Source organism: Barbus barbus (genome assembly GCF_936440315.1).
Source record: "Barbus barbus genome assembly, chromosome: 21".
Taxonomy (NCBI): Eukaryota; Metazoa; Chordata; class Actinopteri; order Cypriniformes; family Cyprinidae; genus Barbus; species Barbus barbus.
Window position 1 is genome coordinate 19,573,384 of NC_136749.1, and position 60,948 is coordinate 19,634,331.

The window sequence follows — 60,948 nt, forward strand, 5'->3', positions numbered from 1 at the left end:
AATATTTAGCAGAACACTGACAAACACTAAACATGTTTCGTACTTTTGCATGGGGCTGAGCTCCACTCGCACGATGAGTTCCGTTTTTGAGGGCATGTGTTTGAAGACATCAGCTTTGAGTCTTCTGAGCATGTGTGGACCCAGCATGTCGTGCAGTTTCTTAATTTGGTCCTCCTTAGCTATGTCAGCAAATTCTTCCAGGAAACCTTCTAGATTACTGAAACACACACACATTTGGTACTGAACAACAGCAAAAAAAACTGAGGGAACACAAACATCCTCCTCACACTCACTTATCAAGTACACACACACATACTTGAATCTCTCAGGCGTGAGGAAGTTGAGCAGATGGAAGAGCTCCTCCAGGTTGTTCTGTAAAGGTGTGCCTGTCAACAGCAGCTTATGCTGAAGAGGGTAGTTATTCAACACACGAAAGAACTGAAAGAGATAAAACGAGAGTGAGATTTACATCAAATACTAGTTTAATCATAATATTAAAGGAATAGATAGCTCAGGAATCAAACTTCTGAAATCGGACCACTGAGTGAGTGAGCTGAACTAAAGGACCAAATTAGTCAGATTTGTGAATGAATCATTCAACCTGGTTTTTTAAACCAAATTGTAAATCAAACTGGTTCACAGAAAAAAAAAAAAAAAACATGATCAGTCAGAATTAATGAACGAATCAATTAGACAACATTTAAAATGAAACAATAGCAATTTCATATTTATCAAAATTTAGGACAAAACAAACAAAGTCATACGGGTTTGGAAAAACAGGAGGGTGATGACAATTTTGATTTTTGAATGAACAAATCCTTTAATTAGTAGATATTTTGGTGTGTCACACATCTGACACATGGAGCTTACCTTTGACTGGTTATTTTTCAGTCTGTGGGCTTCGTCTACTACAAGACAAGCCCAGTCGATGGAGCCCAGGATGGCTTGATCGATTGTGATAAGCTCATAGGAGGTCAACAGCACATGAAACTTCACAGAAGCCTCTTTCTACACAGATAAAGAGAGATTCAGGGACCACACAATGTAAACATAAATCATCAAACCACAAAGCAGATGTGGCACTAATTTACATAAATTTACCTACGTTTATGCTATGGTTACTACTGTATCAACTGTTCCCCTCCAAACCTCTTTTCCTCTGGGTTTCATACCTTCATTTTGGAGGCCTTCTTTCCACCACGGATGGCGTTGTCCTCAAAGGAGAATTCATTCTCTCGTATGACCGCTCTGCTGTCTTTATCACCCACATAAGTAACCACATACATGTCTGGGGCCCACATCTCAAATTCCCTCTCCCAGTTAATGATGGTGGATAGAGGGGCACTGACCAGGAACGGCCCCTTTGAATGACCCTGAGAGAGACCATTACCAAATGTACTGTATTATAAACTTCAATGCCACATTATAAACAATAGCTTTTATGATAAACGTGTCTTCATAGAGACCATTTATTCCTCTAAAATCAATTAATCAAACTAAAATAATTTTTTTGTTTTAAAAGAATATAATACTTTGATCAAAATGTATGGGGAAGTCGTGGCCTATTGGTTAGAGAGTCGGACTCGTAATCCAAAGGTGGGGGGGGGGGTGAATGTGCAGCGCTCCGGGTGTGTGTTCACTTCAAAATATTGATCCAAAGTCACAGTAAACTGATCAAAAACCACAGACTTTAAAATGATTACAAAAGATTTCTACTGTAACTAAATGCTGTACTTTTGAACTTTTTATTCATCTTGGAAACAAATGTATCAGAGCTTCCCTAAATTAAGCAACAACTATTTTAACACTGATAATAATTAAAAAAAAGGATTCTTTAGCACAAAATCACCATATCAGAATGATTTCTGAATGATCATGAGATGGTGAAGAATTCATTAATGGCTGCTGAACATTCAGATCTGCCATCACAGGAATAAATTACATTTTTAAATAAAAAGAAAAGAACAGTTATTTTAACTTGTAATAATAATAATAATAGGTAATAATAATAATACATAGTAAATAATAATACAGTTTATGTTTTATTTTTGATGAAATAAATGCAGCTTTGGTGAGTACAAAAGACTTTTTTCCAAAAACGTTTTTTAAAAATTCTACCGACCCAAACTTTTGAGCGGTAGTGCACTTAAAAAAATTTTTTTTAGAAACACACCTCTTTGTAGAGTGAGTAGAGGAAGACACCAGTCTGAACCGTCTTTCCAAGACCCATCTCATCAGCCAGGATGGTGTCTGTGCCCTGAGCCCAAGAAAAACGCAACCAGTTCAGTCCCTCAAGCTGGTACGGGTGAAGCGTGCCACCAGTAGAGTCCAGATAATCCGGCTGCCTATCAAACTTTATAGTGGGCTGAAAGTAAGAGACAGGAGGAACATTAGATCATTGTCAGTCAAAAACCTATGAAAAAAAATGTTTCCAAACTATCTAAATATGTAATTGTGGCCTTGCTTATAATTGTATTAATGGGTACACTTGAAAGAACAGGGAATTATGGGAAAAAGTGCAAAATATGACAGAGTGAATGCACTGAATAAACCATGGCTCCAACCTAAAAGTATTCAGTTTTAAAATTCTATCCTAGTCAATAAAGTAGACAAAAGTTGAACCAAGCTGTTCTAAGGTTCCTTACATCCACCACAGGATTAGCAGGAGGTCTCTCTGTCTTCCTCACTTTCACCTTCTTCATCTTTTTACCTGGTCTGCCCTCCTCTCCGAGCATCAGCTCCCTGACAAACAGAAAAAAGAAGGTATGCAGGTTAATTTATAACTGCAGTCAATATTGTTTCACACTAGTGTGCATGTGTGTAAAGTGCTGTAGAGGCCTGTGTGCATGTACCTGTGGTTCCAGTAATGTTGTTTAAAGGTCTCATAGTCTGGAATGTCCATGTCTTCAGACTCCCAGGTTGACTGATCATACGCCAAATCTCTCCATTTGATCAGATAGTGAACATTATTCTTCTTATCCACACTACCAGAGAGAATGAGAGAAATGACTACCCAAATAGTTTAGCATATGTCATTCTTCAACAGGCTTCGGCATAATAATGTTCTCACCTGTGGTTTAAGATGCGGTGGATGAAGAGCCACTCTAACTTTACTCCAAAGCGCCCATACTGATCCTCTATACGGGCATAGAAGGGATCTTTATTCTTTCTCTTGCAGCTCTTATCCTCATCTCCCTCCGCACCCATCTCGAGATTGGGGGGCTCCTCCATATCTGTCTTCCGCTGGTAGTTACGGAACATTACCTGACAGTTCAGCTCCAACTGTGGTAAGAAAGAAAAAGACATAAATTATTAAATGATTTTACTAATAAACACACCCACAGAAACAAAAATGCATGAATTATTGTGCATATATTATGCTTCAGTATATGAATGTGTAACTACTTTTATGTCCTTGCATTAAAAGAAGGAATGCACAATATAATGGAACCCCATCTGCTATTAGAGGTTTTTTTAAATAACTAGTGTAAGTCAATATTGGAAATTAAACTGCATACTCATTTTCTTCTATATTTACATTTCAATTACCATTGACAGCATGTAATGTTCACTTAAACTTGATATGCAAAAACACTAATAATTTTAATGTAATCTTTAGCAAGTTTCAAAATAAATATAAATTTTTCACACTTTTTAGCATTTAAAACCACTGATTTATTATTTAAGAACATTTATTATTTATAAATTTTATCACTTATTTATACAAAAATTGAAATAGAACTTCAATGTTGGTGCATTCCTACTTACAAGAAAAGTGTGTGCTTTTATTTGTGTGTCACCTGTAGTTCCTGGACCCATGAACAGTGCCAATAAGACATGTTGCTCCACTTCACAAAAAACTCTCTCTCCTTCCGACCAATCATAGGAGGAGGATCCGGAGCATCGGCTGGAAGGTCTGCAGGACGTGGCACGGGCATAGGGGGAGGGGCTTCACCCCAGCGCCAGGCCAGGACTTTCTGGACTTTGCCCTTCATTGGAAGACTCTGCAAAAACAAAGACATTATATTCCATGTTTTTCCAAATTAAACCATAATATTCAACTAATTTAAATAATGGGATTAATCAATTAATCTTACATATTTCAACACTGGCATCTCTGAAAAGAAAACCTCAAGAAAACCAAAGGATAGATTAGGACTATCACACTATATTATTCCTCTCTCACCAGGCAGCGTGGGCAGATCCACTCTCCGTTGGGGATGTCTGGCAGAGGAGGGTTGAGACAGTGTAAGTGATAGGATGAGGGGCAAGTGTCACAGCACAGCAGCTCTCCTCCATCCTTACACACCCGACAAAACTCCATATGATGATCGTCCTCCTCTTCTACCTCTCCATCATCTCTCCTTCCATCATCATTCTCCTCTTCACCCTCAGAACTCTCCTCACGAGCCTCCCATTGAATTCCCTCCTTCTCCTGAGAGAGAGAGACATAAATAATGCATAATCAACAGAAACTTCAGTCATTAAATATCAATGGTAGAGAAACAGTGCACATACACACACACACAGAATGTAGATTTTACTCGATAAACCCACAGCAGCTCAAGGAAAGGCCAGACATTTATTCTGAACATGTTTATATGTACGTACGCAGTGGGGGCAGCTCCATGTGCCCTCTGGGGCTCTCTCCATGTCAGGATCTAGACACACCATGTGATAGGCTCTCGGACAGGTGTCACACAGAATGATCTCACCACCCTGCTGACACACCTCACAGTAGTCCTGATGATCAGTCTCATAGCCATCAGCATCCTCGTCCACTACGAAAGAGAAGGAGGGTTTATAAAAAATGTAAATGGCTGGAAAATGGCCAAAAAGTAGTATAGTGTGTTCATTACAGTGTGTGTGTGTTCAGTAGACCGAACAGAATAATCTGAGTTGTGCTGTTTTTGACTCACTCTTCTTTTTCTTGGAGCTCTTGGATTTTTTACTCTTGGAGCGGCTGCTCCGACTGTTGGACCCATCACTTATGGAGAAGCTGTCAAAATCGCTCTCACCATCATCATCCTCACCGCTCTGAGAGAAGGAACCATGGGTGAAGGGGTGCAAAACAAGTTGGTGATGTTAGCCATAAAAATAAGGAATAATTTTAAATATATATTCACTACTGTTAAACTGGTACATTTTTTGAAAGAATTCTCTTAATGCTTACCAAAGCAATTATTTATGCATTGATTTGATCAAATATAGTAAAACATAATATCAAATAAATGTTTTCTATTTTAATAGGTTTTAAAATGTAATTTATTCCTGAGATGACAAAGCTGAATTTTCAGCAGCCATTACTCCAGTCTTCAAAGTTTCACCATCCTTTATGGATCGTTCTAATATGCTGATTTGCTGCTCAAGTATCATTTCTTGTTGTTATTAAACACTGAAAACTGCTTAACATTTCTCTGGTAACAGTGAATGTTAACCCTAACATTTTTTCAGGATTCTTTGATGAATAGAAACTTTAAAAGAAGATTTATTTAAAATATTTTGTAACATTATAAATTAACTATCCTTTTAACTGTGAATTCACAGTCAATTTAATGCATGAATGCTGAATAAAAACATTAATTTAATTTAAAAAAAAACAACAACAAACTTTCTCATCCCAAACTGTTGAACAGTAGTATATATATCTTATATATTATATATTTAATATAATAGTAATATATTAAATAATAATGTATAATTTATCTCATTTAGATTATGTTGCAGAAATATATGCAAGCAGAATAGATACATACAGATGAACGTTTTCTCTTGAAATTGCCCAGTTTAATCTTGAGTGGAGCCACTTTCTTCGCTTTAGACTTTTTGTCCTGGGGCTTTGGAGTGGACTTGGTCTTTCTACGTGCATTTGGGCCTAGATAAGATATATACACATGACACAAAAATGTTTTAGTACATTAACAAAACACACATAATTAACTCACATTTGGGCCTCCTGAAATTCCTTATTTTTTCTGTTAATTATTTTTGATCCTGACATTTTAATTTTCAATCAAATATCATATATTTCATCCATATTCCTCTCTCTCTCCCTCTCCACTCTGACCTTTGCCCTCTTTGGTCTTGGCTTTTCGCAGGGGGACCGCTGGGGGCTGCTGGGGTGGGGGTGGTGCAGCAGGAGCTGCTGTTAATGTGGGTGTGGCCATGGGTGCAGCCCCTCCTCCATCCACCCTGGTCACCATACTCTCCACTGCAGCAGCTACATTGGCAGCTGCCAGGGCTGCGTTGGCACTCGCTGAGCCTCGCATGGGATTATTAGTGCTGAACTCTCGCCATTTAGCCCCCAAAACCATCATCATCTTTGACACAGCAATCTTAGGGTTCTTAGCAGATATTAAAGGTCTAAACAGGAAGAGAGAGAGAAAAATATTTTAGATGAGTCAACAGAGTAAAATAACCATAGGCTATTATAAAGATGTTTACATAGGGAGATAAGAGAAATGGGACAAAAACAGATCGCTGTTCTACCTGACAAACTGACTGAAAGCTTTGTAATTGGTGAGAGAGTTGTAGTCCTCCTGGGTAAAGGTGTAGTCGATGTCTTTCATTCCCCAGTCTGCTAATAGCTGAGAGGAAGATTTGGGCTCCTGTGAAAGAAGAACAGAGGATGACAGGTGAATAACACTAGAGAGAATGCAATGCCTTAGGCTGGCCACAATAAAAGTTTTAACACACAGCACAGTGCCACAGATGTTGCGTGTACTGTGTATATTTATTATGAATATATAAATACACACACACATACAGTATATATTTTGAAAATATTTACATGTATTTGCATGGATATATTTATATAATTTATAATATATATAAAAATACTTAATGTACAAATAAAACATTTTTCTTAAATATATAGATGCATGTGTGTGTATTTATATATACATAAATAATATACACAGTACACACACATATATTATGTAAATAAAAACTTTTATTTTGGATGCAATTAATCGCTTGACAGCACTAATATATATGTATATGTGTATATATATATATATATATATATATATATATATATATGTATATATATATATATATATATATATATGTATATATATATATATATATATATATATATATATATATATGTATATATATATATATATATATATATATATATATATATATATATATATATATACACATATACATATATACACACATACATATCATGTGACTTGAACCTTTATCCAAAAACATACACTACTGTTCAAAAGACTGGGGGCAGTAATAAAAAAAAATAAAAAAACATTTACATATTTAAATACACATTTATAATTAAAATTACAATATTACAAAACATTTCTATTTCAAATAAATCCTGTTCTTTTTTGAACCTGAAAAAAAATGCATCACATTTCCACAAAAATAAGACTTCTTTAAAAAATCTTACCAACCCCAAACTTTTGAATGGTAGTATCCCAACAGAAGGAAAATGAAAAATATAAGAAGCACTGATAAAAACTGATACAAATAAAACTGAAAATCTATATTTGTTGTGGCAACAACATTGACAGTGAAGGCATAGACAAGGCTTAATATCGGTATCAGACTTTTCCAGGAACATGTACTTTGTACAAGTAACACTGAATAAGTCACAAAAAAAATCTAAATAATTATATAATAATAACAATATATCTTGTGCACAAATACCTTTCAGGCATGACAAATTGTATTTTGAATCCTGTGCAATTGTTTTTTGTTTTTTTTTCTTGTAAATGAAGTGTTTTCATTTATGTATTTGCAGTTATCAAATCACCCTCATGTCACATTGATTTTTTAGTTGTCCCAAGGTTTTAATATCAAACCTGGGATTAACAATGACCACCCATTAGCTAACCCTTACCTGACTGTCATCATCATCATCGTCATCATCTTCCTCCACAGGCTCTGGGTCTTTACGTTTGCTTTTTCCTCCAGATGAGCCACCAGCCTTTTCTCCCACTGAACCTCCCTTCTTTCTCTCCTTGGAGGAGCTGGATCTCTTTTTCTTCTTCTTGCTTGGGGCATAGTCACTCCCTTCACTCTCAGATCGCATCACTCTGTCCCCCTCGTCTTCCTCACCTTCTACCATTCGGATTGCTTCCATGACTTCAGGAGAGCTGACAGGAACATCCTAGACCACAATAACCACCCAAGGAGAGATGATAAACTCAGGGAAGAACCTTTCAGTTCAATGCTTGTTTATGTAAACATGTTTCACAGTGACGGTAATGGCAAATGATGATTGATGTGACACTGCAGCATAGAAATCAGACATACAAGGTTTTTGAAAGAAGTTCTTATGCTCACTAAGGCTGCATTTATTTAATAAAAATGTAAGTAAAAACAGTAATAGGCTATTGTAAAAATTATTTACATTCAAAATAACTGTATTCATTTTTTTAAAATCTCATTTGTTCCTGTGATTTTCAGCAGCCATTACTTCAGTCTTTAGTGTCACATGATTATTGAGAATCATTTTTATATGCTGATTTGGTGCTCAAGAATCATTTCCTATTATAATCAATGTTGAAAACAATTGTGGCGCTTAATGTTTTTGTGAAACCCATGATACTTTTTTAAAATTCTTTGATTAATAAGTTAAAAATTGCACCATTTATTGCACCAACAGAAATGAATTGTGAATTTTGGTCAATTTAATTCATCATTACTGAATAATGGTATTTATTTCATTTATATCAAAAAAAAAAATTATTAAATCTGACTGACCTCAAACTTTGAACGGAAGTATCTAGCTATATATCTATATACAGCATAATTCAGGCCCTAAAGGTGCTCCACTAACCTCTCTGAGGAGTTTCTGTCGCTTACTGCTCCTGCTTTCACGACATTTCTTTGCTTTCTTCTTCTTTTTGGATTTGGGAGTTTCTGCCTCTGATATAAGTTCATCGGCATCATCTGTCCAAAACACAGACACACAGCATGCATCAAACATGAACAATTAAAACTGAACAATCCCAATTTTGATTTTCTGTCATTCCTATACTTCCTGAACTGATACAATACTTTTAATTCAACTTTATGACCCATATGTCTTGAATACAATGACTAGAAGGTAACATAGCACATCAATTTAGATTTTTTTTTTTCAGAGCTTAAAGTCTTCAGAATACATTATTTGTGTGCATTCCTGCCTCAAGATGTGAGTCTACTGTCCAAATATGTCAGCAGCAGTGAAACTAAGGCATAAGGCTCTTGCTTTTGAAATCATTCATTTATTGCAAGCTCTCTGCTGATAGGCTGCGTTAGCAACACCATTACCGAGGGCGGCCAGAAGAGAAAAGCAAAACAAATGGGTTTGACACACAATGCAAACGATATTTCGCACGGTAGGATCGCTGAGGTAGAAAAACAAGCATTTATTTCGCTCTTAAGACACTAATGAGTCAGTAACAAATAGATGTATCTTTCATTTTAACATCTGCTGCTGACCAAGTGATACAGGAAGTGATTTGACTTTTGTATACAGCTTGCCGCTACTGCATCATAAACTAAAGATTGGGCTTTATATAGGCGTATGATGCAGTAACACGTGGCTCACCAGCTCGAGCAGAATATATAAACATTAAATCTAGCAGCGTTCTCTTTACAGAAATGACTATTTGTTTAGAAGAACTCTTGACATGTCAGCAGTTAATTTGCTTGTTTAGGCTCATTTGGGGAGGTTATATAACATGATGTGGTTAATGAGGGTCCTGACAGGACAGTTAAACCTTACCATCTCTCATGGGTCCAAAATGGTCCCTGTCGTCTTCACTCCCCGACATATTCCCGTCTGGACGCTTGATAAAATAGAAACAACAATATTTTGGTTTGGTTTTTAGCAACACCCCATGCTGACAGAAAGAGATAAACAAGTAACAGGGGAGGCTAACTGTGTTGAATTGAATTAAAATCAATTAACGCTTGTGGCATTTCATAACTACAACATCGTACAGCGTGTAGTGTTAAAAAGGGTTAGACGTAATCGTGTCATTTCGGCTTTTTTCGTAAACTTTCTCGCTCGGGCCGAGCGAAAGACGCCTCAACTTAGCTGTCAATCAAGTTAGCAAAGCTAGCAAACATAGTCAAGTGATCCGGCTGCAGGGAAAATGGCAGCCGGCTGGATGAGTTGAGTTAAAGCGCTTATCTGCCTTCGTTTCTGGTTGGATTCGTGTCTTTAAAACTTTCCTCCATGAAAAAAAATAACACGCGGAGGTCGCGAAGCCCCCGAAAAACACCAAACGGCGCTTTATAACGCGGTGTCTCACAGTTGTAAGTTACCAGTCATTTTAGATATTTTTGTTTATTTTCTGGTTCATGCTTTTAAAAACTCGCCGAGAAACGCATATTTATTTGCACGTACATATTATTTTTATTTTTTTAACGCAGGCGGTTGGAAGTGGGTGGGAGGAATTGACTTACAGGTCAGTCCAAGGTGTAGATACTCGGCGGTATGATCAGCTTTAGTCTGACGCGAAAGCAGCAGGTTACTACCTATCACTGAAAAACAAAAAGAAGCTCCGAAAAGGTGTAAATCTTTGGGAGACGTCGTCCACTCTTCTCCCCTTTCACCAGCGTCAGTGACCAGAAGCGAACATCCTCATACACACAAAGAAATCAGAGGGGGGGTGGGGGGGGTAGAGACATCCCATAATAATCCTAGGCACGCTCCCCCCTCCCTACAACACTCACTCGCTCAACTCTGCATAGTTACCTCGCAACCTACAGACCATAATAGTCATCTCCCCCTCGCACACAGTACCAGCAAGTACACACTGCCTTCCCCTTTCTTAGTCCCTGCCCCCTTAGCAACCACGTTGCTATGGAGACACTGCCCCCTCCCGCCCTCTCCGACATCCCATAATAGTCATAAGCAGGCCGCTCTGACATCCCATAATAAACACAACTCCTAAAAGAGAGGGAAGAAAAAAAACAACACCAGTCACATGGTCTCCAGGGAAACCCCAGGCCGCTGGCGACAGACCATAATAATCTGAGGCTGTCTGCCCACCTGGTTGGGTTTTAGGTGCACGAGTGACAAAAAACGCATATGAGCACCTGGTTGGAAGTCGACTAACAAGTAGTGCTCTTCAGGGATCTGTCAAATGACCCGCATCTACAAAAGTGACACTTCACAGTTTCAGAGGTGATGAAATGTCAAGGTGCAACAGTTCTTCTTTTTAATCCCGTATCAGACCGAAGTCTGAAAACTGACTTCTGTAATAAGTCTGTGAGCAGCGGTGTAACAAAAACACTAACTCTTATGAATCAGATCAGCCTTGTCAATCCCGAAATAGACTCTCTGAACTCCAGTGACTTTACAACAGGTCAATGCCACTTCACATAGGACTGAATGAAATGCAGGAGTCATGTTTATGTGATCCATTCAAGTGTCACGTGTTTAGTTTTGGGCGAGTAGGTCTATTTAAAGCAACAATAAAAAAATCAGGATATATATATATATATATATATATATATATATATATATATATATATATATATATATATATATATATTTTTAGCAGTCAATTCTGTTTATATTTATACTGTACACTGTTTCTCATGAGAGGAACTTGCCAGTCACGTAGACAAATGCAATGCGTGTAGGATTTTATTGCATCTCCTGCTTTTGCCCAAATGTAACAGAACTGAGTATAATCCCAGTATTTGAGTAAAAGTAATTAGTTACTGTGCTTAAGTAACTTTTTTCGCAACTTTGTACTTGGACTGAGTATCGAAGGTATTAGCAGCTTTTACTCTCTACTGACTACATTTTTGAACAAGTATATGTACTCTTTACTCCACTGCATTAGCATTGCATCAGACTTTTTCTGCAGCGGTTTATTTCTGCTACAAAAGAAACAATATTACCGTGCAGGGTGTTGACAGTAGATCTTGTGAGTTTTGTCATTATGCAACTCGTACTTTACATGAATGTGAATGCATTGGCAGTTTCTGAATCGCAGGTGTTTCATATGAGATGAGGACATGGTTGCAGCCAGTGATAAGGGCCAAAACCAGCACGCCCAGTGCAAGCAGGTTTTGACTGTTTCATTTTCCTTAATATTATTTGATTTTTCCGTTATACTGAAGAGACCATATTTACTTATACCGTTTTTTATTATTTGATCTTAACTGAGACTTGTTTGCAAACGTTTACGTTTGTAGATGTTTAAGAGGCTGTTGTGTCAACCTTGATTTATTGCAAAATTGAGACAGGAATTGATTTCTATTTTAGAAAATAAATGTCAGCTGTTTTTCACAGTTATGTGTCTTAGGTGTTGATGAGGTCTACAGCATCTTTTATCCTTCATCCTGAAACACATGAGTCTGATATTGACAACAACAATCAGGCATGTCTTCCTGGTAGAACTTATGAACTGTGAAGTTTCAGGAAAGAAGAAACCGTGCATGTTGTCCAGATAAGCCTAAGAGTTATTTTGCAAAAACAGATAACTCCATTTTTAGAAATGTTCAAAAATCATGTGTTTTTATCCTGCATTCCAAATAATATCAATCAAACTGCAGTTGGGTTGTTTTGATTAAATAATAATAATTACATAAATACATCTAACTAACACAATAAAACACAATAAAGAATGATTTATAAAGATGAATAAAAACTGAGTTATCTGTTTTTGCAAATAAACGCTTCATATATGTGTGTGTGTGTGTGTGTGTGTGTAGTAACTGATCACATGTAATCTAGATTACGTAATCAGATTCCAAAAATGATGTAATTAGAGTTTAAAATGCTCATAATGAGATTACAGTTACTTTTTTATGGATTACATGATTACATATTATTTACACAATGGCAGTAAATTATTCATAATTTATTGATTCTCCCTAATACTTAAAATGTATCGTTAAAATTTTTCCTCTGTAAAAATCCTACAATGTCAAACCATTTAGCTTGGACTATATTCATAAATGTTGTGTGCATATATTTACAAACCTTGTAGAGCCCTGCGCGGGCCTCAAATTTAGGTTCTTGCCTGGCCCTGGCCAAAGACGCTCAGGCCCTAACCCGGCCCATGTCCGACAGCTTGTCAGAATTTCCGACCCGAGCCCGTCTTTTTTTTTTTTTTTTTTCTTCTCCCAAAACGGCTCATGTTTCAGCTATTAAAATAGTTCAGTTTTGTATGTAATGGCAAAGTGATTATATTTTGTTTAGTTTTTTATTAAGTTAATTTAGAAAAACGTTTTTTTGTTCGTTAATGGGCCTAAGTTTTTTTTCTTTCTTAAAGTAATGACCAAGTGACCAGCGGCAGACTGGCGGGCTGATCATAGCGTATGTTTGATCAATTTAGCCTTCTCAAATCATCACAACTTGCCTAAAATAAAATCTATAGATATACTAAAACAGTTCAAGCATATATCAATAAGCCCTTTCACACATAAAAACTTTTACGGAAAATTACCGGTAAATTGCCGTAAAGAGATCATGTGTGAACAGGACATTTTCAAAAATACCAGTAAATTTGTTCCGGCAATTTACCGGTATGAGAAGTTGTAACATTACCAGTAAATTGCCGGAATTCTGCTGTGTGTGAACGCAGAAGGAAAATGACCGGTATGTACGAGTTCAGAACGCGCTGACGTAAGACTCTACTCCCGGCCAATCATAACCTTCTGACACAGATGGGCCCGGGCCGAAATGCAGGGCTCTAAAACCTTGCTTCTGAATTTAAGGAGGAAAAAGCATCTCTCAAGCTATTAGACCATATATGAAACAAATAATTGTGCAAGTTACTGGTGTTGTATAACTGTGAAACACTATGTCTTCATATCCAGTGACCTTTTGGAAGCCTGGACAAAAATATTTAAAACCTTCAGACTTTGCTTTGTTTAATGGTAGGTTTCAAACAAGTTTGATAAAAAAAAAGTAATCTAAAAAGTAGTCGGACTGCATTACAAAAAAATAGTAATCTAGATTATGTTACTAACTGTTTTCATCATGTAATCTGTAATCAGTAATTCACTACAATTTGTAAGAAATCTACACAGCTCTTTGTGTATAATTACATGTACAGTTATCATATACATATAATTACTGTATGTAATTAATTACAAGAATCAGACCTTATGGCCTGGCTAATGAAGGGCTTCTTTAAAGAACCCTAAAGGTTAAGCAGAAGGTCACTGTATTCACTGGACAGTTTGTTGATTCAGATCTTATATCTGAGAAACTGCGGTCTAATGAATGCTACAAATGAGTCTTCCTTTGTCTTTGATAAGAGGCAGAGGAGAGATACAGTGGTGTGAAAAAGTGTTGGCCCCCTTCCTGATTTTTTTTTTTTTTGCATGTTTGTCACACTTTAATGTCTCAGATCATCAAACAAATTTAAATATTGATCAAAGATAACACAAGTAAACACAACATGCAGTTTTTAAATGAAGGGGTTTTTTAATGAAGGGAAAACAAAATCCAAACCCACATGGCCCTGTGTGAAAAAGTGTTTGTCCCCCGCCCCCCTGTTAAAACATAACTGTGGTTTATCACACCTGAGTTCAGTTTCTCTAGCCACACCCAGGCCTGATTACTGCCACACCTGTTCGCAATCAAGAAATCACTTAAATAGGACCTGCCTGACAAAGTGAAGTAGACCAAAAGATCCTCAAAAGCTACACATCATGTTGAGATCCAAAGAAATTCATGAACAAATGAGAAAGAAAGTAATTCAGATCTATCAGTCTGGAAACGGTTATAAAGCCATTTCTAAAGCTTTGGGACTCCAGCGAACCACAGTGAGAGCCATTATCCACAAATGGCGAAAACATGGAACCGTGGTGAACCTTCCCAGGAGTGGCCGGCCGACCAAAATTACCCCAAGAGCGCAGCGATGACTCATCCAAGAGGTCACAAAAGACCCCACAACAACATCTAAAGAACTGCAGGCCTCACTTGCCTCAGTTAAGGTCAGTGTTCATGACACCACCATAAGAAAGAGACTGGGCAAAAATGGCCTGCATGGCAGAGTTCCAAGATGAAAACCGCTGCTGAGCAAAAAGAACATAAAGGCTCGTCTCAGATTTGCCAGAAAACATCTTGATGATCCCCGAGACTTGGGAAAATACTCTGTGGACTGACGAGACAAAAGTTGAACTTTTTGGAAGGTGTGTGTCCCATTACATCTGGCGTAAAAGTAACACAGCATTTCAGAAAAAGAACATCATACCAACAGTAAAATATGGTGGTGGTAGTGTGATGGTCTGGGGCTGTTTTGCTGCTTCAGGACCTGGAAGACTTGCTGTGATAAATGGAACCATGAATTCAGCTGTCTACCAAAAAATCCTGAAGGACAATGTCTGGCCATCTGTTCGTGACGTCAAGCTGAAGCAAACTTGGTTTCTGCAGCAGGACAATGATCCAAAACACACCAGCAAATCCACCTCTGAATGGCTGAAGAAAAACAAAATGAAGACTTTGGAGTGGCCTAGTCAAAGTCCTGACCTGAATCCTATTGAGATGCTGTGGCATGACCTTAAAAAGGCGGTTCATGCTCGAAAACCCTCCAATGTGGCTGAATTACAACAATTCTGCCAAGATCAGTGGGCCAAAATTCCTCCACAGCGCTGTAACAGACTCATTGCAAGTTATCGCAAACGCTTGATTGCAGTTGTTGCTGCTAAGGGTGACCCAACCAGTTATTAGGTTTAGGGGGCAAGCACTTTTTTACACAGGGCCATGTGGGTTTGGATTTAGTTTTCCCTTCATAATAAAAAACTTCATTCAAAAACTGCATGTTGTGTTTACTTGTGTTATCTTTGATTAATCTTTAAATTTGTTTGATGATCTGAGACATTAAAGTGTGACAAACATGCAAAAAAAAAAAAAAAAAAAATCAGGAAGAGGGCCAACACTTTTTCACACCACTGTATATCTCTAGGCTTTTTTTTTATTGTACTGACCTTTGAATACTATTTCCTATCCACCTTTGACAAAAGTCTCTGTTTTTCACATTACGTTGCATCTCTCCTGTACAGCAGCAGAACTGCATCAGTGCTTGAGGTGCATGTCCCCCCAACACACACACACACACACACACACACACACATGCTTATGCACACCCTTCTGCTTAAAGTAGATCAGTCACCATGGTGATTGGGGGGGTCGGGGGGTGGGGGGCTTAGGTGTAGCTCACAGTCACCAATCATGGCAGACTGTTAAGGGAGGTGGTGGTGGTGTGTGTGTGTGTGTGTGTGTGTGGGGTGTGGGGGTGGGGGGGGGGGGGGGGGGGGTTCACCCTGCAGCCCCCATCACCACACTCTCTTCCATCCCATAATATTCTCCTGAAGATCAGAGGAATGTTGACACTGCGGACGCAGTTAAAACGAAGCGTCCATCTGCCTGTGCTACTATAAATGCTTGTTCCAGGTGATAACCAATATCAATCCCGCAACAAGCACAAATATTTGAGTATCACCTTCCTCTTATTAAAGGAGCAGGGAGGACATCCAGTGGTGAGATGGATGGATGAGACGGTGAATTGCATCACTCGCAAACAAAGAACATGAACATTTCACTTTAGGTCCTACAGATGAGTTACTGCCATTTTGATTTAAAATCAACAAGACTCAGCAATGCTGTACAGAAAGTCATTCTGGCATTTATTCAGTTCTTACAGAACACTGACTAAATGTGTGTAGTTTATGGAATATTGGGTGGGATGGGAGGGATTGCCAGATTAGAGGGCTGTCATTTCTATCCCATAATATTATCTGCAGTAACCCAGTGCAAGCGTTCCAGAATGAGGTCAACAAGCCATCCAATAATAATCACTGTGTGCTGTCATGTTGTGTTCTGATGCATGTTATAACAGCACACACACAGACATATAAATGAATTTAGCATTTATTTTAGCAGATGCTTTTATCCAATGACTTACAAATGAGGACAATAGAAGCAATCAAAACCAACAAAAGAGTGTTATGACCAGTCTCAGTTAGTACATACATACAAACATACATATATACATATATATAATAAAATATATAGAATTTGTGCATATATATATGTATATATGCAAATTATTTACAAATGATATGTTTAATTTTATTTCAAAATTAATATACAAATAAATAATATTAATAATAAGAATAATATACTAATACATAATATGATATAATGAATTATATGATTATAATTATATTTACTGACGAAAAATAATTCATTATTAAAATGGTTTATTACATAATTATTTATATGACATTATTATTTAATTAATTATATATACAGATTAATTCATAAACATACAAATATGTAGTTTAATTCAACTATTAATTTTTTTAAAATGTATAGAATATTTGTGTGTATATAATACAAATATTAATTTGTAATATATACACACATATACAGTATATGTACATTTTTTATTTATATGCACACACACATGCACACAGAGCTTATATATGCAAATTAATTGTATAAGCATTAAAATATATAAATCATTTTTGAATATTTTTGAATAATTTAAAAATACACACACACACACACACACACACACGGGTCTCTATATATTTATAATAATATATTTATAATAAAATTTAATATTCTCAAATAATGTAATTGAGGGTCCAGCGCAGGTGTTCACCTGAACCCATGTTAAATAACACAAAATAGCCACTGTGACATCTCAAATGAGAGTGTAAAACAGATGGGACACTTGATTTAAAAAGAAGAGATTTTATTTATGAGACAAATGACATGGGGGTGCAGGTCGCCATGGCGTTGCTGGGGGAGATGGTCCAAGACGTAACTGCGAGGGACAGCAGAACACAAAGAAAGAATACGACAAGAAGAGGGGTGAAACAGTGCAAGGGAGGGGAGAGATAGGGGGCACTGCTCAAATGGAGAGAAAGGCATTGAATCTGTAAGGGGGCACAGTTATTTATTTGCTTGCTGAGGTGCAGGAGAGTTCAGCAGTAAAACAGACCTAGAGGTGTATTTAAGTAAATAAATGGTTCTGTAACATTTTCACAAGATCTACAACTATAGCGATATATCTAAGAAATTATATGTGTAGTTTATGTTAGGTCTGAAAATTCTGAATATTTAGGACAAAAATAAAAATGGATTATTGCAGATAAAACAGCAGTTTAATTGTATAATTAAGTCTGAAATGTCTGAATGTTTAGCATAAACGTATTCAACAATTTTATACACATATTAAACATTTTAAAACAACATAATCCTAGATTTTATAAATAAAAGAGTAAATGCTTATAAGAAAAAGAAAATGTTTCGTTATATTGAGCCACAAATGCTAAATGCATTTAAAAAGGTATTCATATTTTACATTTTATAACATACATTCCATAAAAATATTTGTAAAAAATGCAAAATGGCATTTGTTTTAAAGAAATGTATAAATTATGTTTGTAAGGTTTAAAATAATTGAGAGAGAGAGACATTTACACTTTCTGTTTACTGAGGTCAAATGTTAGTGAAAATGTCCATAGTTATCTGTGTAAAATTGCTCAGAATTTTTCTGCTTGTTTTTAGATGCCACCTCATTTAATAATTTGTTTTTAAACTGTGGCTTAAAGTCATAGTTCACCCATAAATAAAAATTCTGTTATCATTTACTCACCCTCAAGTTAAAATCCTGTATGAGTTTCCTTCTTCTGTACAAAAGAAGACATTTTGAAGAATGTTGGTAATTAAACAGTTGATGGTAGCCATTGACTTCCATAGTATGGACAAAACTACCGTCAACTGTTTGATTACCAACATTCTTCAAAATATTTTCTTTTGTGTCCAACAGAAGAAAGAAACTCATACAGGTTTGGAACAAATGGAAGATGAATAAATGATGGCAGAATTTTCATTTTTGGGTGAACTTTCCCTTTAAGTGTCGAAGTACTTTTCGAAGGCCACAGTAGATCCACGAAATCCAAGATCTTGTCCTAATGCTCTCTCTCTCTCTCTCTCTCTCTCTCTCTCTCTCGCGATCTCGCTCTCTCTTTCTGGTGATTTATTTGCCTCAGTTCTAATATTTGTCAGCACTGTGTTTTCTCCTCCTTGTCTAAATGTCATCCCTTCTTCGAAGACAATATGGAGGGAGAGAAAAAGAGGGAGCAGGGCAGAGAGAGGAAAGAAAAGGGGGAGGGGGACACTCGTAAAAAGAGCAACAAAAGTTTGGGAAAATTAAACATTAAGTAAGACACGTTCACACAGGCCCGTTTCAGGACAGGTCTGCGCACCCTTCCCCTGCTGTTCTATCTATTAGGTTATTTATTGTTACGGCACATATTTCTCCGTCAATTTCCGCTGGCTTTCAAGCGCAACTCTTTTGTGAGAGTCTCAGGATTTAAGGGCAACATATTCTGATGCAGCCTTCACTGATACTAGGTAACAGATGCTCAAGTCACATGCACTGACAAAAGGAATTCCCTCCCTCTCTCTCTCTCTCTCTCTCTCTCTCTCTCTCTCTCTTTCACTTACTCACAGATGTATGCATTTAGACAGCGATTTGGCACTCGACTTTTGGTCACTTGCCCTCTTTTTGACGCACAACACAAATACAAACACACAGTCGAGCATGTTAGCATTTGTATAATCCCACGAGTCGAAGGCACCATCCTGCGGGACTCATTAAGCAGAGGTCACGTATTACGTCCTGAGTAAACTGAACAATGAGTGCAAGCTCATCCCTCAATGTTAATGTACTATGTCCGAAACCTTCACCCCACCCCTCCCTGCAGTCTCCAACCCTCCCACCCTTTATCCATCCTTCCTTTATAACCCCGCAACCATCACTTCATCCACACTTAAGTTTTTTTTACCTTTGAATTTGCTAATTTTGGCGGACAAATTGGATTACTGGCAACTTTGTCCTCACATACTGATGCAGATCGGAAGGGAATGGAAGTGCTTTCTTAGGATAAGAATAATATATTTTTAGTTAGCTGGGACAAGGAATAACTTTGTTAGAGAATCTAAGAAAATGGGATATCATAAACGGGTTCTGATCATTTATCTATATAATTAATACATTTGTTTTCCTTGTCCTGATTATTTTATTTAGCCAACAAGATATTGAGAGAGAGATTTTTTTCTTTTTGTTAGAGATGACAATGTCTTAAGATGAATATCTCTCTGCGTGACAATAAGGTTACAACTTAGAGGCATTTTATCTTCAAAACATAAGTGGAATTAATGGAAATTGTTAGAATAGATCAAGCTGATGATATATTGGGCTAATTAGCAGATTTGAAACGTAATTTCAGCAGTTCGTCAACAGGAATATTTTGGATCCTTTTGGACCTCAAAGTGGTAAAAACGTATTTTTTTTGCCTTTTGTAGTGATTGACAGGTTTATTTATTAGATCATATTTATTATAGGCCTATTAGAAATATCACATTTAAAACCACTCTTTAATCTTTACATTGTAAAGGCTGTGAAACTGTTTGGTTTGAATTTCTTGCATTGCCCTTGTTTAGATTGTGTTTTGCTCATTTAAACAACAAAAATATAATATAATGTGTAAAAATGTAATTGCTATTATACCGTCATGCATATGCATAAGTAGAGATTAAGTATGAGCAGTTCAAGCAATTGCCAATTAATTTTATATCATAATAGAAAATATCACACAATAATGTAAAATTTAATTTCACGTCTATTGATTTTGACAGATATGAGGGGAACAACCCCAACGTAACAGGCACAGCTGTAAGACTGAAAGAAACAAGAGTTGATCACTAATTCAGAGACAGACAGGTAGTCAGACAGACAGGCAATCTGATGCCAACGGTGTCCTCCGTGACTCTCACGGGACGACTCCTCCTGCTGTTGCTATGGGCACCCCACCTCACCATGGCAAGCAACTGGCTGTAAGTTGGCTTATGTGAAAGCATCTGTTTGTTATGCCTTAACTTGTAAAAAATGGTGGCATTCTCTCTCACACAATTTAATCTAACTCTATTTGTTGCCTCTTCCTGCTGTTTTCAATTTCTCTACAAAATGTTGTCCTTTTATTTATGTGTATGTATTGATGTATTCTCCATGTTCTTTACTGTGCTGTATTGTCTCTGTAGTTCTCTGGCACGTCTACCACGCTCGCGTCCTGTGTCTGGTGCAGAACTATGTGGGCGTCTGAGGGGGTTGACACCAGGCCAAGTCGGGGTGTGCCGGGCACGGGGGGAGGTCATGGAGTCTGTGCGAAAGGCTGCAGAGATGGTCATTGAGGAGGTGAGAGAGGCTGAAACACAATGACAATTTTTGTAAACATACAGTACTGACATTCATTTATTCAAAGACATGATGGTAAAGAATCATGTCAAAAATGTTTATACAGAAAGCTCCTGTCAGCAAGATGAATTTCTTGTGTATATAAACACACTTGGCAATAAAGCTCTTTCTGGATCTGATTGTGGCTACAAACAAAGTACTGTACATTTCTATTGTTATTGTCCCAATAAAAAAAATATAGTTCATTGAACAACACACCACTTTTGTTCTCTCTATTGCTTGTGACAACTAGCCCCGGTCACATTTTAGCCCACAAATACTTTTAGGCTGGAAATGAGTTTAAACAGTTGCATATCTACATATATATAAACTCTGACTTACAGCTATTTGTTTGGTTTTAACTACTGCAGTGTCAACATCAGTTTCGAAACCGGCGCTGGAACTGTTCCACCACCCCTCGCGGGATCAATATTTTTGGACGAGTCATGAACCAAGGTTACAACGAAATGCTTTCACAACATACAGTATCAGAATATATTGGATTATGTCATTATTTTACACTACAATTTTGAATATAACCTTACTTTCATGGCTCAAGTATGGGCTGTAATGAAATAAAAGTATTTCATTTCAAGCTTTTTTTATTAAATACTAAAAAATATAGGCCTATATATGAAGAACATCAAATATTGTGTTGGACAGTTTAAGTCATAAAGCTTGAGAACCACAGTTCCAGAGTACTGATTATTAATAACAGACCACTTTCCAACATTCTTCAACCTTACATTAACCTCACAAAACACAATCAATATTGTCAACACTAAAAGACAACTTAGTTTAGTCCAGTTCCATTTGTGTGCTGTCTTCAGGCACCCGTGAGGCGGCTTTTGTCCATGCTCTTTCATCAGTAGCAGTTGCTGTGGCTGTGACTCGGGGCTGTAGCAGGGGAGAACTGGAGAGGTGCGGCTGTGACCGAAAGGTCAGGGGGGTCAGTCCCGAAGGTGCGAAGTGAGACACATCAATAACCAATCATTCACACTGATTAAAAAACAAAACAAAAAAACTTACGCCAAACATATGACTCTCAATCACCTTTAGGTTTCCAGTGGTCAGGTTGCTCTGATAATCTGTCCTATGGCGTTGCATTCTCTCAGACCTTTGTGGATGAGCCAGAGAGAGCCAAAGGCATGTCATCAGGGCGGCCACTAATGAACATTCACAATAATGAGGCAGGACGGAAGGCAAGTGTGATGTTTCACTTATTGATATTAAAACTCATCGTCAACTGCATATTGTTTTCATGGTTTTCTCTATCTTTGTTCAGGCGATTCTCCATAACATGCAGGTTGAGTGTAAGTGTCATGGTGTTTCGGGGTCCTGTGAGCTCAGAACTTGCTGGAAGGTCATGCCTCCGTTCCGCCAGGTCGGTGCTGTGCTGAAAGAACGTTTTGATGGGGCCACAGAGGTACGTTACTATGGCTCTGTTCCAAAAACTACTGAGCTGCCTAGCTGACGACTGCCTACATCTAAGGCAGAACTCTAACAGAGATGGACCCTCATAAGTAACTGATTTGGAACCAAGTGTGTCACAGACGATAAGTGAAGCCAGAACGTATCGTACGCCCCCTGGTGGCTAGCTGCAAATTAGGTCATAAACCCACCCTCTCCATGTAAATGAATGGGGTTATTTGGTGCTAGAAAAACAGGGTTCAGTAGCCTTGATAGTTCATTCCTATTAATTTCTCCCAAAGGAATCTTTAAAAAAGTATTTGTTTAAGAGTTATAAGCCATGAACCAAGCCTAAAAGGTGAATCACAAAAACAAATTTTGATTTGAAGCAAATAAGTATCTGAAAATAAGACAAAAATACAAAGGTACAAGGAGAGAAAGAACTACAATCCCATAAAGCACTGCGAATGACAGTCGGATAAAAAGGTAGAAATATTAAACTAGCGTTTTAAAATGAACTATAGATATAGAAATTATATGTTTATTGCAAAATATGCATATATGTAGCCTGAGAGCATAGGGAAAATTACTCGATTGCAGTTTGTTACATGAGTGGGTGGCGCTAAAGAGCTCTTTTGGCACAATTTTCTTGAACGATTCAACAATTAGTGGATATTTCTCTGCAGAATCATGGGTAACAATTTTTTCACCATGAATTCCACTGTTGAATATGGTTACTTAAAAAGTTGAAAAATGTGGGCTGTCTTCACCAAACAACAACACGTAGCACTTACTGTATGTACAATAGTCGTTTTTATCAAACGTTTCTAAGCACTGAATGTAATCCACCATCTTTGATGGTTTTTGGAGCATGTCGTAATGCATTATGGGACTGCATTCTCTGCGAAGGATACAAGCATTGCTGCATTATAATTTCACCATTGTAGTGTTGTTGAAGGCAGCATAAATATGTTTATCTAAGGTCAAGGGTCATGGTTATACTTCTTAGGTACGGCTAACACGTGTGGGCTCTCGGACAGCTCTCCTTCCACGGGACCCCCAAGTGAAGCCACCAGCCGCACGGGACCTGGTCTACCTAGCCCCTTCACCAGATTTCTGCCGCTTAGATCCAGACAACGGCATTCCTGGCACTGCAGGACGACGTTGTAATGGTAAACGTGTAAAAACTAGACAGAAAATTATCTTTGATCTTTAAATATAATTTCTAATTATCAATTCTCTAATCATTCCCTGGTTTTGTGTGTTAATTTATCACTTAACCTTGTTGCATGTCCTAGGAACTTCACGGTTGGCACCAGACGGATGTGAACTGTTATGTTGTGGCCCAGGTTTTCGAGCAGGCCGGGCTGAGGTGGTCCAGCGATGCTCCTGTAAGTTCTCCTGGTGCTGCTCAGTTCGCTGCCAGCAGTGTAAGAACACAGTGCTCATACACACCTGCCGAGAATGAAACATACCTGGAAAAGCCACACAACCACACCAGAAGCACCTCATCTCATGCCAGCCTGCATTAATGCCCACATGATGATCAACAAACCAGCTGCATTTAAAACACTCTGCATCATGTCTCCTATTTGGTGACTTTAAAGTTCTTTCAGATGTGACATTACATTATGTAATTATTTTAATCTTCAATTGCACTTTTGCTAAAAAGGAAAATGCAGACGCTATTACATTTCTTAAATGCTACAAAACCATTAACTAACATGCTCAGACAACGCTCTTAAAGCTGAGATAAACCTCTGAATAATAGCAGAAGAATAATGTAAGTTTAGTCTGAGGCCTTAGCATTTAATTCTAGTCTCTCTCTCCCTGTTTACTGTATTTATGTATTTCTTTTCAGTTTTGCTGATTGTGTTTATTTATTTGACTTCATGCCAGTGTGGCATTATCTCTGGATGGAAAGTTCCACCTGCAAACTCTGTGGCTTCAGCTGTGTTTTGTTTCCGCATGTCCTATTGCATAGAGACTCATTTATTGCCATTATCTCATTTTTATAATCTATATGGCCTAAAATAAAGTTGTTTGACATCCTAAATGTGGAAAGATGTGTTTGTTAATTATGGATTGACACATTTTGGGCTCAGTAGGATTTAAAAAAAAACATTTTTTAAGTCTCTTATAGGGTCACCAGAACTGCATTTATTCAATTAAAAACTTTTGCAGCTAAAACATTTATAAAAGCTATTTATTAGTGTCGTGGAAAAGCTGAATTGTCAGCATCATTACTCCAGTCTTCAGTGTCACATAATCCTTCAGAAATCATTCTAAAATGCTGATTTGGTGCTGGAGAAACATTTATTTATAATGGTAAAAACAGTTGTGCTACTTAATATTTTTGTGGAACCGCCCCCCCCCCAAAAGACTCTTTAATAAATACTAAGCTCAAAAAACAGAAACAAATGTTTTGTAACATTACAAATGACTTCACTGTCACTTTTAATGAATTTGCATATCCTTCCTGAATAAAAGTATTAAGTTTCTCGAAAAACTGTCCTATGGCGCCCCCTTACTGACCCCCAAACTTTTGAATGGCAGTATGCGTGGCGCACACTAAAAAACAGGATAGAAACACAGCTGTGTGTCAGTCGCACCACTTTTATTACAAATATAGCGAGATTCCAAACACCGCAGAACTCGACTAAGAAAAGGCCACATTTCAAACCATCATCATTATCATCGGTTATCCTCCTTTTTATTCACACGACTGTTAAGATCGGTTATTCAAAATATTACATTTCAAATTGTTATTTTATTAATAAATCACAATCAAATGGTACTCTAGCAAAAACATTTTTAAAATAAAATAAAAAGACATTTAAAAAAAAAACAAAAAAAAAAAGTCAAGTTTCAAAAGTCACCACTATTCATTCACCCAAGAGTAAAACAGTAATACATTTAATACATCATACTCGAAGTCAAAACAAATAAAAAAATAATTCAGTTTTCTAAATGGCCAGCAGAAGGCACTGCATGGCTCAAGAGTAAATGCACTTGAGAGAGATTCTAGGAGCATGAACCACAGAAGAGAACAGTCTGGCTCATACAGGAAGAAACAAATGCTTGTGAACTAAAATCCATTGGCTCCCACTCAAGTCCCAAACTCTCTTATAAACCATATAACACAGGTCACTCAGAAGGGGATGTGGCCATAGAGTGTAGTTTCTATGGCCATAACACTCTGATCCAACATTAAAATTGTAAAAATCTCTAAAATTGTTAGTTTATTTTTGTATATGTTCTGTTTCAACACCACTGTCAGTGATTAGAGCTAATTATATGCCCAAACCAATCACGTTAGCTTGATTTTGTGCCAGATCCAGTCCAATACGTATAAACAACAGTATGTGAACCAGATGTAAAACAGAACCTACCTACAGTTGTCATGCGAGTCAGCGTCTAGAACAGGCAAAACCGCAACATTAAAAACTGGAAAACGGACCCCATAACAACACTAAAAGGCAAATTTGTCAAGAATAGCTTTTGTGCCCATTGCAATATTGCGACGTGGCGAAAATGCTCAACTGAGGAAATTCAAGAAAGCTGAAATCAGCTTCTACACGCACACTATCCACAGGTTACAGAGCAAATAGCAGAGCCCTGCAGAAGTGTTCATCAAAGCAGTCGGCATGTTCAGCTTTACACTTTATGAAATGTGCTGTTTATAGATATTGTGTGCTAACCATTCTTGTGCGGCTTAGAGAAAAGCATGTCAGAGACAAACCCACGTTTGTCCAGTGAAAGCATTTAAAAAAAATCATTTTGGATGCCGATCAGAAATCTGAAGCATTTAATCATGTATTTGTGCCACTTTGTCACACTTTTGTTTGGGATCGATTACATGTAACTGACACTTAAAGCATTAAAGTGAATCTATATGTTGTTCTGTAAGACATCACAAAGTGTGCCTAAATCTTTTTCATTTTTTTTATCGTTATGCTCTTTGTTTGCAGGGGTGCTATTGGCTCCAGGGTTCTCTAATTTCTTCTGTTGTTCTAGAAACATTTATAAAGGCACAGTGTGCATTTGTTTGCAATACCTTTTTTTGTAGCCAAATTACTCCAGTATCTTTTTTTTTTTTTTTTGCCGTTTTGTTCCCATAATTTTTCCCAATCATAACTCTCCACTCCAAACCCCACCAACCTTAAAAAAAAAACCCCAGCAGAATGTTTCTTTTTCTTTGCCTCTCTTGTTGGAGTGAGTGCATCACCCACTGCTTGTGTTCCTACAAAAGGACACAGCGCTTCTTGGGTTTGGTCTCAGGAGGTTCAAGGGCGGCGAGTATCGCCTCGTCGAATACATTCTTCAGGCCTCTCTGTAAGAAAGATCGTAAAATGTAATTTGCAGTAGGTCACGTGAGTGATAAGTGTGTAGAGCTGTTGTGTCATCACGGGTGTGTGCGGCTGCTCTTTTAACCTGTGTGAGGGCGGAGCACTCCACATATTTGACAGCTCTGAGGTCTCTGGCCAGCTTCTCCCCGCTCTCAGGTGATATGGGACGCTGCTTATTTTTGGCAAGTTTTTCCACAGTGTTACTGTCATCCCTCAGGTCAACCTGAGTGCCCACCAGAAGGAATGGAGTGCGTGGACAGTGGTGGGAGATCTCTGGTACCCACTTAGAGAAAGAGAGACGAGAAAAAGGACTGGTAAGAGAGTGGCTAGAAAGCTATTCAAAGAGCAATCAGAACAAACAACTTGCAATTTAAATCCATTTCCAATTCCTGAGTTAAAACATATATATGACAAGAAAGAAATTCAAATATAAAATAAAAAATTTAAAATATTCATAGCATTTAAAGAAATATGCTACAGTACAAGTTCAGTAAGTTTTTATTAATACTTCCATTCCGCAAGGAAGCAAATGATTAAAAGTGACAAACATTTATAATGTTACAATGTTCTCTTTCAAATAAAGGTTGTTCTTGTGAACTTTCTATTCATCAAATAATAACATCAAACATAAAATAACTGCAGCCTTGGAGAGCATCTTTCAAAAACCTAACTTTTGAATGGTAGTGTGTGTGCATACATACTAGAAATAATAATAAACCTCATAAATTACTCCAAAAATAATGAATGGCCCTTGTGGGGCCATGACATTATGAACTTGAATTCTCTGTACTGTCTTTATCTTACAAATTAATCTGTGCTGCCTGTTTTCACATACATTTTCTGCTTCAGTTCCATACTCCAAAAATGGTAAAAAGGTTATTCATTCTCCACGTTAGACAATGTTAAACAGTTTATTAAGCATTTTATTGCTTAAAAAAAACAGCTTCTTAAGGAGACTGAAGTGATACAGGAAACATGAAACTAGCACCACTGTGCAGGAAATCAGTTCCTTAAATAGACTGTGAAACAGCAGACTGTAAAACAAATAATGTGCACAGAATGCTGCAATTGATCAATGATAACTGCGTAATAAAGAGAGCCAAGTAAAATCTTAAGTTACAAGTATATATTTACACTTTAAATCTAAATAAACCACTGACAAATATGCATCTGAAAAAAAGTTACAAAAATACAGCTTCTCCAGAAATCTGATACGTCTCAGTAATGAATGTGCTTTCATGTATGCTTTGATCAGTTTAAATGCATCTCAGGTCTATTCACATGAGTTCCATTCTCCAAGTCCAGCAGGAAAATCAGGTACTGATAAAGTGTGCTTTAGTGACACTAAACAACGTGTGACGTCAGTCTCATCCAACGAAAGCCTGAGTCTGACTGTATGAAACATACAATGCTGTTAAAGCAAGTATCAATACCGTAAAACTATACCATAGATATGGCATTGAAACGCTAATTCGTGACAGTTTAGTATACTATCAATAACAAAAGTCAATAATCCTATCAGAGAAAGGCGGTTCTTTCAGGTTCTGATGTCCCAAACAGTGAGACCAGCAAGAAAGCAGAAAGCATTTGATGAAAACCTACCTTCTCTTTCACATTCTCAAAGGAGGAAGGAGAAACAACAGAGAAGCAAACAAGGAAGACGTCTGTCTGCGGATAGCTGAGAGGCCGAAGTCTGTCGTAGTCTTCCTGACCTGAGAAAACAAGAACAGACGCAGTTCATTACCACCTCTCTTCAGCTCCGAGTCATTCGAGATGAACAACAGCTAAAACTGAAGAGAAATCCAATGCATCTTAAAATAAAACAGCTAGAGATAATTATAAATGAATGTACACAATCTTTAAAAGTTTAGTCAATAAAAATTAAGTGGTTTTGAAAAGTGAATTTGATAAAAAATACAGTAATATTGTGAATATTACTATAATTTAAAACAATGGTTATTTAAAACATTATTATCATTAATAATAAGTTGAAAGAAAATAAAACATACTGACCCCAAACTAATAAACAGCAGAGTATCAACGAACATGGTGGAATTTAGTGCTGTGTTCGATACGAGTACATTGTGGCACGTGTGCAGCAGTGGACTGCGCTTAATTTTAATACAAGAGCACTGTTTAAAGTGCCCCGATTATGGGTTATGAAAGATTCATATTTTGGTTTTGGGAGTCCCCAACAACAGGTTGACATGCATGCAAGGTCAAAAAACACTTTCATTGTCTTATATGCATTTATTTTTACCTTATTTGCTCAACGACTCCCAAACGATTTGCTCAACGATTAATTTTTCCAAACCCCTCCTTTGCGTGACGCTAATCTGCGGTGATTGGTCTGATTGGCGATTGGTCGATTTCATTTCCATTTCATCATGCTTGTAATGTCCAGGTCTGCGCGTGCAACAAGTGGGCAAGCAATATGCTAATGTTTCATGTTGACGTCAACATGAAACGGCTTGGGATTCGTTTTAAAAACAATTCGTTTCAATGATTCAGAGTAGACTCTTTGTTTTGAGAGACAATAACTTTATACTAGGTGCACTTTCAGTTTTAAAACTTTGCAGGATGTTTTCATTCACTTAGAGCTGTGTTACACACTGCATGAAAGGTAATTTTCAAAAATCCATAATAGGGGCACTTCAAAATGGAGTAGAAAAGAGCAAGGTCTCTAAAAAATAATGAATACAGCATAATATATAAGATACAACAAGGTTTAATCTGGCACAGAGGAACACAACTGGGTTGCCTGATATAAAAGATGTAATCCCCGAAACAGAGCTTCTCTCTTGTGCAATACGGAAATATCTGCCAACAGGGCTGGGCGATATATTGCACGCGATATGCATGCGTATCTCATCAGTAAAGCCGGTTCCTTGATTAGCAGTAAATCTACATCACCTGCTTTCAAATGGAGCGGCATTTAATACACAGAGCCGTAGTTCACTGACAAGCTAGGCAATATCGCGTTCATTATCGAAGGCGATATATCTGCAATAATGAAAGCGATATTGTGTAGCTTGTCAGTGAGATACAGTGAAGACAGCGCATTAGTTTAGAACTCTTCTAATTTGTTTTTTTTGTTTTTTTAAATGTAGAGTGCGCATTAATTTGTGCAATGATAACCTACCAGCAATGTTAAGATTATTTTTTTTTTTAAATATATTAATGAGAGTACATTATAATATAAATTTATTAGAACTAGTAGCCTACATTACTATTTATGGGCTTAAAAACAAGATGCAAGCAATCAGAATATTGTACCTAGTGGGGAGTGCCCATTGTAAACATGAAACATGCCATTACCTATATTGTACTGTCATACAGTTATGGAGGCCCTTCATAATGCAGAGGTCAACTGCCTGCTCTAAATTCTACTGAGGTGAAATTCAGTGCAGTCCTGTATCGTGATACGCATCGTAGCCTCTGTATCGTGATGCGCATCGTAGCCTCTGTATCGTGATGCGCATCGTAGCCTCTGTATCGTGATGCGCATCGTAGCCTCTGTATCGTGATGCGCATCGTAGCCTCTGTATCGTGATGCGCATCGTAGCCTCTGTATCGTGATGCGCATCGTAGCCTCTGTATCGTGATGCGCATCGTAGCCTCTGTATCGTGATGCGCATCGTAGCCTCTGTATCGTGATGCGCATCGTAGCCTCTGTATCGTGATACGCATCGTAGCCTCTGTATCGTGATACGCATCGTAGCCTCTGTATCGTGATACGCATCGTAGCCTCTGTATCGTGATACGCATCGTAGCCTCTGTATCGTGATACGCATCGTAGCCTCTGTATCGTGATACGCATCGTAGCCTCTGTATCGTGATACGCATCGTAGCCTCTGTATCGTGATACGCATCGTAGCCTCTGTATCGTGATACGCATCGTAGCCTCTGTATCGTGATACGCATCGTATTGTGACTAGGGCTGCTCCGAATACCATTTTTTGAGCTTCGAAGCGTCGGTACTAATCAACACCGAATATTCGAAGCTTCGTAGGGAGGGGGCAGAACATATTCTTCTCTCTAATAAAAGGCAGGAATCTCTGTGTCTGTCTGTCTGTTTGCATATTTATTATGTCGAGAACCGTTCATCCAATCGACTTCCCGCGTGGCGGGTGTGTTGCTGCGGACCTAAGGTAGTGCAGCGTAGCATCTTGGTGCAATATGGAGACGCGACACGTTCAGAATTAATAAGCTTTTAATAAAGCGGCACGCCTCACGGGGGCAGGGCTTAAATGCTCCGAGAACGGACATTGCACTAGAGATAGAAAACACACAGGTCTGTCAAGAGCAATACTTTTAATAAGGCAGCCTAACATTTTTCTAACAAACAAATCACTCCCAAATCAGAAATTAACAGCACAGTAATTACGGACACCGCAAAGGGTAGGCTATTTAAATAAAAGAATGAAAAATAAATGAACGAAGTTCAACGAACTGTAATAAATGAGCACGGTAGCATACTTTCAATAACAGCAACACACATTTTAATTAACGAACAGTTTAAATAAAATAAAATTTTTATGACTGCCGTATTTGCAAGTATTTTATGTGCACATTTTTATCATGTGTAATATTACTGATTAACATGGCACATAAAAGCAGCTCGTATTTTTACAACGACAATATACTATAGGCGTACTACTTACAGAACTCTGATTTTTCAAACTTGATGTGCTGTTGTGGTAATGTTAACTGTTAGGCCAGTTTCAAATCGCATATTTGGCACACTGCCTTTGTCTTGTCCTTACTCAATTTAAAGTGCTCCCACACAGCTGAGATCTTTGGCATTTCTGTCTTTTCTTCCAGATGAACAGAATCATGACGTTCACTCATGGGCGATTCATATTCAAGTGCAAATGAGAACCGTTTCGCGGGGGATGCCAGGTGTTCGAAGAAAAAAAAATTTAATCTCAAAATTGAAAACCGAATGCCAACCCACCAAACGAATATTCGAATAATCAAATATTCTGGTCCAGCCCTAATTGTGACTTTGCTGGTGATACACAGCCCTAGTGGAACTGTGTGTGGGCAAGATGTGATTTATTATACCTATTGATGCTACAATCTGTAGAATTAAATATGTTTATAGTAAATCAAGATGCAATTTTAAATCCTATTAACATTTTTTAACAAGTCTCAGTCTGAACAAGCAGACTGAAAAAATTTTATTGTCTTCAGAGCATAATATGCATATGCATAATATGCAGAGCAAATACCACATTAGACAATATTATGCGTATCCAAATACACATTTTCTCTCACTTGTCCTCATATAACATTCACTAGATCGAGAATGGTGAATGAGTCAGCAGATCTGGACAGTATGATTTGATGCATAAAATGCTTGTCACTTATTTTCCCATAAGTTCAGCACCATTTTTCCATCTTTTTCCACAGCAACAGCTATTTTCATATGTCTCTTTGCATTATGTTGACACTTAAATCACTATTATGCTAACCAGAATCAAATCAGATTCATGTCAAGTGTAAAGAAAGCCCCAGACTGCATTACCTGCTGTGTCAAAAAGCCCCAGTGTATACGGTTCACCTCCAATCATCACTGTGACAGCATAGTTATCAAAAACCTGTAAAACAAACACAAAAACATCTAGTTCACACACAATGTACATCACAGTTTAGTTCAGACAACACTAAACATACGATACTAACAATGTTTCAGACTAATCAAATATCCTACAAAACACTCGCATACATCAGAGTTCCTAGTTTTAAACAGCACAAAGCACACACAACAAATAATAGCAAGCATTATTGATCAATCATTCAATCACTGCGCCCCCTCCCCCTGAATCTCTGACCCAGAGCCCACCACCCTTTACTCTGTTACCGTGGGAACATATTCAGAGGGGAATTTGTTGGTTGTGTATGAGATGAGCAGGCAGGTCTTTCCGACAGCTCCATCTCCAACCACAACACACTTTATGGTCTGCATCTATATAGAGAGAGAGATTGAAAATCACATTACTGGTATTCTCATGGGATACCTTTGAATGAATCATTTGTTTTGAGCAGTTCCAGCATTCACTGTTCCCCCTGTTACACAATTAGGCAGGTTGAACGCATTTAACAGAATTGCCCATAATGTGATGTGATTTCAGAGACAAAAGCAGGCATACAGAAAGACATCTACAAGAATGCGTCCCGTCTTATTTGCTTCCGCATATTAACGCTGCTGAGAGGAAGGCTCGACTTTGTCACTTTGTCGTAACAATATCGTCTGGTTTTAGCTACATTACCGATTGTGAATGATTTTACTTTGACATTAGACATTAATTAAAGTGTTCGTCCTTAGTAATTACTAATTACAACATTTGGATTCCAGTTTGGGACGATAAAACAACCGAATACCACGTAGCTTGAAAGTAAAACACCAATTAACCTGTGTGTCGTTTATTCAAAGCCGATTTTTCTAAACATGAGATGACACGTGCTTTATTCACACTAAAAGTCTGATTTTACATTAGAATAATTTAATTATGCTATTTTCCCCCACCAATAAAATTACACACTTCGCCTGATAAATCTACTTAATCAAATACTACAGTAAATGGCAAAGAAATGTGGAGTTTGTGGTGACAACAGAAAACGAAATCAATCTTTGGGAAATCTGTCAGCAGTGAAATAAATCAAAGTTTTGTTTAATGAAAGCGACAGGATGCTGCGAGGCTAAGCTAACGCGCTAGCTCAGCTGAGAGGGCCACAAATAATCCTAAATCAAAAGAACACAACGGTAAAGACCGGCCTAAAACGTATACTGTTTAACAACCGTTTGATAGGTTAAAAGCCAAGTAAAATAACGTTACAGATTAAGAATAGTTTACCGTTCCTCTCCGGCGACTAGGCGTTGGTTACGTCCGGGTTTGAGAGTATCAATCTGACGTGAATGAAAGCGAAAAAGCGTCTCGTTGTAGTTCCTGCGATATCCAGACAGCCACCCTGTGCACACGCCCAACACGGGCTGTAGTTCCTATTAAGAGGCAGCTAGGACTACAGCTTTACTTCATGGTTAAAGACGACACAAAGTATTTTATAAATCCAAATGGAATATATTTTAAAGACACACAAACTAGAATGGAAGGAATGTGGTCCAATAGTCTGAGAAATGCTTGCATTTCTTATTTCATTTCACATATTATATTAATACATACAAATTGAAATTAACCCACTAGAAGGCTGCTAAACCCACAGTTTTTAATATGTAGGCCTACTCTTAAAAATAAAGGTTCTTTATTGGCATCAATGGTTCCACAAACAACCTTTACCATCCATTAATTCCACAAAAGGTTATTTACAGTGGAAAGGGGTTCTTTAGATTTTTTAAATGTTCTTTACAATAAGAAAATAATTATTTTAAGAGCTGTTCATTGAAAGGTTCTTTGCGGAACCAAAACTGGTTCTTCTATGGTAGGAGTAGGCAACGTCGGTCTTGGAGTGCCGATGTCCTGCAGAGTTTAGCTCCAACCCTGGAAAAACCTCACCTGCCTGTAGCCTTAGTAATCCTGAAGGCCTTGATTAGCTTGTTCAGGTGTGTTTGATTAGGGTTGGAGCTAAGCTCTACAGGACAGCGGCACTCCAGTACGGATGTTGCCTACCCCATGTTCTATGGCATCACTGTGAACCCAGGTAATATCACTGCGCCTGCTGCACTCACTGTACGGCAGCAAATTTCCTTGATTATTACGCCGGAACGAGAGTATAGTTCCTAGCCATAATCAGCCTAGAAAATCGGAACTTTTAATTTTCCGTCGGCCTTAGTGCACGATGTAACCACAGAAGAGTCAAAGTTTTAAATAGGAAAATTATCGAAACTCTTTAGTCATTTTTGAGCGAGATGCTAATGGTCTAATCCGATTCAATGATCTGTGCTAAACTAAAAGTGCTACCGCCAGACACTGAGATCGGCTGAATGGATTCAAAAACGGTCAAACTCAACTGTTATCTCTAGGGGAGGTGTAAAATGAGCCTATTTCCAAAAAAAGTGGAGTGTTCCTTTTAGTCTTGAAATTCATCTTAAAATTTAATTATATATTATATTTATTATATAATTATATATAATATAAATAAGAAATACATTGATATTAAATAAATGCACTCTTCGCGTTCAATTTCTAAACACTGCAACAAAGGACAGATAGATAAAATAAGTATTTTAACATGATAAAAGCCCCCTGCATATATATATATATATATATACACACACACACACATGCAGTTACATTTATTGGTACTTTAGTATTTTATATTTTGCACACAATATTGCAAAATCTTCAGTACGTGTTTTACGTGCACTCACAAAAAAAGCCCAAATAATATTAATAAAATAAAAAAATAAAACAAAGATAAATTAACAAGCACTAAAGACATTAACTACATACAGCTCGTTATTTTCCTCACATTTCCAAAACATTGTACAACATGCATGAGTTTATGCCTAAGCATCACATAATGCTCGTAAAATCAATAAGATAACCCTCAAATGTGAGAACCAGGAGAGCCACTTAAAAATAAAATGACCTCCATACAAATGACCAAAATATAATGGGATCGGAGCCAAAACCAGTAATTTTGAGAGCCGCGCTTAAACTTTTATCTTCCTTCACCGGAATGTGCGCAGAGCTCTTCCCCTCCTCTTCCTCCCCCTCCCATCTCTCTTTTCTGTTGACGTTTGGCTTTTGTGCCTGTTTTACTAGATGCTTCCCATCAAAAGCATCTCTTCTTCACTGGACTCTGTTTTTTAGTGACAGCGCGTGACACGGCATCGGTTCTGATGTAGTGCGTTCAGAAAAAAATCGCGTGAATCTCTCAGAAGCGCAAGATATTCGCCCAAGATTTTCAAGGTTTTGTTTCCTTTGTCATACTGTCTTCCTGTGCTCATCTGCGGAGGTTATTTCCGTCGGTCCGTCTGCTCTGCGTGCTGCTGTTTTTCTCGCCAGCTGGATAAAATTCACCTTGACTTGTTTCTCCGAAGCCCGCCGTGGTTGTAAACAATCATTTCCGCACGCATGTTATTATGTTAGGCTAGCAATCAGAAATAGCTCGCAGGCCGTTATGGATTAGCACCTGTCTGGAATATTCGACGGTATTCGCGTAACGTTAGGAATAAATGTTCTGCAGAGCTACTTTAGTATATCAGGGTGTCTTATCCATCTCGCTCGATAAATTGATGGTTTGTGTTGCGATTAGGATAGAGCGGATTGTATAATTCTCCAGTTGAGACTGTTTCGCATATCTGGCAAAGGGAAGTTGGTGATTGGTTGACCAATTACGAGCTCCTGAGCTGCTGTTGTGTTGGATTTTGATTAAAGAGACGGAAGTTTATTTGCTGGCGCAAGTTCAACCAACCAAGAAAGAAGAACAATGTTTCGCTATTTGAATGATGTGGATGACAACCCATACATGATGTGAGTATAAGTACTATCAAAATGACATGTATTTGAGTGTTTGAGGTTAACATCATAATCCATTAGTGCTTTAAAATTAACTACATTTTTGACTGTAAAATGATGTGCATGTTATGCTGTGACAGGGATCCATTCGCAGCACACAGACACCAGATGAGGAGTCTCTTTGGGTCTTTTGGGATGGACCCGTTTCCTCTCACCCCTCAGATCCAGCATCCACGTACACGCATGCAGGTACACATTAGGGCTGTAAAAAGGGCTTGATTTACAGATTTTTAAACCTTGCATTGTCCAAAAATTGTTCTGCTAAGTTCTTCCTGATCGAAAATGATCTGTTTTTAAAAACCCCCAATAGTGTCTGGTTGCAGACATGCACTTGCACTCTGAGACACCTGCACTTCTGCAAGTGACCTCACTTGCAGTCTTATTTTATTTAGTAATTCTTTTTTAAATTGAATCTCTCAACATTTTACACAAGTAGCCAAGTGGTGAAGACAAGGAAATGGAAATTAAATTACAGTGTCACTTGCAATCGGCACCTGCACTCTCCACTTCCTGCGACGTTAATTGCAATCCACACAAATTGTGCGTGTTGCCAATGGAGACAAGAGGCTGTGGTGGTTAAATGATTAAAACTACTTTAGTACCATAACGTACAGGGTCCTGCAAGTCATCTGTAGGAGAAAAAGACAAGACCTGCAAATCTGTGGCCGCAGAACAGCAGAATATGAAAGCAATGCGCAAAAGTCTCTCATTAAGCGCTTTCCTCCCGTAGAAAAGCATAAACACTTAATATTGCTTAATGTGTTAAGATGCTATTAAAATATCAAATTCAATATACCGTTTATAAATATATGTATATAGTGTTTTCCTCCCATACCGCAAAATGTTGCATAACAGACTAAGATTATAAAGACCAAAATCAATATGCTCCTCTTCATATTAAAACATAATTAATATGTACAGAAAAGCAGGTGAGCCCAGAATAAACGCAACGCACAAAGTTTTGCGTTTTCCCATTTAGAATAAACTGGTCTTTAAGATCTTAGTCCATTATGCCACATTAAGCGTTTTGCTGTATGGGAGGAAATGTGAAAGTTTGCTCGTTATGTTCATGGACACATGCTTGCCTTGTAGTACATTATCCCCCGGTTTCACAGACAAGGCTTAAGTTAGTTCCAGACTAAAATGCATGTTTGAACGGTCTCAACTGAAAATATCTTGCTCTGACATATCTTAAAATATGTCAGTGCCATTGTTCCATCTCCAGATGCACACCTGTAATGTTTTCTTCTAAGGCATTTTATAAAAGCTGCTTAAATATCTTAATTTAACTAAGACTTAGTCCTGGCTTAAGCTAAGCCCCATCTGTGAAACCGGGCCTGCATTAATAAACTATATATCGAATTTGATATTTTAATAGCACTATCTTAAAGGGATAGTTCACCCAGAAATTAAAATTTGATGTTTATCTGCTTACCCCCAGGGCATCCAAGATGTAGGTGACTTTGTTTCTTCAGTAGAACACACACAAAGATTTTTGTAGTCTGTCAGTCATATAATGGCAGTCAATGGGACCCACGGCTTTGAGAGTCAAAATAAACATACATGGACAAAACCAAATTAAACCCTGCGGCTCATGACAATACATTGAGGTCTTAAGACACGAAACAGTCGGTCTGTGCAAGAAACTGAACGGTATTTATATCATTTTTTTTTTTACCTCTGATCTGCCGCACTGTCCAACTGTCCCGAGCGCATTCACAACAGCTGGCGCGTGACTCATTAACATGCCCTGGCATAGTAGATGTATGCGCAGAAGAGATCTGTTGCGCGTATACGTCACTCATTGTTTAGATCGCTTCCACGCATGCATCTACTATGCCAGAGCACTGTCATTTCGCACTGTCAAAAAAAGTTGTTTTTTTGTTTGTTTTTTTTTCTTGTTTGCTTTCAGTTAGTACAATAAAAATATTGAATCCAATGTTTAGTAGTAATATTGCATAACAAGAAATTCATAAGTGAGTGTTTGTGGGCTGGTCATTTTTGACTGTGAACATCACAAGTGTAACAAGGTGGCAATAAATGATCAATGATAATTTTGAGCCAAATCAATAATTTTTAGTCCAGTTTGATAACATTAATTAGCATTTTCTGGAAAAAGAGAACCCTGTCTTGGTCAAAATGACCAGAACACAACATGAGGATTAAATGATTCTGTTAATGTTTACTGTCATTTTGATGCTAAATTCAGCATCTCTGCAGTTTGTCTCAGTTGTACTTCTCAGTGTTTATGAGTGATTTTAGGCTTGTATTGAAAATTAAATTGTCCATATTTTACCCTTTGTAGCCACAAGCTGGAGCCTTGGCCCCCTTCGGCATGATGGGAATGGTATGAAGTCTTGACTCTTTACAAAGAAGTTCACTTATTTGATTAATGGCAGATATGGTGCAGCATTGCAAATTTTTACATTAGTGCATTTTGCGATTTCTGTGTTTTTTCTTAGGGTGGAGGTTTCATGGATATGTTCAGCATGATGAGTGGAATGATGGAGAACATGGTGAGTTTCAGAGTGGCCTAACAGCCTTATTGAAACACTGCGGTTTTTAGTTTAAGAACATTCCATTTATTAATGGTAAGGGTGCATTATCGTTTACAGTTTTTAAAGGGATAGTTCACCCAAAAATTAAAATTCTGTCATTAATTACTTGCCCTCATGTTGTTCCAAACCTGTAAGTTCTTCGTTCATTTTTGAACACAAAATTAAGATATTTTTGATGATTTCTGAGAGCTCTCTGCCCCTCCATAGACAACAAGGATCCTTACACGATCAAGGTCCAGAAACATAGTAAGGACATTGTTAAATAATCCATGTGACCTCAGTGGTTCAACCGTAATTTACAAAGCTACAAGAACACTTTTTATGTGTAAAGAAAACAAAAATAACTTTATTCAACAATTCGTCTCCTCCATGTCACCCTGGCGCCATTTTGGAGAGTATCACATACGTAAACAACTTATGCTGTTCTGTGTCAGCAGCACCTTACGTGGATACGTTGTTTACTCTTTGATCTGAATGTAAACAATGTATCTGTGTATGTGATACTCTCCAAAATGGTGCTATAGGATGATGCGGAGGGGACGAATTGTTGAATGAAGTCATTATTTTGGTTTTCTTTGCAGACAAAAAGTATTCTTGTAGCTTCATAAAATTATGGTTGTTACATGGATAATTTTAACGATGTCCTTACTATGTTTCCGAGCCTTGATCGTGTAAGGATCCTTGCTGTCTATGGAGGGTCAGAAAGGTCTCGGAAATTCCTCAAAAATATCTTAATTTGTGTTCGGAAAATGAACGAAGGTCTTCCAGGTTTGGAATGACTTGAGGGTGAGTAATTAATGACAGAATTTTAGTTTTTAGGTGAACTATCCCCTTAAACTGGAATAAGTGCAGCCTTTGATTAATTTAATGTGAAATCTAAAAGGTAGCAACTTGAAAGTCAAAGTCTATATTAATTCTCTTTATTTTGAGAGAAAATTATTGCACAAATTATTGAGGTTTATCACACTCTCATAGCTTTGTTTCTTTACTCTGTAGGAACGAATGTCTGGTACTCCAAACTGCCAGACCTTCTCCTCCTCCACAGTCATCTCGTACTCCTCCACAGACACAGGAGCACCTAAAGTCTATCAGCAAACCAGTGAATTTCTCACTGCTCCAGGGGGTGTAAGAGACACATGGACACACAGAGTGTATTATGCAATAGACATGATGGGGAATTGGACAGTGATTGATTCTTGAACCCCAGTCTTGAATATATAGCACAGAAACGGGTATATACCCATACCCATGACATTCTCCGTCATTTGATCATTATTTGCTAAATTACTTTAGTCCTGCTAGCTAGAAAATGTTGAATGAAAACATAATTGTACCAGACAAACAGCACTGACATTCATGATTAAAGTTTGCTCTGCGCTGACAGATGCTGACCAAAGGCAACAGACATTTTCTAAAAGAAAATTGTGTTTGTCAGGTCATTGGTCAGCATAATTTATATATGAATCTCATTCATAAGTAGTTAAAATAAAAGTCAATAAAAAGAATTAAAAAAAAGCCAAAAACTCATTTTTGTTATTCGGTTCTGAAAAAAACTTATATTGTTACCCATCGGAAGTCTTTAGTCTTATTAGCCAGTTCTTTTTTTAATAATGAAAAACACACAGAAGGACTAGTGATGTCCGATTCTCAAGCGAATGACGCCGATTTAAACCTGATCATTTTATTTATGCAAATACATACACTGCAACAAGAGAATTTAGAATTTCCTGACTCTTATAAATGAATCCCAAACGGTTTCTCAATTAATCTGACCTTCTGAACCACAAGTCATTAGTTTCATCATATCTGACTCCGTGAACCAAGAGCCGGTAATGTGTTATGTGGTACTTAAGGCTTGTGAGACCTAAATCTGCGTAATCTGAGTTTTCCATTTTTATTATTATTGCAATGATCCCAGCATTTGGCAACAGAATTTCTTAAAAAAAAAAAAAAAAAATTACAGTGATAGCCTGGTTAAACTGGATTGCCGATGCTTTGTAAATATTTTTTTTCCTGTAGTAACACGCGTAGAAGTGTCAAAACTGTTGAATCACCCATGATTGTTTCTTAAATTGCGTATGTTTGTTTTGGTTTAGATCAGAGAGACGCGTCAAACAATGCGGGACAGTGCGAGTGGGCTGGAGCGAATGGCTATAGGGCATCATATTGGTGAGAGAGGTCATGTGATGGAACGCTCAAGGAACCGTCTCACAGGAGACCGTGAAGAGAGACAGGACTACTTCAACCTGGAAGAGAGTGAGCCAAATCCCTCTCTCTTTTTTTTTTTTTTTTTTTTTTCTCCTCCTCCTGTAACTGCAGGCAACTGCTTAAATGTCGTCTCGGACCTTTGTGAAGAAATGCTCTTATTCACTATTGTAAAAATCACTCTTTCAGGTGAGGCAGCTGCCTTTGATGAAGAGTGGAGGAGAGAGGTGGGCCGGTACCGCCCCCCTAATGCCCGTAGTTTAGACTATGGGCGTGAGCGGAGTGCAGGGGTTGGACAGCAGCTGGCCCTGACAGCGCCTCCGAGCTCCTCCTCCTCTCCCTCGCCCCGCCACGAGTCACCACGCCACCATCCTCCTCACTCCCGCCCGCGCTATGACTGGTGAGAGGTAGGAATTAAACTTGTCTCTTTGAATTTGTACATTATACTCAGCCTTTTTTTTTTTTTTTTTTTTTTTACATGTTGTGCATCTGTTTGCAGGTGACGTTATCTAACTGATGCTGTGAAGAGTGAAGTGAGGGATAGAGAAGAAAATTATAACTGAGGGGTCAAATGTTTGATAGATCTGAACTGTCTCAATATGTGTAGTCAGCTCCTTACAGGGACGTGTGCTGGCATGAGGTATCATAACACAGGCTGAATTTTTTAGACTGCGTCTCTGCTGTGTGGAATTTGGCCTGGCCTGTGTACTTCATATCACGTTACTACTCCCGAAGCATACACACCAGCATTCATCATAATTCAGACAGCTCTTCAACCTTGTGAGATATACATACATACAGACATCTTTGTATTTAAATGAATTCTCATGCTTCCAATATTTCAATATCCAAATATTTAATTATACACTACACATATATTCGCGTGCACACACACACACACATACACCCTCACCGTAAAGTCCATATGTTTGTGTTTACACTAGGTTATCTGTGGGTTTAACTGTACAATGCTGACTAATTAAACTTATTAACTAATAAAAAAGACCTTGTTACATCATTGGTTGTGCTGTGTTACATCTATGCCTTGATAGTCAGCAATATGCTTAATGATCCCACTGTTGCTTATTAATTATTGCGTAATAAATATATATATATATATATATATATATATATATATATATATATATATATTTATTTATTTATTTATTACTGTTTAAAATTTGGAGTCTGTAAGATTTAAAAAAAAATAAATGAATTAACTTTTATTCAGCTAAGATGCCGATTGATTAAAAGTGACAGTAAAGACATTCACAGCATTACAAAATCTTTCCATTTCAAATAAATGCTATTCTTTTGAACTTTTCAATTAAAACATTAAGCTGCACAACTGTTTTCCATATTGGTAATAAAGAAATGTTGCTTGGGGACGAAACCAGAATGTTAGAATGATTTGTAAAGGATCATGTGATGCTGGAGTAATGGCCACTGAAAATTCAGTTTTGCCGTCACAGGAATAAATTACACTTTTAAAATATATTAAAACAGAAAGCATTTTAAATTGTAAAAATATTTTGGAATAGTTTGAAATATGAACAAACATTGTTTTTGCAGTAATGCACTTCATTGGGGAAATGCATTTTGAATGGTTTAAAAGCTAATATTTATAATATAATTATTTGTGTGTTGTGTGGTCCCCTATTTACTGGCTTTACATGGTAATAAAAATGCTTGTGGGTATAATTTGTTAACAAATGTCTCATGCTAAAATGTATAACTTGTGTGTTTTAATGTTTATTATGGTTTCCCCGTAGACTTCTTTTGTGAGTACATCACTTAACCATAGAACAATCTCTGTAATACATGGCCACGTAGTTTTCTACTGTTAGTAAATTATCTTCCTGATCTTCTTTTTACCTTTTTTCTTTCTTTCCCCTCCACCTTTCACTGTATTCATTTGTTTGTTCAGTCTCTATCAGTGCAAGCTTCATCCACTTTTTTCCATTACTATTTTTCTCATCGTTTTTCACATAAAGGCTCTGTGTTAGTTTATGATTTATCCTTCTATTGTTGTACAGACAGATGTGTGCTAATAGAAGTTAACCCTATTTACCTGTTCTTTTCAGCCTAACCCATCATTTACCCAGTGCACATCATTTGACTTCACTTGTTAGTTTCATTGTCTGCATGGTTTGTTTTTCTTTTTGATCTGATTTGCGCAGCAACAAGCTCTGGTAATATTAGCTACATGGTATTTGCACTAGCTTTATATATATATATATATATATATATATATATATATATTAGGCAGAGAGAGAGAAATCTGCTATTATATATGTATATTTTATATATTTATATGGTCCAAATCATGGTAAATATACAATTTAGTCCAGTGTTTCATAAATACTTCTCTAGATCTATTTAGGCAGGTTATTTCTTTGCTCTTGTCTTTCCTTAATTTTCTACTATTTTTGAAAACTTTGTGAAATCTATCTGTGACTTTCCCACAGTAGAAAACTCTCGAGTACCTGCTGCTGAAGGTCAGTGTGATCAGCTCTGGGACATGAGAGATGGCTATAAAGACTATTGAAACACTGCTGTGCAGGACAAGTGAGAATGTTTAAACAATGTGTCTGATCTTGAAACCATAATGCACACATACTGCATCTCTCCTATTGAGGGAACTTGTATAAAGTTTCAAGTAATCAAAATATAACTCTTAGTTCCGGATACGGTTCTAGCGTTTTCCAGTTCAGCAGGCACTGAGTCTCTTTATTTGTGTCACTCTGATTGTCTGTATTTGCATGTTTCAGACAAAATATCAGTCTGTACATTAGTGGTTGATATTTTTGTGACTCTTTCGACAGTTACCTCATTAAGCCAGTAGATGGCGACAAGTTGCTGTCTTTATAAATGAATGAGTGAATTATTCACTGAACCTATTCCTTCAAATTGATTTTGCTTTGGGTTTGTTCGAAACAATTTTTAGCGGAGGCAAATGAACAGCAATATTATGTTTCAAACATAATTAGCTACTAGTTTTCTTCTTGTTTATTACATTGTTGCATTAAAGCAGTATCACGCACATCTAATTTAAATATTGATGTCACTGCCTTATAATTTTAAAGTGCAAAACAGAAAAAAGAAAACATTTAGGCTAGTTTTAATCATTTTAAAAAAATACAGTTTCATTTTATAGACCAACTACATTATAACCTCGACTAATTATTAATAGGTTAAACAGATATAAAAGCATGAATTAATAGACTATTTTAATCTATATTAAACCACTACTATTACAACCAGATATTTAGTTGCTACAGATTTATAAGCATGAAATATGCATAATATGAATATAAACGTATGTTCCTTTCAGTCACATGTTTACAGGTTGTTTACTGAATGCTGATCGTGTGATGTTGTGCTGTAACTAATTCCAAACCGTGAGTGAACGCCGCTCCCTGTTAAAACACCTGCAATAGTAAATCAATGCAAAGCAGCTCTGCAGCCAGTCTCAGCCTCTCGTGCTTCAAACGGTGGATGGGGCGCTTACAGTCAGACAGCAGACATGATAACGCACGCGCACTTCTGCAAGGGTGGTTACCATGGTTACAACACAATGGGAGCCGGGACAGAGGTCTATTCGAAAGGGAAGAAAAAACAGCAGGAGAGAGAGAGACTAAGGGAGATGGATTGTGTGTGTGTGTGTGTGTGTGTGTGAGAGAGAGAGAGGCCGCTTGACTGGTCACTCCACTGCAGTCTAACAAGAAAGTACAGATTTGGGGAAGCTCTTTTAGTCTAATGCCATCTTTACAATGCAAAGGCAGCAGAGAAGCTAAATCCAAAGTGGCTTATTCCATAAAAAGCAGAGTTGCAGGATAAAAGCATTAATAAAATATCTTAGGAAATTATTTTTGAAACTATAATGAACATTAAAACCTGTAATTATAAATAGAAAATACAAATGATAGAATTATGAAATATATGCACCGTCACAATGACAAAGACATATTTTAGTACTGTTTTATTTGACATTGTGTCTTCAAACAGAACCAGCTCAGAGCCTAGCTTCTGTAAAGACACATTAAAGTAGGCCTATGTGTGAATTGCTCTTTGCAACTTTTTTTCCTTTTGTAATAATGTGTTATATTATTGTGTAAGTCAGAGATGGTCCACTCATTGACTTATAACAGGAACTCATGGTCTCACTGTGATAGTGAATACCTCATTTGTTTACTCCAGGACACACAGCTAGCTAGACCAGCCTATATATACATATATATATATATATATATATATATATATATATATATTTGCTAATTAATTGTGGGATTTTGGCCTAAGAAATGTATGTTGTCAGATTTTAGGGGTGTTGGTGGGCCTTTTATATTATTAAAAACTTATTGGATGGGGAAAAAAATGGCCGTTATATGCCAGAATGAAGCCAGACTGATTGTAAGTTTCCTCGAGCAATCCCTAAGTAGCTATTATTAATATTATCCAATAACCAGTGCGGCCTTCATGACATCAGCAAAAAGGAATGTTGTTTCACAGGAAGAGAAAGACTTCAAATTTTTGACTAAAGTTACAAAGTCAGACTCTTTTCTTGTTTGGAAATATATGAAGACCAGGAACTTGCTCTAAGAAAGTAAACGAGGTCCATCTTCCATGTTGACTTTAATTGAGAACAATCTGTAGATTTGAAATAAGCCTCATAAACATGGAAGCTTAGGTTTTGAAGAACGAAATAGCCTATTTCAAATTATAACTTTGCAGAAATAATGGCACCCCTACCTCATTAAGGCAGTACAATTAGGCCCAATTAGTGCCCATTACCTAATCAAGCAGTTCTAGGTTAATTTCCTTAATTAAGTGTCTAAATCGACAATTAAATAAGCAGTAATTTTCATAATGAATGAATACCCTTATCTCGACATCTTTCTTCCTTCCCTTTTCCTTGGCTTCCTTTCCTACCTTGCCCTTTTCCCTGAAGAATAAGGAAAATCACGCCCCTTCTCACCCTCGAGTGGTCGTGCGTCCCTCGCTCACCCCTCCGTGAAGATTAGTGCCCGTACAGACTGCAAAAGAGTGCAAGTCGTCTTGACAGAGGAGCGGGAGAGGGGCAGAAAGAAAAGGGGGTGGGGAAGAATCAAACGTACGCATCAATTTGTACAGTCTTCAGCTAGCTGCACCCCGTTTTCTGCGCCGATTTCAGGGGGAGCGGCTGGGAAAACACTGCGTTATTTGCGAAGCCGCAACAATGTAAATCTTTCCGTGCATCGAGTTGCCTGTATGTTTGAACGCGTGTAGGTCAATGTACAGTACGAACGGCAGCAGGAGAGAGAAAGAAAGGGAGATACGCATCGCTGGATATTATAGGTAAGAAGAGGAGAAAATGGATGCTTATATTTGACTCTTTGGCCATGCTCAGATGGTTCCCCCTACCTCGCGCACCCGTCTTTGTGCTTTACTAATGTGCATAGATTGGGCTGAAATCATATTTCAGGGGTGGGTAGCCACGCAGGTCTCGAGTGCTCACATTCCACGGAGCTCGACAAGAATGCCATTCGCCATTCTGATCCCAAATGTTCTTCATATGAGAAGGAAAAGACTGAAAGGGGGGTTACTCGCAACCCTTTCTCTTCGTCTTGTCAGGATTGAATGTGCAGTGTATTGTCTGAGAACTGTAATCCAGAGGTCGTCCAGTTAGTACAGTAGAGCACTGCCTCTGCATGCGTATCAATAACAAGCAGCAGAAGAATGGAAGAAAGGAACGTTGCGGTGCGTGGCCGAGCGATGATGCACGTTCGGGTGTCTAACTCACCCCACCTTTTGGCATTGTGCTTTTACGTGCTAAAGAATTCGGAATCATAGCAAATTCCAGCTATATTTGTGCATATGTGTATGAGAGGGGGACAGAGTGTATGATTTGTGTTGTGTATGTGTGTGGCAGGCCGTTTTAACATTCGTTCCTTAAAACTAACTGGTACTCTTCATATTAGGCTAAGTTACTAGTACTTTTTAAATTGGCGTTACTGTTATGTAATCCAGTTGTTGTGAACAGTAGGCCTATTTTTCAGTTTTATTAATTATTAATTATCCATTAAATACTAGTATCCAAGCAGTGACAAGTAACTATTCCATTGTTACTGGTAACAAATGGAATTTTTTTCACCATTGATTTATTTAGAGATTCTGTGCATAGATTTTCAATTCTATTGTGATGTATTTAGTATGCATTCCAGTTGTTGCTGTCAGCTATTTCAGTTTTACTAGTAACTATTCATTGGGTACTAGTAAGTATTTCAAATCATTCATGATATTCAAATAGTTATTAGCATTTAATTCTATTTTTCTAGTGCTACTTGAATAGAAAACAAGTATATTAGATACTAGTCTATAATCCGTTTATTACGCGTAGGATTTTTTAATTAAACTGTGCCATAGCCATCATTACTGACCAATACTGACAAATACAAGAACAGTTGTAACTAGTGGAATAAGAAATTGGACTAGATTCTAATACTAGTATCTTACTAGTATTACTACTTGTAGTACTTATACTTATATTAATAGGCCTACTAGATAAATGGGTAGTAGTAAAACTGAAACCAAGCAAATATTCAAATAGGTACTAATAGATACAACTGGTATATGAATTAGTCTGAAGCGTATAGTTGATACCCAAACTACAGTTCCTTACAGGATTAAATGACAAAAATGAGCAATTTGTTATCAGTAACAACAAAGACTAAATTGTACCAGTAACTTTACAATTTGTGTTGTGAAGAACAATAATAGTATCTAATGAATAGTTACTAAACTGAAAAAAGATACTAGTCTCTAATAAATTATTAATGTTTAACAAATAAGTACTAGTAACATAGAAATAGATAATAGTCCAGTATAAAGAATAAATGTTTAAACTGCTTGCCATATGATGTGTGCCTGTATGTATACTGTATTGTAATGAAGATATTGCTGATTCCATAACTGCATGTATTTGCAGTGAGAGAGTGGAAGGCTTTTGGTATGCATGGAGCCTGGCCAAGATTTTGGTAATGGACTCCTGATGAATGAAGGTTCACCTGTAGACAGAGTGCTGGCAGCCTTTATTGTTTGTCATTTGGATATATTACCTTGTGCACACCGTAATTCGATCACAAATATGCTGATTTTACATTTATGGGATATGTACAAGATGCAGTCTTTGTGTGTTTGGCACTAGAAATAATTATTGTTTTACAAATGAGTATTTTGTTAATTGTAGTCATGATGGAGTAGACAGAGTATTCATTGTGTTGGTTGTCAGAAGCCTGTAAATCTGTTTATATGTAATATTTATAAGCACTGGTTTTTCTCTTGTGTTCAGTGGTTTGGGTGTAGATGTACATTTTTGCAGTTTTGAAGGCGGTGCTAAATACACTCACTCACTTCACTGAGTCTGTTAGAGTGCTATATATAGTCTCATTCACAATAAATGAAGTGTGTGTGTGAGACTGTGACTTAGTTAACCTCCTATCCACACTATGTATTTTTTGTCTCCATCTAATTATTTATCCTCCTTCTCTCTCTCAAACAAGTAGGTTTTCTCTCTCTGTTTTTCTTTTATGAAGAAATGTAGTGTCTCTCATGGTTTAGTTTAGAATGTGGGTCATGTGTTCAAAAGGCCAAAGTGCCTCAGAATTTGAAAAATGTGACTGGAATGGAAATGGAAACATTATTCAAGAAAAATATCTGTCCTTAAAATTAAAAATACATTGCTGTCAGTGAAGCAGGCTAGAAACAAGAGAAGGAAATCATAAGCAGGAGAGAAAGATGGGGAAAAAAAACTGTATAACTGAGAAAATTCCAGTCAAAATATCCTCCCTGACAGTGGTAAGAATTTCTGCACAGAGGAAATCAAAATAGTTTCTGTCACATTAAAAGGTGTTTGAATTCATATTTAACACTTGAAATGTAAATGGAAACTTTTTCTTATTTTTACAACATAAAGCATGTATTTGTGAGTATTTATGTACATACATAAGTGTGTTTGAATATGATTAAGTATGTATTTCTGTGCATGTTGTATTTAGAGATTTGTGTGTATGTTGATCTTTCGGTGTAAGCAGTGCCTCTCCCTATGCAGGCTGCAGTGGACGGTTTTTTGCAGAGCTCCATTCAACATTGATGACTAAAGCTCAGCTTCAGAGTACCACAAACCCTCTGAAGTACCATACAGTCCACTCAAAAATATTTTTCTTGTATAGCATTACTGTTCCCCAACACTGTTACTGCAAACAGAAGTGTCTAAATTGTAGACACTGCGTTGATTACACAGTTGATTGATGATTATGATAGATAATTCAAAGAACATTATATGATAATTTTTCACTTACAGTGGACCAATGTCATCACCTCTTCATATTACTTGAGAAGGAAATTAAATTAACAGTTTACCTTTTTCTGGTAGCATTGATAGATTTATTAAGTATCTTATAACAAACAGACAGACACGTAGTGTATATAATATAACATAATATAATATAGCCTAAATTTAATTTGACTCCAGTGGTATTCACTCTGTTCCCTCCAGGTTTTAAAGATTTAATGCTATGATAGGCAGCCTGTAGGCCAACCGTCCTGATTGTGGTCACGCTCCCGCTTTCTGTAATGGCTGACTGGAAGGAATGGACCACATAGAGAGCTAGTCATGAAGACCCGAACCAACAAAGAATCGGTGAGGGCATTACTGCATACTGAGGTCAGCAATAAAAGGTAGACCACTTGTAGATATGAATATTTAAGTCAGTCAGAATCATTTGAACCAAGAGCACTTGTGTCTGTTAATAAAAAGTACTTGGATATCCATATTAGATGGTACCATTTATTAAAATAATTTTTTTTTTACTTCGTATTTCCACAAAACATACTTTAACTTCCTACTCCTTTTCGGTCACTTTAACTGTTTTGATTAAGACTTAATTGTCTTACGCTGTAATTTTGTCATGCTGTCTTTCTTTCTCTTTCTTCTGTTTGCCCTCCCTCGGTCATGTTGGGCATGGCCACAGATGCCCGCTCGCAGTGGACGCAGAAGGGGGGGCAGCGAGGAAAGGAGGGGTAGACGTCCGCACCCCAGCCCCTCCCGAGCAGAGCGCAATGAAACGCAAACAGTGAGATTTCTTGTATTTTCCTCCATCTGTCTTTATTTCTCTTAATGTATTTTTTTATGATCTTCTCCATTGTCCTAGTTTCTTAATTTTTGATAACCTCATCCTTGGTCCACCTCATCTCTTTTTCTTCTTATCACTGAATTCTTTCATGCCTCATTTTTTGTGTTTAGATGATCTTATCCTGAATGTTCATGATTAAGCTTTTTCACAGTATTCCACACTAGTGTGCATTTACTGTATGTGTTGTGTGTTAAGATATTTTGTTGACTGTTTTGCATTTGCTTGTCAGCTTTTGAGCCAATTTTGTTCTTTTGTTGTTGTTTTTTTTTATACTAAATGTAAAAATGCAACTGCCTCACATCATGCTTAAAAATTATACTATTAAGCAAAGAACTGCCGGAGAGGAATTGGCTGTTGGACGTTTCAGCCGTCGATCTCAAGGCCATGATTCATCAGAAAGTGAAGGGGAGGAGAATGTGCCACCGCCCAAAAGACAGAAAGTCCAGGTACTGATACAATTTTAGAAACATTGAATAAAATTCCATAAGATTGAACATTTTTAAATATAATGATATTTGATTTTGCCACTAGGACTCCTCCAATCCCCCAGGCCCACCCCTTTCAACTAACACTCCGACTTCAGCTCCACCTCCAACATCAGGCAACAGTCAATCAAGAGAAAGTGACAATGAGGATGGCCAATCACAAGGCAGTCGGAGCTCAGTTGGAGGCAGCTTAGCCAACAGTAGCAGCAGCATAAGCAGTGGACGGGACATTGACCAGGACAATCGATCCTCTTCTCCGAGTCTCTCTGCTTCTCCCTTGGCCAGTTTGGATTCTGAATCTGACTCTCCAGATTTCCCTAAGCAGGGTGATAAAAACAAAGATGGAGGGACATCAAAATGTGTAGCAGAGGATCGGAGAGGCTCAGGGAGAGGTGAGGATAGCAGACCAGAGGACCAGAGGGACAGTGAGGGAGGAATGGAGGGAGATTTGTCTTCTTTAAAGTCCTCATCATCCTTATATACATCTCATCGTGGAATGGTGGACAATGCAAGTGATGCAAGCAGCAACAGGAAGTCATACTTCCCCCTAGATTCCAAACTTGCAAACAAAGTGGAGTACACAGGTACTGGTGGTCCCGAAACGCTACACACCTGCAGTCGCATCCCTTCTAAAGCAAGCGCTCAGTGTGGGAAACCTGGGGTGGGAGGAGCTGAGTATTCCCATGGGAATTCAAATGTGAGTCATGGACCAACACTCCCACCTCCACCTGCCCTGAAACCTCTAGAAGTGGGGCAGAATGCTCCAGGTGGGGAAAGTAAAGCAGACCAACCAGAGAAAGGTGATAAGTCTGTTCCACCCTCCTTGCTTCCACAAACTAGTACCGTTCCCCAGCAACCTCCTCCTCCTCCCAACTCTCACCATTACACCCCCACCAGCTGGTCAGGGGGACCTCCCTCTAGTTGTCCTGGCAACTGGGGATATGTACATTATCCAGGTAACCACCACACACATCCAAGCCAGCAGCCTCCAGTACAGCAACAGCTGCCCTCTGTGTACAATTCTCCTTCTTCCACCCGACACTCCTCCCACCCACCTTACCTATCTCACCCTCATCCCCACCCACACAAAGAGTTCTTGCCCAGGTATAGTACTGCAGCTGAACGGGAGAGGGGTGGGAGGGAATTTGGCAACAGAGACTTCCCTGCTAGTAATAGCAGTAGCAATGTAAACAGCAACAGCGGTAGCATCTGTGGTAGCACTTCTGGTGGTGGAGGACCCAACTCTAATGTGGGCCGGGATTTTGGGAATTCACTACCTGGACAGAACCGAGAATATAGTGCAAACCGGGATGGACCTGCAGGACCACAGAGTGGTCGGGAATATGGATCAGGGTTTAGAGATCGGGATCGAGGAACTGGGAGGGAATTTCCTTTGCAAAATCAGCAGCTTCAAGCACAGGGCCGAGAGTTCGGAATTGAAAGCAGTGGAGGGGGTGGATGCCATCCAAGAGACAAGGACAGTAGGTGGGGGGATTTAGCAGGCCAAGTTAGGGAGGCAGGGAGTAACAATTATGCTGGTAGTGCCAACCAAGCACCTGTAGGTGCCCCACCGTCTGCTTTACCTTCGGCGACCCTGGTGAACCGTGACCCAGTCAGTTCACCACAAAACAGCTCTGGTCATCCTCCCTTTTCCTCTGCAAATTCCATCTCCACAAATAGAGACTATTCCTCTCCAATGGATGCAAATGTAAAGCAGACACTACAAGGACAGACCCCCCAAGCACCCTCCAATACTGCAGACCTTCCTCCCCCTCCACACTATTTAAGAGAGTACCCTGCTCCAGGGTCAAAGGATCCCTACCCGCCCCCTGGCTCAACCTCTTCTTCTGTCCCACTTTCTGGTGTGCCAAGAGAGTTCCCGAGCCCACCTGGACTGGCCCCAAATCTTACTCGGGAGTATCCTGGAGGAACTCCACTTCCACATCACCCTCACTATCCTGGGCAGACAGCCTTGCCTATGCAGCACAGAGACAGAGAGAGGGAAAAGGACAACACTACATCTGCTCTTCATTCAAATCGCAATCACCCTCCATCCCTTTCTCCCTCATCGAGTGGTTCTGGACCTGGTCATCCCACCTCTACTTCTTATCCCCCTCCACCTCCTCCACCCTCCACTAGTTCACATTGTCAGCCCCCATCCATTACATCCCTTCCAGGCAATCATGCTCGACAGGGCTCATATTCTTCATCCAATCAGACTCCACCAACCCCTCTCTCTCCTCTTCCCAGTCCCTCAACCAATTCTATGGGAGGGTTTAGTCCTTTTCCATCAACCTCTGCTCCTTCTGTACCACTTCCTGCATCGGGTGTGTCCACCTCTTGTCCATCAGGTTGCAGACCTACTCCTTACCATGGCACTTCAAGCAGTCATACTCCTTTCAGTAGCTCTTACCATGGCAACGGTAACCATGGAAATAGCAATGCCAGTGGCAATGCTCCCAACAACAGCAATAGCACTGGCACTCCATCATTACTGCACTCCCCTCAAAACACTAAAGTACAACCGCATCTTAGTAACCCCAGTCATAACAACCCTGCTTCAACCCCCAGCACATCTGTTGGAGTAGATGGTCACTCTGATTCATCTTCTGGCCCAGTGCCACCACCTGTCATCAAGGAGGAGCCAGTAGAGGAGAGGGAGGAGTTGGAGAGCCCTCCTTCAGTTCTCCAAAGTCCTTCCCCAGAACCAAAACCTGTTGACATTCCAATTCATGCCAGCCAATCAGCTCGGTAAGACTAGGTGTTTCATAAAAATGAAATCTAATTAAACATCATAAACAGGTGAATTAAGAATACAAACAGATCAGAACTATCATGCTGTTGATATTAAAAATAGAGATGCACAATATAATGGTGTCATATTATTGGATGACAGTCTTCAACATAACTGTGTGTAGTTTCAGCCATATTTTGTTTGTCAGCGGATTGAATTAGTTTAGCTATCTTACTATAGTTGTGTTTAAGAAATCTTACAACACCACTTTTATATCACATGGCTATTGGTCGGTTGTGAAACGGGTACCTTTTTTAAGATTTTTTTTTTACATTTTTGCCTTTTTATTAGGATAGAACAGTATATATTGACAGGAAACAAAGTGGGAGACAGGATTGGGAAAGGACCGCAAGCCAGGACTTGAACTCGCAACTGCGCTATATGTCAGCACACTGCCCATTAGGCTATTGGCACTGACTACGTGTACAGTTTTTGACATGTACAGAAATGTATAATCAATTGTCAGGGAAACACATAAGATTAGAAGATAACCTGATATGCTAAGAGATATAACACACAACTTGGTTCCACATGATTAGGTAAACATGTTGTTTTGGTTGTATTGCCATGTGTGATGATTGTTCACCTCATGGAAAAGATAAAACCTCTTTGGTTTCAGGTTCCACAGGGTTCTTGACCGGGGTAGTGGGAACTCTTGCGCCCGCAGTGATGTTCTGTTTGTTCCGCTTGATGGTTCTAAGCTTTGGAAAAAGAGAAACGAGGCCATAGAACGTGCTCGTAGAGAGGTTGAACAGCGAGCGAGAGACCTGCGAGAGAAAGAGCGGGAACGAGAGAGAGAAAAGGAGAGAGAGAGAGACCTGGAAAGACATCTTCAGGTAAGCGAAGAGCAGAGCTTGTTAGTAGCATTGCAAAAAATGTATTTCAGTAATCTCAGAGTTTTTACTAGTTTTATGTCTAATTTTAACATTCTTAATACTATATTCATGCACTTGAGAAGATTATTACCTGATATTGCACCTTGTTTTCCAAAAATGAAGTGTTTTTCTGTAGTTATTAGAAATGATTAAATTATTAAAATTATTCTTTACACATTACTTGTCAGATTCCTTAGAAACATTTTTCTCTTTTCAGCAGAAAGACAGTAGCACAAGTGCAGGATTAGGAGCTACAGCCACACGCCAAGGCTCTTCGCTCTTCTTTCCTTCTTCATCCTCCATCCTTCTTGACCCTTCGTCATCTTCCTCATCCTCTGTGAACCCCTCACACCCAGCAGCCCATCCACAGCACCACCATGCCCACTATGCCTCACACCCCCACGCCATTCACCCCTCTCATCCTCTGCATCCCTCTCTTTCTCATTCCATTCCTCATTCTCTTCTCCTTCCTTCCATGGCAGGGGGCTCTCCAGTTGTTGGAGGCCCTCAGGGTGCTCTTGGCATTGGGCTTGGGGGTCCATACTTGGGGCCTGATACCCCAGCCCTCAGAACCCTGAGTGAGTATGCCCGTCCTCACGCCATGTCTCCACTGGGTGTTGCCAGTCGTGCACAGGTACACCATCCCCACCTTCACCACCACCCTCACCCGCATGCACATGCACATGCACACGCACATGCACATGCACATGCATATGCACATGCTAACGCTCATCCCCATGTGCATCCTTCATTTTTCCTGTCTCAATTCCAAAACCCAGCTCTCGCACACCCTCACCACCTTCCAGCCGATGCTGCCACGGCTGCTGCCATTCTGGGCTTTTTGTATGGGGGTGGGCTGGAGGGAGGCCCCGCCCATCCAGGGCATGGTCCTGGACCTGGCGGGTTGGCTGGGGCGGGGCTTGGAGGAGTAGGATTCCCTCATGCTGTAGCAGCTCAAAGAGAGCGTGTGAAGCCAGGATTTGAGTTTAAGAGCGAGGAGCGTGTCTACACAGCTGGAGCCTTAGCCGACCCGGCAATAGCTTTGTCACACGCACACTCGCACGCACACTCACACTCCTTGCTGCTGGGGGGCGGGGCTGGAGGTGGAGCTCCTGGTAGTGAGGTTGCCCTTTATGGTACAACTCCACCCCCTGCACCACCCCCTCAAGCTTTAGCCGCAGCAGCTAGGAATCCAAATCCTGTCCCTCCACCTCTGTCAGTCCCACCCACCTCTTCTATACTCCCAGCTACACTCCCCACCCACCAGGCTCCAGCCGGAGCCCCAGTGACACCAGCAGCCCCCGCCCCTCCTCCTCAACCTCCTCCCCCACCACCTCCTCCTCCTCCAACTGCCTCATCTCTTCATCACCCCTCTCCACACTCTACCTTTCCAAATACACACCCTTCTTGTCAACCCCCACCCCTCCCAACTCAGGCTACGCCCTCTGAACGATATCCCACACCCGTTCGCACTCCTCCCAGCACAGAACGTGCAAGGAGCGTGGAGAGAGAAAGGGAGAGAGTGATGCCTACCACAGAGAGGGAGCGAGAGAGGGATAGGGAAAGGACAGGGACAGGTGGAGGAGCAGCAGGAGGAGGCACAGCGGCTGCAGGAGGCACAGGAGGAGGAGATTCTCTCGGGCGGCTACAGATGCTGAACGTGACTCCTCATCATCACCAGCATTCACATATTCACTCTCACCTACATCTGCACCAGCAGGACACAGGTATTCACCATACACACACATACACTCACACAGTATTGCAGAATAAAAAATTCAGTTCTGTCAATATTAGGGATGGGCCAGGATGGTCAACTATTCAGTGTTAATAACCAAATTAAATAACCAATTAAAATTCAAACATACTTCTGACAAAGATGACAAATACAAAAACAATATATGAGAAAGGAAAAACAACACAGCAAGGTACTAATTGTGCAAATTTCACATTTTTGTTAAATTCAGCCTTTGTTAATATATTCAATTTCTATATATATATTTATAATATAATATATTTAATCTGTAATTTCTCTCCATTAAAAATTATATTTACATCTTAAATTTTGTACCATTTATCGTCACCATACAAAAAACCTACAACAAAATACTTAAACTGCTTAATGATTTGTACTTCTTTCAGATACAATCACCCAGTTGACAAATGTGTCAGTCTATATTTTCTTCTTAGCTTTTTCGTAACTTGAGCGTTTAGTGACAATTAAAGGGATGGCTCACCCAAAAAATTTCCATAATTTATTCACCCTCATCTTCCAGATCTATATTGCTTTTTTTCTTTTGTGAAGCACAAAGAAGATATTTTGATAATAAGATATTATGTCTCAACTGCTTTTTAGTCCATACAATGTAAGTCAATGGGGTCAAGTGTTACATTATACTCTGTTAACTTTCAGTTTAAGGACGAAACAATTTAATCATTCTTAAAAACATTTTGTTTTGTTTTCCACTGTAGTAAAAATAAAAAGGCTGTAGATCTGGAAACAACATGAATAAATAAAATTATTTTTGAAGAAACTTTCTTGTTTAGGCTATCGACATCACAGCAGCCATAAAAGTATCACTTCTGTAACAAATTTAGCAACATAAACAATACAGTTACTGTCAGCTAAATGTCCAGTTTCACTCGGAAATACGACAGACTACAAGTAAAATCAGTTGTGAACAGCAAGAATAATGGCAGCACTGTTCCTGTGCAAAATAATTTTACCTACAGTGCCACTGTGAAACTGTGCTACTCTTATTAAATTTCCCACTTTTGTTTTGTTACGTATTTGGGTGGCAGCCGCGGGAGGGGTACACCCCCTGATGGATCCGCTGGCATCAGGGTCTCCCCTGGCCCGCCTGCCATACCCAGGGGCTGCTCTTGGGCCTCCCATCCTGGCACACTCCCTCACTGACAGCGAGGTACTTCGACAGCAGCTCTTTGGTAAGAGGTGTGATGATGTTCTGTTACAATATATTTATTGTTCTATGTGTTAAATTATTTCTGCACTTGTTTTGCTTGTTGTGTACAGGAGGTTCTTTCCGTGAGATGCCCCAGTCCTCGTCTCTGGGTGGATCCATGTCTGCAACACACCAGCTCCAGGCGATGCAGCAGGCTCAGAGTGCCGAGATTCAGTTCCAGAGACTTGCCCTGGAACAGCAGTGGATCCACCACCATCATCATCACTCCCTCGCCCAGGACGAGTACTACAGGTGAGTGCATAGATGTATACTGTATACTTGGCGATATACAATTTTTTTTGGATGCAATTTGAATTATCAAACCCAATATCACTGATGTTGATACCTATATCTAGAGTTGAACATTTTTTCATAGAGAAATTTTTTAACAATCAGTCTTTCACGACAGACCTACCATGACTTCTGAGATTAAGTGATTCTGTGAAAGCCACAAATCAGTGAGATTTCAGCAAAACTGTTTAATAGCCAAATTCCGGAGAATAACTACATCACCCATAATCCTAAAGAGAAATCCTATTTGCATTCACATTGACATTTAGCATTGTATTTGAAAAGCTTGATTTTTTAAACATCATTTATAAAGTTTTATTCAACATTAACACTTAAGGCCGATATTTTTGTCAGTTTTATTTTAAGCAGTATAAAATTCATCAATGCTGTAAGCATGATTCGCCATTACCTATACAACCATATCAAATTTGACGTCGACAATGCAGTCTTTTTGTTCTTTCATCTTTAACGTTTGCCCTCCTTTGCAGCCACCTAAAGAAAGAGAGTGACAAAACGCTGTGAGGAACACAAAGGACATGAAGACAAGAAAATGAAGAAGGGATGAAGTGCAAATAAAAAAGAAACAATCATTTCGAAATTCAGCACTGAATGACAACAAATCTGTATAGAGCTTTGGATGTGACATCAGAACACATATCATTCAATCTGAACTAACTTAAAAACAGGTGCAACAAACAATGTGTATATTCCAAAAAAGGTGAGATTTATAACTCTGGCACACACTGTGGCACTGAATTATTCCCAAACGTCCCAGAGGATTCCTCATTGTGTTATTTCAAACACCAGGCAGAGGAGTTTAGGCCGTGGTTTAGTCTACGTACACAACATTATGCCAGAGAGAATGTCTAAGAATCAAGTTCACTTTTATGTCTTTGCATGTAGCTAGATACTAAAAGCCCAATGGGCTAAAACTCTTGATCTGTTTTTATTTTTTTCTTGTTTGTTTGTTTTTGGAAGACTTTACCACTCTGAAAGGGTGCATGAGATGAACAGCTTACCTTCATAATGTTTCTTTATCGTGTTCTTATTAAAATTATTAATGTCGTTTGTTTGTTAATAATTATGATTATATAAACATTATTTTTTATTATTTTTTTTACATTTTCATGGTACCGCTGTTAATTATTATTTTTTTTTTATGTTGAATTTACCTTGTGGGAAAAATGCAAGATGAAAAAAAAAAGTAATGAAAAAGACAAATCTGGAAATAAAATACAATTTTTTTTCTATAAGTCTTTTGTATGTGCAGTTTACTATTTTCTACTGCGTGCTTGCGTGAGTCATGTATGTATAACAGTCAAAGTGACCACAAAAATGATTTAAACTTGATTTAACCGGTTATTCATAATGAAAACAGTATCTTACCTCTTCCAGAACTGAAACTGTGACACCTGACAGGGAAAGTATCACTGTAAGTATAGCTGTCTAATATTGTTACATTTTCTTAACCAGTGCTGTTGTTTGATGTACTCAAACCCAGTGTATGGTTTCTGTTCCTGTTTTGCAGTTGTGGGGAGTCAAACACTTTGAACACAAGCCATAGAGAGTCAAGACATTGTATTAAAAGAACAGGCCTTTTCAACATGCACACAGACAGACAGAGAGAGTATCCAAAGAATATTGCATCCCTTAGGACGCTTTTGTCTTTCTCTCTTCTCTTTCTTTTGCTGTATACACATAAGGAATTGCATAAGTATGGCTAATAAGAGACACATGCAGCAAGCATGAGACAGACTCATATTGCTGCAGTGAGCAGCAGTCAGTGTGGAAGGAAAAGAATGTAAGACATGCGTTTTACAGTTGTTCAGCTTTAAGTTTTTTTTTCAGCCATAATTTGAAACCGTCTAGAAATTATATCTTCCCAGAAAAGCATTCACTGTTACAAAAATGCAGTGGTCATCTTGACAAAATATGGAGGTTCTTTTACAGTAGTCACTGCAATTCTCCTAGGATAATCAAACTGAGGTCATTTTGTGTGTAGTACCGTAGGCTAATTTGAAAGACGAAGACCACAATAATGTTGGCTAAACTGGCAAGGTTATTTACAAATTTGTTACAAATATTTGTTCTTCCAATAACGTTAATAGAACATTCAAGGTTCTGGTCTTTATAGGCAAACTCACACTGCACAGATGTTGGTTGTTGGCACTTGTTCACAAATTCAGTCGGTATTTGTTGGGTCTTGGAATCTGGTTGGTTAGCATGTATTGGTGCAGTGTCAATTAAAAATGTTCTCAAAACGTTATTCATACATCATTCTTGGAATGTTTTTTTCTGTTTGTAGTTGGATTCAAAATAATGTTCACATAATTGCAAAATTGGGAGGTAAATAACGTAAATATCCATAAAATGAAATGTTCCCATAATATTTTCGCTAATGTCCACAAAAAGTGCAGTTAAACCACTTTAAAAACTGAACATTCAGAAGACATTCGGAAATTACATTTAGGTAATATTAACCAAACATTCTTGAATAATTTTTTGTTAAGCTGGTTGAGCCCTATAAAATACTTCAAGAACAAAGAAAATCATTAGCCTAATATTCAAATGAACACAAAGCTTCCAGTAAAATCAATAGTTTTACTATTTTTTTTAGTTATTAGGCAGGTAATTTGAGCATACTCTGTTGAGAGTATTGAAATAGAGTTGTTCATTGTACTTAAACGCATCATATGACATTTTTGAGCCTCAGGAATTGTTCTGCCCTCTCTGTGAATGCAAACTGAAAAGTGGGTCAAACAGTAACCTTGAATAAGTGTGCCAGAAAGCCCTACATCCACAGATGTATCATTAGATGTTTGCACCATGAGAAACAACCTATTGTTCTATATTAGGGAAGAATTTACAGAGACCCCACCAAATTCAAAAAGTCTCCAGTCCAAATCAAATCATGGAATCTATGAAACCTTTATGCAACGAAAAATTTGAATCATCAGAGGTTCAGTTGAAAGTGAAATGCAAATGTGTACATAAACAGGCAAAACCCTACGGTGGCCGAGAGAGCTCAACGTGCTGCAAATAAAGAAAACAAATCCTCAGTTTGACAACACACACGCTGCAAATGCTCACAACACAACCAAAAAAGAAACGCAAT

General features: G+C 38.3%; 5 protein-coding genes across 10 annotated transcripts in view; 3 read left to right on the top strand and 2 right to left on the bottom strand.

Moving 5' to 3' along the window:
* chd4b (chromodomain helicase DNA binding protein 4b) overlaps positions 1–10,820 on the bottom strand; it is a 20,079-nt gene extending 9,259 nt beyond the window's left edge. For both annotated transcript variants that reach the window (XM_079445931.1, XM_079445930.1), the window contains exons 1-19: positions 10,429–10,820; positions 9,743–9,806; positions 8,810–8,922; positions 7,868–8,137; positions 6,490–6,608; positions 6,068–6,363; positions 5,757–5,875; positions 4,920–5,037; positions 4,612–4,781; positions 4,187–4,435; positions 3,801–4,004; positions 3,071–3,282; positions 2,853–2,984; positions 2,646–2,742; positions 2,174–2,365; positions 1,173–1,373; positions 871–1,008; positions 317–438; positions 44–217 (exon numbers count right to left, since the gene is read on the bottom strand). In XM_079445931.1, the coding sequence (XP_079302057.1) occupies positions 44–217; positions 317–438; positions 871–1,008; positions 1,173–1,373; positions 2,174–2,365; positions 2,646–2,742; positions 2,853–2,984; positions 3,071–3,282; positions 3,801–4,004; positions 4,187–4,435; positions 4,612–4,781; positions 4,920–5,037; positions 5,757–5,875; positions 6,068–6,363; positions 6,490–6,608; positions 7,868–8,137; positions 8,810–8,922; positions 9,743–9,791 (2,975 nt within the window). In that variant the 5' untranslated portion in view covers positions 9,792–9,806; positions 10,429–10,820. The remainder of the gene's footprint in view (positions 1–43; positions 218–316; positions 439–870; positions 1,009–1,172; positions 1,374–2,173; positions 2,366–2,645; positions 2,743–2,852; positions 2,985–3,070; positions 3,283–3,800; positions 4,005–4,186; positions 4,436–4,611; positions 4,782–4,919; positions 5,038–5,756; positions 5,876–6,067; positions 6,364–6,489; positions 6,609–7,867; positions 8,138–8,809; positions 8,923–9,742; positions 9,807–10,428) is intronic.
* A 9,939-nt stretch (positions 10,821–20,759) lies between these two features.
* On the top strand, positions 20,760–24,123 carry wnt4b (wingless-type MMTV integration site family, member 4b; the record flags this gene model as incomplete). The annotated part of the gene is made up of 8 exons (XM_079444498.1): positions 20,760–20,848; positions 21,053–21,206; positions 21,617–21,701; positions 22,076–22,207; positions 22,305–22,447; positions 22,531–22,671; positions 23,665–23,827; positions 23,954–24,123. 8 exons carry the CDS (start codon positions 20,760–20,762, stop codon positions 24,121–24,123), a joined length of 1,077 nt encoding a protein of 358 aa, XP_079300624.1.
* A 1,127-nt stretch (positions 24,124–25,250) lies between these two features.
* On the bottom strand, positions 25,251–34,653 carry cdc42l (cell division cycle 42, like). Its single transcript, XM_079444467.1, has 6 exons — positions 33,865–34,653; positions 32,871–32,975; positions 32,535–32,607; positions 28,607–28,716; positions 27,090–27,287; positions 25,251–26,988 (listed from the first exon to the last, which is right to left on the bottom strand). The coding sequence occupies exons 2-6, from the start codon at positions 32,973–32,975 to the stop codon at positions 26,899–26,901; spliced, it is 576 nt and encodes a 191-aa protein (XP_079300593.1). The 5' UTR covers positions 33,865–34,653; the 3' UTR covers positions 25,251–26,898.
* A 959-nt stretch (positions 34,654–35,612) lies between these two features.
* mlf2 (myeloid leukemia factor 2) lies at positions 35,613–42,270 on the top strand. Of its 2 annotated transcripts, none has more exons than XM_079444235.1 (8): positions 35,613–36,444; positions 36,570–36,678; positions 38,795–38,836; positions 38,952–39,005; positions 40,044–40,172; positions 41,144–41,303; positions 41,442–41,652; positions 41,752–42,270. In XM_079444235.1, the coding sequence occupies exons 1-8, from the start codon at positions 36,401–36,403 to the stop codon at positions 41,753–41,755; spliced, it is 753 nt and encodes a 250-aa protein (XP_079300361.1). In that variant the 5' UTR covers positions 35,613–36,400; the 3' UTR covers positions 41,756–42,270. The 2 variants fall into 2 exon arrangements, with proteins under 2 accessions (XP_079300361.1, XP_079300360.1); XM_079444234.1 differs by having other exon boundaries at positions 41,442–41,659; positions 41,752–42,269.
* A 4,154-nt stretch (positions 42,271–46,424) lies between these two features.
* LOC306887483 (uncharacterized protein) lies at positions 46,425–60,102 on the top strand. Of its 4 annotated transcripts, XM_079445231.1 has the most exons (11): positions 46,425–46,589; positions 49,789–49,932; positions 50,264–50,365; positions 50,752–50,871; positions 50,957–53,661; positions 54,324–54,540; positions 54,797–56,306; positions 57,382–57,525; positions 57,614–57,794; positions 58,322–59,265; positions 59,362–60,102. In XM_079445231.1, the coding sequence occupies exons 2-10, from the start codon at positions 49,906–49,908 to the stop codon at positions 58,353–58,355; spliced, it is 5,040 nt and encodes a 1,679-aa protein (XP_079301357.1). In that variant the 5' UTR covers positions 46,425–46,589; positions 49,789–49,905; the 3' UTR covers positions 58,356–59,265; positions 59,362–60,102. The 4 variants fall into 4 exon arrangements, with proteins under 4 accessions (XP_079301357.1, XP_079301359.1, XP_079301356.1 ...); XM_079445233.1 differs by having other exon boundaries at positions 46,425–49,970; XM_079445230.1 differs by having other exon boundaries at positions 46,425–49,932.
* Positions 60,103–60,948: the final 846 nt, after the last annotated feature.

Coding starts and splice junctions, on each gene's coding strand:
- cdc42l (XM_079444467.1), bottom strand. CDS start 32,975: ATGCAGACCATAAAGTGTGTTGTGGTTGGAGATGGAGCTGTCGGAAAG. Junction 28,717..32,534: donor GGGGCTTTTTGACACAGCAG/GTAATGCAGTCT, acceptor TTGTTTTCTCAG/GTCAGGAAGACTACGACAGA. Junction 27,288..28,606: donor TTGAGAATGTGAAAGAGAAG/GTAGGTTTTCAT, acceptor TCTTTCTCTAAG/TGGGTACCAGAGATCTCCCA.
- LOC306887483 (XM_079445230.1), top strand. CDS start 49,906: ATGAAGACCCGAACCAACAAAGAATCG. Junction 50,366..50,751: donor AGCGCAATGAAACGCAAACA/GTGAGATTTCTT, acceptor TATACTATTAAG/CAAAGAACTGCCGGAGAGGA. Junction 54,541..54,796: donor ACCTGGAAAGACATCTTCAG/GTAAGCGAAGAG, acceptor TTCTCTTTTCAG/CAGAAAGACAGTAGCACAAG.
- mlf2 (XM_079444235.1), top strand. CDS start 36,401: ATGTTTCGCTATTTGAATGATGTGGATGACAACCCATACATGAT. Junction 38,837..38,951: donor CCTTCGGCATGATGGGAATG/GTATGAAGTCTT, acceptor GTTTTTTCTTAG/GGTGGAGGTTTCATGGATAT. Junction 41,304..41,441: donor CTACTTCAACCTGGAAGAGA/GTGAGCCAAATC, acceptor TCACTCTTTCAG/GTGAGGCAGCTGCCTTTGAT.